We start from the raw sequence: 65,911 nt of genomic DNA, 5'->3' as shown, positions 1-65,911 counted from the left end.
TTTCTAAAGTGCATAAACTTTTAGGATTGACTGTATAGCCAATACATCCTTAATTTATGACGTGTTTCAATCTCGTTATTTAGTGATCCAATTTTTCATTCTCTACAGTAAGTAATAAATTTTTATTCAAACTCTCATGTGATAATTGACTTGAAAAAATAGTAACAGCTTCGTGCTGGATATTAAAATTAACGATTGACAATATAATTAATAATATAATAAATAATATGTAATTGATAATACAATTTGTACATTAATTGTTAAGTTCTTAAGAACATGACTATTGTTTCTCCAGATCAATAATTACAATTAACGTCAGACGACTAAAGCGTGTATCAATGTAATAACATATTTGTGCATTACATATGTACTAATAGCAAGTTAAGCGGCGATAATTGCAGCTATTCGAAACGGTTCATCGGTAATGATTATGCAGAGCCATTCGCCGCTGGTCTATCTTATTTACCGGACGATAACATAATCGTTCGCAGTTAGTAGATGTGTAATTACCTTGGTCTTGGCCCCGTCCCGGTGCAATTACCTTGCGTGATACCTGTCGGACGCGACGCGACGAGGGGAACAGGTTGCTCCGCTACGGAATTCGATGCCACGTGAACACCACGTTGTCTTCATTTTATTTTTAGTCAAATTTGCTTACAAATAGGTAGGAAGAATAATAAAAATAATAAGTTTATTTGTACTGCTGGTTGTTACAAAGAGAAAAGAAACTTACAAAGAGAATTATTTTAATAGTATGTACATTATTATCTTTTTTTATAGAATTAATTCAAATTAGTATCGGTTTAAATTAGTCTTAATCCAACTTACATATCTAATTTATAATATCTGTACATCGACCATATTATTGTGAATTAATGCGATTACACTAAAATAAACTATGGATAAGAAAGAAGGAAGTTTCTTCGCAAGCTCGTCTGTGTTCTGACTGACGTCGCTTCGGGTCAGGCTAAAAAGTTTCTGCTTTCACAGCTGCTGCGCGCGATTCGAAAGTTGTTTATACTTTCGCGCTGAGCGTGCACGCGCGTATTATCACGACGCTTTGGGCCCCGAATCTTCACGAAAAGGGAAACGACATGGGACAGAAGTTTCGGTAACAGTAGCGTCGTCGTCGTGCCGTAAACGAGTATCGGTATCCGCACAGTTTGCGCAGGTGATGCAACCGGCAGATATCGTGCAGAAAACGAACAGATTGTGCCTGGCCCTGCATACCCTTGTCTCCCTTGCGGACGATTATCGATCATGGCTCATTGTACCTTCGGATGTTTGACGGTGTACGCGATTATTTGCACAAAACGATAATCGCCGTTCTGAAACTGCATATTGTATTTTATTGCTGATATCAAGCGTCGCAATTTCTGATAAGCGATTACGTCGTAAAAAAATTAATATCGGTTGGCTGTTTATCATTGTGAACTGAAATGATGCTTTGTCTCATTAAAAAAATGTTGAGTTTACATAGATTACAAAAGTGTGATATGTAATTCTCCGCAGTAGCACATGAAAAATGAAAAAGTGTGGGAAAAGTGACATAGACGTAGAGATAGTTACTATTCAATAATTAAAATAGTTATAGAACTGACATTCTTATTTGGTTAATGTGGACTTAGGCGAGGAACGAGGAGCTGCTCAGGCGAAACTCTTCGTGGCTAATTAATCGCGAAGCGCGAACCACCTTCGTTACGAGTATCGAGAAATCGATTGCAGCTTTCTACGTAGCTGCCCGAATGTCGGCTTCGACACCGACTTCGAACTTTCATTTCTAAAATGCCAATTACAGTCAGTTCGAGCGATACGCGATATGGCAATAATCTTTTGTCTCAGCATGCGAATCGGATCCTCAAGTAAAAACTAAATGTCAAAGTTAGATTTTTATTTTCTCATTTTTTTCTGTAAAATATTCTTTGTGTCATTCACGTAATCCTTTATATAATTTACATAAGTTCTATATTTTGTTACAAAATCTTAAACTCTCTGTTAATTTTTGACAGACTACGTCGATTGCCAACAATCAAGAGTAACTTCATTCCTTTTCAGAAGAATCTTGCACTTTCTATAAATAGAAACTGTATCTAACAAACATATAATTCAGCGTGGCTAACTAATTTCACCTGAGGACGTTTCCGTTCTTCGTTTCGCGACGCAGACTTTTGCTCAGAAGAAGCTGCTGATGAAATTAATCAATTACGAAGTAAAACAACCACGCTGCATTTACGATCCGTCGCTGTGCACCGTTCGTATATGCTTCACTTCCCTCCCTTCACGCTCCAATTCGTCGTGGATAACAGAAGTTACATACTAACTTACCGGAATTTAATAGTCTGCTGATTCGAACAAACGACCATCGTTGCGGTGTTCAAATATAATTTCACAGTGAAATTTTCAGCACATGTGGCGTAACACGTGCCTGAAAAATCGACCAATCCATGAAGATGCGAACGATCCTTTGATAAAAATTCTACTTCTTATCATTACGAAAGTGACTTAACAGTACTTATAACAGAGAGCAAAATTCTCGTTTCGACGACACATCAATTTATATTTGAATGCTGAAGAAGTATTTTGTCAACGCAATTTCTCAGCCATAGATCACTTTCATAATTACTGATATAAATGTCAACTGGAGAAAGAGAGAGGAGAGATTTACGAGTGAATGACGACCAGCTGGACGATTATCGCAATATAATTGCGATAACCTAGTAGCACTGTTTTTAATTAAACCCGCTTTCGCGATAGCGATCGTTACACTTTCGCTTGGGTTTTCAAAATTTCGATCGGAACCGGCCAATTAGGAACCGCAAATCCCATCGTAAACTATTGCAAAACGAGACGAGTTGAGTAATAAGTTCGTTCCGAAACAGTATCGATTTTTATCTTTATAAAAAATCTACAGGAAGTGTACGGAACACTTTTCTTTATATCTTTCGATGCATGCGTTATTTTTTGTATAGTGGACTTTCAAATTGAAACGTGATATCAATTTAAAAAACCAAATCCAGATTGAGATTTTTTTATTGTTCGAAGATAATGACGTTTGTTACTCATTATATTAATTATGTTAATTTATTTTTCGATATAGAATATATAGATAATAGAATACAATAAAAACGTCCCGCGAAGTTTTCACTTGACGATGCGACGACGTCAGACATTCGATTCGGTGTCAGATCCGAGAGGCCAAAGCGTCAGCTGCATCGGAGTGCAAAAGTGTACTACTACTATTAGAACTAGAGGCTAAAAAGAAAGAGGAAAGTAAAGAAAAGAAAAGGGATAGAGAGAAAGGGACGGAACAGGCTGCGCGAATCGCGGGTTCAAGCTGCACCGGCACACCAAAAACGTCCCACGGTTTTCGAGGTTCAACAGGGTTAAAAGGAATTACATTATCGTGAAGCGTTTGGGCGTGGGAGAACGGAACCCAAGCTCTCTGTTGTCTCCTAGTGTCGATGCACCCGTTGTAACCACGACCTACCTTCTACTCTTCCACTATACCGTCGGTTTCTTAATGTACGCGACCCTCTTTCTTCTTATCCACCCCCGAATGGAATAACCCCTGTGTAAGAGAGCCAGTGGGGTTGAATGAAGGTTGAAAAGTATAACAGGGTTCGGAGGGATTCTTCCAATTAGAGGGTGAATTAGGCCTAACACATACAGGTTGGTTCAGTACTTCGTATTGTTTAAAATTATTTTTTGTTCATTGACCTTTTTTAGTTTGGTCAGAAAAATTACAACGATGAAATTGATGAAAACGTTTCGAAGTTCCACTCACTCTCAGGCGTCAGCTTCCAAGAGGGAGACAGATGAGCTGGTCCAGTGGCAGGTAGCCGGTGTGCGCGATGCAGCAGGTGAGCAGTAGGTCAATTCTGCTCGCATGTGCATTTATATGCGCGTCTGATGTCCGATACAAGAAAGTTCTTTGTTTCGATGCCGATGCACTCGTGTTTGATCGTACTTACTGTGAAATTGTCAATCACAGTTTTAATACAAGTATAGTACTTGTTCAAATATTTTAAACATTTCGTTTAGAAGCTTTACTTTCTTTTAACAATTATTGAAACAAACAATTCTTGTTTTATTTAAATGCAAATTCATGAAGATTCAAATTCAAGGTCTCATTTAATTATCTGTCATTTATTCAAGCGCAATCAATAAATCTTTAAAACAAATACTTTTTGTACGTGTGTATAATTAAAAATCAAAGAATCTGGTTATGTATCAACGATAGGATTTGGAAAGTATTGATGATAGAACAGATTAGAGGCTGATCAAAGGGTACTGATCAAAGTGATTCGTATTTTCGTTCGGTACAGCCGGTACAGAACGCAGACATATGTTTGGAACACTCGCACACAGAGTTATGAGTCAGGTAGTAAGGTGGGTAGGTGGTAGGTAGGTAGGTAGGTAGATAGGTAGGTGCATACGCGTAGCGTGGGAAGGTCCGGCAGCTGAGAGCAGAAACCGGGGCCCCCAAAAAGCGGCTGCAGCTTCTTCTTCTTGCCTGGGTCGCCGCCGCTGGCCCTGCTGCCTCGGCCCTTGCCTCGCCCGTGGGACCAGCCCACTTCTTCTTCGTCTTCTCTTCTAGCGCACGATATACGACCCCTCCAGCCCGACTATTCAGATGCCCGTGAACACGACTTTTCCGTTTTCCTTCTTTCTCCCGGTTCCTTAATTCTCAGCTGCGCGGGCCGTATACAAAATTGGACACTAAGCACCAGAAAACCGGCGTCTGGCGATCGATCTCCAGCTCTGCGAAGTGTACCACGATGAATGGGAGTTTTTTCCAGTGTTTGGAGAAAAAATATATTTTTTCTTATCCACTCACGATTTCTTTGGAACAAAGGACAAGGAGCGTTCAGTAAATGTGAAATAGTATAAAATATATTTGTTTCTAACTTTTAATACATAAAAGTCAGTATTTCCGTAAAGCTTTCCGAAAATTGAAACTATGGGACCAACGTTGGAAAAATTCTGAATATACTTCAATGGATTATTTGCAACCCTGCACGGATTGCTAAAAGTTTCTCGGCAGTAGTTCGCATTTTTTCTCCGCGCAGGAGCAGAGTGGAAGGATCCTGTCCGACCTTCTATCAACATGGGAAGGTAGTTTCCACGGTGATTCCCAATCGCGGATGCGAGACGTCGTGGTGACAAGGACAATGACAGCGACAGCGGAGAGAACGACATCCTGTCCCTTGAATTGAAAGGACGGGCATTTGGTGAAGGTCTCATTATTAATTGTTCGAGTTCCTGCTCAAACACTGGAGATTAAATCCGGGAGGAACTAATCCGGCACGTAGTGCCTCTTTATTCCGTCTGTCCCACGTAGCAGCGATGCTCGCACACGTCGTTCGTTCTCTATACGTACACGCGTTCCTTGGTAGATAGATTCCGAGCCTCTCTGTGAATCGTAAACACACGCGTGTCTTCGTGGGTACTTGCGCGACGGGGGCCACGTAACGCGCTTCGTGAATGAAATTTCAACCCTTGAATCACATTCTACCTGGAATTATTATTTCTTCTTTTTCTTAACGGGGTCCTCGGTTCATTGTGGAACACCGCGAGAATGTTAATCGCGGGCAATGAGGAGCGAATTCCAGCCCAGGACGAACTATGCCAAATTCTTTGACCATTCGCTTAGACGATAATTTTATATATAATATACTAATTGTAAGTCTCTGGTCATTAGAAATTCTGACAGATTTAAAACAGTTAGAATATTGCTCAATATGCGTACATCATATCGTCTGAAAAGAAGTTAGAATATTGCTCAATATGCGTACATTATATCGTCTGAAAAGATAATTGTGTGAAATGTATATATTTTATTTCAACAAAAGTGTCTCTTTAAAATTAATAAACCCAACAATTTTTGAATGGCAATGTAGTTACTATTTCTTCAGACAGTAATGTTTAACAATTCTGAATCCTTTGAAGGACATCGCGTACATACGAACAAGTGACAAACGAGAAACGAAAGAGAGATTCATTGAAAAGCCAGGAATGAATGAAACGAAGAGAAGCCGAATAAAAAGAGCACGAGCATTCATAACATCCGGTGTACACGCGTTCGAAACAGAGTCGGCCACTCTCCGTTTGTGCAAAAATGCTCCTTCTGTTCCTCATTGTTTTCCAGGCCACGAATGGGGCTAGGTACCCAGTATGAAGCCATTTAGCCACTTGTATCGTACTCTCGTAACATATCTTTGTATCATTATCAATGGGCAAACGTTGCATCGTTGTACGAAAATAAACTACGTACAATAAGTTATACAATAAATGGCACAGTAAATAAATCGTTCTTGCTCTAATGCTAAATCTGAGTTGCCAATTTTTTGATACCGCAAGAATCTGGGAAAAATATGTTATGCATGTACACATGCAACGGTGATACGATATGAGGATATGATACACGTGAATACAGGCCTTAATGCCTCGCGTCATGAGACCAGCGAGATCCAGTTTTAAAATACAGAGGTTGTTTACGTGCACCCGGGTCGCGATCACGAAGGATTATGGTTCACGGGATCTGCGCTGCGAGTCCTGAATTCGAATGCGGGACAGGAAGCGCCGTGCTGCTTCGTTCCTTCGGCTCACACGCACTCACAGAAATGATTTTCCCTTCCCTCGCGATCCACAGTTTCGGGCCTCTGAACGGGCCCCGAGAAAGCCGCGCGAGCATACAATAAAAAGTGCTTCCTTCCGTTCCGTCTGTGGACTACGGATCCCGCATCTGGCTCTCGATTCACCGGCCACTCTCGCCTTCCGATATTCACCACTTTTCTACTTTTCTTTTATTACTGCTTCGTGTCCCTTCTGTTAATTTAAATTGTTTTCTTCTTCCGTTTCTGCCATGGATTGATGACTAAAAATGTAGATTGCAGTGTTTTGGATTTTGTTAACAAATATCTATGGTGTCACATGAAGACTATTTTTTACGTTTTCGACGTTTATGAAAAGATGGCATTTTTTATTTAATAACGAATATAGAATGTACGTCATTTGATAAAAATAAATTGCACCTGTTATGTAAAGTAAAATCTAAGTAAAACAAAAGACCTATTATCCACTGGCGCACGAGAACTGACCAACTGTCGACGGTGAATTTCCATCGTGTTTCGATTGTTTCTCTTCAAGGCCTCTATCCTTATCCAAACGAACGTTTCAGCATCCAATCTGGTCCAATCTGCGGAACGGGCCGTTTTTGGTAGACAGGAACTCGCGGAGATTCATCGTCAAATGGGTGGCCAATTCCACGCCCATGAACGGCCGGCAGACGCTTTAAGGGTGGCAGATAGGAAGCTATGATAGCGAGACCTTAATTTGCTCGGGGTTCTGCTGTGAAACCAATTTCAATACCGTGCGAAAATCAAGCAAATATTTTCAATATCCACTAAGCCTCAGTGAATGATAATGATATTCGAGGATAGTGAAAATTTAGTTCAATTTAGAGTCTACGAATTTTTTTGGTTTAATTAGACGAAGACTAAATGATTAGTATCTTTTCTTTCAACTGAGGATTATATACTCTAATTTCACTCAAAATCTTTACACTTTTCTCTGTGGATGTATCATCCGGAATGCACGTCCATGGTAAAAATTAGTTCGCATATTTTTCTTAATAATTAATTTTGTAAATGATAGCATAAATCGTAGTGTTCATAATTTCTTCTCTTAAACATTATTATACGATTTAAATCGTTACTACAGTCTCAGTAAGTGACTAATGATAATTTAATCGTACGTACCTTAATTCGCATAATCAGTTGCAGCCGCTTTCTTGCCGTAAATAACACGCGGCATAAATATCGCAGGAGGCTGCGAGTGGCGTCGTGGAAAAAAGAGGCTAACCGGGGGAAGATTTCGGAGAGGCGGACGGCAGAGGGGAAAAAAAGAGAAAAGAAAAGAGAGGAACATTATGGTGGGAATGGTCGCGGAAGAAGGGAGAGGATGTAGTGGGCGGAAGTGGCCCGTACAGGGAGGCTGCAACCACCTTGGCTTCCGCTATATTGAGGGCCACCGATACAACACAACCACCTTGTGTTTTTCATCTTTCTGCTTCACACGTGTTTCCCCGTAGGATCTTTAGTGAGCATGTACGTAAGTGTATACTCCCGCTGCTCGCTTCTGCGAAACGGACGGTCTAAAATAAGTGGTCCTCGAGCTCTCGTCCATCCGTATTCTCTCTCCGTCTCCTCCCTTGATTTATTTCCAATCCAAGCTCTGGAATCTTTCCGTTCCTCTCCGTTCTCTGCTACTCACCAAATTTACTGTTTTACTTATAATTAGATTTTCATGTAAAATAAAATATGGCATCAGTTCAATAAATGTGCTTTAGATAAATGCTTCTTTTATTATTTAAATATTCATGTGCATCCGTTCCTTTCGTACGTCTGCTGTTTTCTTTCTTTCACCGACGCAAGTGGTCGAACGCTAGTTTGAAATTGTATTCAATAAACTGTATTCTTTCCTCGGCTGTAAAGGGTTGATCTCTGCTTTCAATTCGAGTTTAACAAACTGTTGGCAAGAGTCAGTTTTGCTTGAAGAGAGTGACCGCATCCTTGATTCTTTATTTGGTTCCCATTCTGCAACATCTGTTTCTTCTCCTATGAAAATTCACCGCCGGTTCTCAGCTTCTGTTTCCGCCTTTCTTCTCCAACATGTTGCGGCTATTCAAGGCGGAACCGAAAGTGGACGGTAAGAGCTACTATTGTACAACGATTTCATCTTCTTCTACTTCAGCTCTTCTACTTTAAAAGGAAGTACCAGGAAAAAAAAAATAACCATAAAGAAGATATAAAAATCTTCTACTACTATTGTTGGTTTCGTCGACGTAAATGTCGAAAGAATTGAAACCAGTCGAGAGAATAAATTGAATTGACGAAAAATCTATTATTGTTTCTGTCCTATCCGCGTCGACTGATACAAAGCAAAATTAATTAAAGGGCGTGCTGGGTTAATTAAAATTCGACTTGACGAAGGATCGGGGGTGGATAATGCGAAGGGTCAGTTCTAGTAGCAGCTGACAAGATAATCGTCGTGGACTACGTCAGTTGGTCAATTTCGCTAAATGGATGAATGCGCTCTAATGAATCGAGAAGACGGATCGCCTTCACGCCTTATTTATCTCTATTGCTTAAATATTGCTGCTCGATCCATTTCACGGTGGGCGGCTCATTTTCTATCCGGCTGTTTCATTAATAAAGATTGTAACATCTCTAATAACAATAAAACTACGAAACTTCCTTTTCCCTAAATGAAAAACTCGATGAAATATACAGATTTAAAATGAGAAATCAGGAAAATCTCAAGGCAACTGCACGAGCATAGGACGGATGCACATACTTTATTTGTGAGCACAAAGGGAGGGTCGTTTACTTAGAAATCCCAGTACTTTAGAAAAGTCGATGGTGGTCATACTTAATGACACTCGTGCGCCAGCGTCATTGGGTACAATTTCACGTATTTACACGACATGCAATGACGCGTAGCGCATCTTTACCAGTCTAGTACCTGAAGCTTCACTCGTTTGAAACGTGCATACTAACTTCGCTTCGGCAACGGTACCAAGCGGAGAACTGGGATTGGTCATTCGGTCAAGGGTCGTGAAATAAAAATACCGAGGCTCGTTTCTTAATCAGAATTCGTTTCATAATCTTAATTCGTTTATTAATCAGAATTTAGACATTTTAACAATACATTATTGCCGAGGCAAAAGCAGTTTTCGTTATAAGCAACAAACAGGAGGATTTACTGCCCGGATCGTTCTTCAGGATGTATCCGGCTTTCTCATTTTCATGTCGTTCGCCTCGCTCTTAACTCCATCGTAGTAGATAATTAGCGGCCTCATCGATAAACCTCGTGATGCGAGAGGCAAACTTCTTGCTCCCTGTTCTCCGTTCTCCGCTAACAAACACCAAGCGACAAAGGAGCTCGACACACCGCGCCGTTTTTACGATAACAATGCGACGCAGGGTTCGTCATCATTGCTTGAGCCGCGCGTATTGTTCCAACGTTTTCCCACACGCGGCACCTACGTGACGCGAATTCATCGCGCTAATGGCACCTCGTGCTGTAAGCGTATACGCCGTGCCGCGCAGCCCGAGGACGCAACCACGTCGCCCGATCGTGATTTATCGTCACCGTAAGCTCCTCCAACGAGTCACCTGGTAACCACGCTACTGGACGACGAATTCATTTCCAATTGCGAAATACATTGGTACGGTGCGTGTTACTTATTCCACAGATTTATGTACCGGCCCTCGCTGGGAACGGCTCCCTGGAATTTCGACGATTTCGGAGATTTTTCAGCACGAGATTTCGAAGCACGAGATATTTCGTCGCCGAGAAGCCGATGGTGTAATTATACAGTACATAATACATTTATTATTATTAGAATTTCATGCAAAATACTACATGGATATTGCTTTAAAAATAACCATTATTGCATTTGTTATATTTTCTGCAGGTATAATTTTTCTATAAATGAATATTACAATATAATTATTATTATTATCTTACATCATATCTTATTATCGAAATCTGAATTCAATTAAAATATACGAAGACGAATCAATACAACTTAAAATGAATGCCAATTCCAGAATTCAGAATATGAAAGGAGAGTTGAAAGATCACGGAACTTGTTTCTCGGAAAGGAACCATTGTGACAACGACAATGATCGCCCACGATCATTGTAACCGCGTCGAATAATAGTGACCGATTCTCATTTCGAAATCCACGTATTCCTCTGATTCGTGATAACTATTTTTCTCGAATCGCTGCGACTTCCTGACGTACGCGAGGATGTAGGTAAAATGGAAATCGCTATGCAGTGCGCGGCAGGTTTTGTTCACCGTGCGACCAAATTCTTTTCAGAAACGTCCAACCCGTGTTTCAAGGCACCCATGGAATGTGCCTGAATTGTCCGATGTCTCTCGGATTTGGTATTTTTGGGGGGAAAGCATTTGGAAGAGATTCGAGGAGAATTTTAAAAGATTCGTTCAAATGTTAATATCAAATCTTTATTAACGAGGTAAAGAGATAACAAGAATAGGAAGAAATTCTGTACATTCATACTGTGAACAAAGCCTTGATGGGTGATGCTAGCCAACAGTGAAACAGATGATAGAGCGAGAAGAAAGAAAGTGGAATGGCTAAAACAATTAGGCAGGGCGCGACGGTACTGGTTCCAGCTGTAACGCAAAATTCTTTGACGCGTTTTTTTGGGCATTCCCTGGAGCCGATGAAGAGAGGGTAAAACGCTGCGCCTTCGAGGCATCTTTTCAACCCGTTACACGGGATCGCCTCCCTTCTGTGCGGTCACTCTGTATAGGCCTATTAATTTCCAATGATCTTCTGGGGTAACCAGCTGCTTTTCAGGCAAACAGAAAGAAGGAGGGAAGAGAAAAAAAGGATCCACCCGAAGGTCGAGTATCGATGCTCCTCAGGGTTCCTTCTCGTCCCTTTGTCGTTCTTGGTGAAGATACGTTTCGTTTTCGGCCAGCAGCAGCAGCAGCAGCAGCAGCAGCAACAGCAAGCTCCTTTGGTTTCTTCGCTCGGTCTCTGTCTCTCCCCGATATTCCCTCGTCTCGTTTTTCTTCACGACCAAGAAGAAAAGCCGTGCAGGAGGAACAGATGCTCCTTCCTCGGCATGAACCAACCGTTTCCACTCACGCACAGGTATAACGCGCAGTCAGATGCAAATCGTCATTTTTCCCGCGCTCGTTCCTTTTCTTCATTGTCTTTTTTTCCCATCCTCCTTCAGTTTCTGAACGATTCAAAGACCACTTTCGGGGGAAGAGAAATTGTGCGCGGGGGATGACGATCTCCTCCCTTGGAAATAGGCTTTGTCAACGGGAACAGACGACGGCCACCCTTTGTTTTGGCAGACTGCGGTTACGAGCGTTTGTTATTCTGTCCATTGCAAATAGGGTTCATCTTCTTCTCCCAACGATGATTGGACACCGCATGGTGCCTGGTACGTAGTGATGATGGTGAAATTAGAGGCCCCGTCTCGGAGCTGTGATGCGGTTAAAATTAAATCTGTCTGCTGACCCCGTCTTTAAAAATAAACCTAAGCCAATCTGTTTTTCATTTCTGTAATCTAAACTATCTATAATTTTCTAAGGATGATGTGTAATATATGTAAATTTTAAAATATTTACTATACTATATATCCCGAAGAAAAAGTATGCGTGTACATTAGCTCGAATTCATCCGTGAACTTGGTGCGTCCAAAAAGTAAGGCGAGCTGTGTTTGGCGGACAAGTTATTTGTTTAGGAAGCTGGCCGGGACCCAGCGCAGAAGAAATCAGGCCGCGGTTCGTAAGCAGGAAGGACTCGCGAAAGAGCGGAAGGAAGGAAAAGGAGCGGAAGGAAGAAGAGAAGAAAGAAGGTCCGCGACGCGACGGGACGGGAGAAACAGCAGCTGCAACACCCGATACGTTTCGTGTTGGATCCGGGGCGGGCGTGGTAGGGAATATGCCCGGCAGGGTCACTCCGAGAGAGATTATTATCATTTGTATCGGTCCGTTCGTACCGGTCCGTGAACGATCGGGCAAGTTCGGGCGCGTGGCACGCGTGCCGTGTCCCCTCCACGCGGTCGGGGTTCATTCCGGTTGTTCTCCGGCCCCGGGAACCTTCATACGTGTATCCGTATACGTACGTATACGTCCTCTTTGTCAGAGTATCCTGGGCCCTGGGCATCGCGCCGTTCATAAGGCTGGTGCTCGTAAAACTGGGACATTAAGGTTGCTCAGACTATACAATCTCCGCAAAAAGTTATGCGTATCCTAATCAAAGTATATTCTTCAACTTTACTATGTACGTACAAAGGAATATTATAAGCGGAATATGCAGAAAAGTCAACCATCATATTCACATCCCACTTCTTTAGGGACTTAATTTCTGTTTATATAAAATTTAGTTAAGAATTAATCGCCAGTTGCTAATTACTGTTCAATTAAACTAAAGGTTTAATCGCAACCCTTACCATATTAAGGGAATGTAATAATTTTTCTAACATACACTAATACAAGAGAGATTATGAAGAAATTTCAAGAGGGGGAAATAGCGTTTGTTCGAGAATCGATTCATGGGCTGGCCGGTTGCTATAAAAGAGACTTTAATTCGGACATCGTGACTAAACTGGTTTGGCGGAGCTTTGAAATGTAGGGAAACGCGAGATCTCGGCGCTTGTGCCCGCGAGGGCTTCTGTAACTGGCCCCTCTTAAGGTAGCAATCGACCCTCGATAAATCTCCGCCAATCGGATGGAAACGTCACACAGGCATTATGGGGATTCTACGGTGGATTACGAGTTATTACATGAATCACCCCGTGATCCAACGGGACACCTAATAAACGAATCTCGCCTAAATACGATCGAGTATTTCACGTCACGGAACATCCCTACTTTTGTATAATTTCATGCTAATTGGTACGTGCGCGTACATACGAATGGAATGGACAGACCTTTTAGGCTGATAATATATGAATTTTAAATTTCTCCTTGTTTGAGAAAAAACAGGGGATGGCGATAAGATGATGAAACTCGAGGAATCGAGACAGGAAAGTACACTAGGGAAAGGATTAACTAAAGGAGTTGTGTGCGAAGCAAATAAACCACTTGGGAGCTACTTTCTGACTCCGTATAACTTTCAAAGGGTCCTCTGAGAAGTGGAAAAGTTCTATTCACCTGTTTTGGAAACAAAATGAACTAAAACTCTTGTCTACTTACTGTTGGGTATCAGTACGAATGAACAAGTGCCGCATCATTGTATAAAAATCATACACATACGTAATAAATCATACAAGACAACACCCGGTAGATCAGCTAAATTGAATCAATTATGGCTTATTGAATGGCTTATTTGTTGTTTAATGAAAAAAACTTTTCAATGGACAGTTGCATTGTTCCAGAAAGTAGAAGACGTAATTTCGGTTCGAGGAGTTCGATCCGACCTTTTAAATTATACAGATGCGAATGTAAATTAGCCTCGGTGATAACCGTGCGGCAGATAAGAATATATTTAGGATGTAACACGGCCCGCATTTCCGTGGCCTGGACAGATAAGTCGGACTGAAATTGAGCGGTTCTGTTTTTCCCGAGTGTGTTGACCGCGCGCGCACGTATTCAAAGAGCGAGGCCAACGATCGACCAAAGAGACGAATCGTCAATTAACATAATTGATGTTAGCGAGTACTACGACCGCTGGTGTGCGTCGATGATCGACCAATTTGTGCTTCACCTGCACGGGCCACATGGAGACGATTGTCGCCACACCGACGCCCGGTGAACCTCCTGATGAAATTTAAACCTGGGCATACCGAGCGCGCGTGCACACAACTCGCAATTAATCGAGCGGACATCGTCCGTCGACCGTATTGCGCGCTTTCGTCGTTATTCATCTTGAAAATCAAAAACGATGAAAAAGCGGAATACCAGAAAACGTTGGAATGTACAATTTTAACGTGAGTAATGAATTTTTATATAATGGTAGATAATCTAGATATTAGTTGTAATGGATGGTTACATAAAGTGAAAGAAAATTGCAGAAACAGAGATTGAAATAATAAAGATAACGAGAATTGTTCATCATTTAGATTAACTCCATCGTCCCGAATTCACCGGTTCCGTTTCACCGTCATTTTCACGCGGCAGATGCTGCAATCAAATAGAAATTAAGCTCTCAAAGGGATCTGGAATAAACAAGCAGATGGACGACACTGAAACAAAGAAGTGTAAAAGAAGGGGATGATCGCAACGAAACGAGATTTGAGGGAAAATCACCGGTTACTCGCAGCCGTGGATCGTCGATCGATCGATCGGGGATTAACGGACCGATAAAGTGCTAGGAGTGCGCAAATCACCGGTTCTCCAACGGAGAACCGTAGAGAATGACCGCAAACTACCAATCATAGCGTGCAAGAACGCGTACGAGCCGCCTTGGTGCACACATGTTCCCATTAATAGAACATCGTCTCCGTGTAGTACGTATTTTAAGGTGCGTTTAAACCAAGTGAGGTCAGAGACAGAAATTATATTGAAAGGGTCGAGCCTATATGTTAGCGAAATGAGACGTAGACTTGCTTGGTCTAAAGACACCTTTAAGCGTCAGCAGTTCATTGAGTCAGGCCTAAGTACAGCGCATACCAGTGCATCGAGCGCATGTGCCTGATGCGTCATGGGCACGGGTCTCGCTCTCTCCTTTTTCCTCCTTTGCCCTCCGTTCGCGTAACATCCGTATGTACATACTTCCGTACGCGTGAAACATGGACTCCCTCCTATATGGCAGCACGTATGAATGAAAGAGCGGCGAACGAAGAGAGGAGCGAAAAGAGTCGCGTGACGGATTCACGTGTTCCGCGTCTATCGACCGAACCTGTCGCCTTCGTGTCCATTTTGCAGGTGACAAACGACTGGAAACTTACGCCGAAATTAATACCGGATGGGACAAGCAATTTCAAACCGAGGAAATTCTATTTCACTGTACTTGAAGAATTTTTTATTAATATTCTATAAGGAAAGTGTAGACGTTCGTTTCGTTTGGTTTGAAACGTTTAAAGTTTCATAAGTCAGAGAATTGTTATAGACTACAATGAAAAGGAGATCGAGAGATTCAGATAACCAAGGATCTCGAGGTCTGCAAATAGATAACACGGATAGCAGAGGGATCGTAGGGGACGATCAAGATCTATCTGTCAGATACAATTTCCATTGGGGGGTTCGTATCGACGATCTCTTCTATAATTTCTGTACCCATCACCGTATCTTGATCTGTTTGTACACAAACGGTGGAAAAAACGTAATCACCATTCATACAAGTGTCGCCAGGAACCGAACGTGGAGAAGTGCGTACGCCGTACACGCCAAGTGCTCGCGGTAAAGGATGGAAAGGAGGGACTTACTCACTGTACAGCGGCGTGTAGTGGTAGAGAAGCGAGGCCGGAAGTGGTTCCATCTGGCTCCCCCGTTGGTCTGACCTGTTGAACCACCTCGTGACCGGAAGTATACCATACACCTACCTACGGGCACCATGGTCGTCTCTCGTACCCGTGGTACACGCCACGGAAACAACAAAGGCTTCTTTCTACTCCGTGACACCTTATCACTACCTATAGCCCTGTTTACTCCGGTCACACCGACATGATTTCGTCCTTCTGTCAGTACACATCCTCGTTTCCTCCCTTATAAACGGCTCTTTCAACGAAACAGATTTCGTTTGAACCAAGAAAAATTGTAACCATTACTTCGAAAGTAATTTCAGAACTGTGAATGTGTACAAGGTTCGCGTAGCAATAATATGTCTCTTGGTATTCCTAAGGATCAACTCAAGTTAATATCGTAATGATATCAAGAAAATAAATGCCAAGCGAGACGATAAGGCAATGGACCGAGGGAATTTTACGAGCGAAACAGTTAGTTCGCGGGCCATAATGTTGAATTTACGATTGCACCCAGGGCACTTTGCTGGGACAGGCTGCGAAAACTAAATAAAGAGTCTGTGGAGGGGAACGGAAAGTGCGACTCGCGTCGGGGTATAATCGGGGGGAGACTTCGATTCGTGCCTGAGACAGGTCCAGGGCATTATGTTCCGTGCACAAAGGCTCGCGACGTGCAGTATGTGCACCGTAATAATCTGTCACCCTGTACACTGTGCCACGTATACGTATACATATACTCAGACACTTTTCGAGGGGTCGAACAAGGGGTGTGGCGTTCAACGCACCCCATCAAGTCTCGCAATGGAGTGACGTCAAACCGGTCTAGGAGAGATTTTCGCGTATCACGGCGAAGAAATGTTCGCCAAAAGTTTTCGGGTGAAGAGTAATTTTTTAAGACCTTGATAAGCCAAATTTTTAATTTTTATTAGAAATGAACGAAATTGATCGATACATGCTTAAGTAGTCATTTCAGTGTGGAAGGATCACTGAATCATGTCCTACAGCATAATTTCCTCTAAGGCAGAACGAGGACCAACCCCTCGGTATAATCAAATTAACGGGTGCAGCGGCCGGTGTACAGCCGAGGCGTGTATCGCGACTTAAGCGATTCGGGCCGGCAACTCGCTCGCTCTCTTATTCTCGTGCAGCGCGTTTCGCGCCGCGTAAGAAGCGTAATACGCTTAAAAAGAAAGGTATGACGTCACTTTGGAGATGGCACGCGGCGCGTGCCGTAGGATGGGGTACGAGAGTTATCGTGGCTCGTGGAACAGAGACGAGAGACAGGAGCAGGGGAGTGTAACCGGTGCAACGTCGGGAGGTCGAGGGGAGGCATAAGGGCAGAAAATGGAAAGAGGAGGACGAAGAGTACGCGGCTAAGCAGCCAAAAGGGGGTGAGGCGGAGGACGACAGGAGAGAAAGAGGGAAGACAGGCGCCTCGAGGAGTCTACAACAGACAAACAGGCAGGCAGGCGAGCAGGCAAAGCGAGCGGGCAAGAAGTCCGCACGAGTGCGGCTGGGATGTCGTACAGGGGCCATGGTACAGTGGCGTGGTGGGGGTGGGCGCGTGCAGCCGGCCTGCGCCTGCAGCTGCCTCTTTTACCATCCCCTTCCTCCTGGTGACCCCTTGCCCAAGTTTCCCGTACCCCTCTAGAGCTCCACACGACGTGCCACCGGCGCAGCCGCTACCCACCACCCCTCAACGTTGGCCAACCCCTCCCTACGGGGGCCCGGCGGGACCACAATTATAAGTAGGGGTGCTCCCGGCTTACTACCTCCAGTCGAGGGTTGCACGCCGTGGTGTAGACGCGCGGACACGTAACGCGTCGTTCCATAGTTGGAAGCGCACGCGTGTAGCGTTCAAACGTTCAAACGGCAACAACGGAGTCTGTAGTTTGTCACGCTTCGCTATCCAAGGATAATTCTCGTTCGCTCTTTCTATCCGTCTTGTCGCAGAGTCGGAGAAACGGAGATAGATAATTGAGAGCATTATAGAGGTAGCTTAGAGCACTCAGTTCGAGGCATAGCTCTTCCACGCGATTATCACGCGAAACCAACCGAAGATCGGACTCGCCATCTGCCGATCGCGCGCTACCAGTGTCTCGTGAACAGTTAACAGTGGTTCCCGGAGAGTGGCGCTAGTGTTGCCTGTTAGTGGCGCGGAACTGTACGATATATACAACATATACACACGTTCGAGGGAACGAAGGATAGGTGTACGAGTTTAACGAAGAACACGCATCGAAGCGGGATCTCTCTGTGTACGAACGTATACGCACACGAATTGGGACGAGTACTTTCACAAAGGAAAATACGGACGCATCTCTGAATCCAGTAATATTTCAGCTACGGAGTACTAGTGCTTCTCGTACCGGTTCTCTCTACAGTGTCTGTCCTTCTTCTACGTCCATTCCCGAAAACGGTTTTCCCTCTGTCGGGTTACGAACCCGCAAGCACATTGACTTTCCCGTTCGACTTTGACTCGTCGCACACGCCTAAGGTATCTCCACCTTCGCTTCTTCACTACCACCATCGCCCATTCGACCACCACCCTTCTCTTCTTCCTCCTACTCTTCTTCGTCCGCCACCACCACTGTGACCACCACCACCGTCACTTCTCTCGTGGTACTCTTACCGGCGATCGCCGAGGGAATATTCCTCACGGTTCGTCGACGGCCAGTCAGTGCGCGGCGACTCGTCGTTGTTACGACGGTTGGCGAGGAGGAGAGTGTTGTATACGTGCCTTTTTCGTGGAAAATTATGCTCGTGGCGGATCGTCGTGCTCCTCGTCGACGTAGTGGCTCGTGTACCGCGAACGAACGCTCAACACGAGCGTAGTTTATCGGATCTTTTTTTTTTAATACATCGATCGAGCTTCGAAGAGCTGACGGATAATAACCGAAGTTAAGATAATTTAAAGAAGTCACCGAGATTCCCACGGTTGGAGGCTGAGGGATAAGAAAACCCCAGAGACGCAGATACACTTTGAAGTATCGTCTAAGGAATAGACACAGTAAAAAGAGAGAGGCGTCGCTTGGAGGATCAGCGAAACCAGTGTGTCTTTCATAGATCCTACGCGCAACAGTATTTCCATCCCGCGAAACCCTGTTGGACGAAGCTGTTTTACGACCACGTTCGGTGTCCCACGGATAATGGAATAAAGTGTGTCACACAGTGTTCAGTGATCGCGCGTGATTTTCTGATAATCATTTCTCACGGCAACCGGTGATAACATCCTTCCCATCGGATATATGGAAATAAATGTATAAATATACGGCAGCATCATTTCTTCATTCTTAGTGTTCTTGAATACAGTGTGCTACGGACCAGCGGAGAGAAGTGACCGCGTCAAGTCATCCCGCGAGTTAGCTTACGTTCGATCAATCGATTTCGATTTTCCCAATCGTTCACGTTTTATCCGTACCGGTTTCCCGCGCGAGAGAAATACGGAACGCATTCGTCCGGGCAAAGGTTCCGTTTTGTACGATTAGACGAGGATTAATAACGTGTGTCGGTGGTCTCCGATACGGTAGCCGGTAGGTACCACTCAGAGGTACGGTGGCTATGCAGTCTCGCGAAACTACGGCGAGGAGGTAACGCCGACCAGCACGCCAGAGCACCACGGTCCACACACTTCCGCCGACAAAAGCACCCGGCGGCGTGTAAACATCGAACGAAACAACGACCAAACATGTGGACCACGATGCTCGTGTGGACGGCCGCCGTCGTGCTTCTTCCAGCACCCCGAGCGGTAAGTCTTTTATTATTTTGTCGGTTATTTTCCTTCATCATCTCCACAGTATAATGCGAATACATGCGAGACTAAATAGCCCTAAATAACTCTTTCTGCGAACTTAAACCAAGAATATTCGCCACGTGCTTACGTGTATTTTGAATTCAGACAAGCTTTAAACCCTGCAAATTCATGTTTACCTTTACCTACTCGAATACACGATTGATAGTAATTTTATTGACAGTATACAACATTGAAGGATTGTATAAATTCGAATTCTAAGAAGTACGTATTACAAAGTAGGTTTCCTTGTCCAGCGGCATTGTTTTTCCGAATTTTGAAGACGGAATGAGATTTCGTGGAAATTCTTTGAACCAGTTGAAGTTTGTTTAGGCGCGGACGTGTGAAATCGGTCGAAAAATTAAATGCCTTTTCATCTTCTTTTTCTTTTTGTTTCGCGGCCTTCCGAAAAAGATGGTCCGCCGCTCGTGTTCTTAGAAATATTTCTTCTGTTTATTTTCGGAGACGTTGGTAAGTCGCCGGTATACAGCCGGTTGCAAAACCATTTTTCTTTTTTTAAACTTTCGAATCTTTGCGCACCATCTAAATATCTCTCGCATGTATTCACTATCAATTTACTTTATGCAAGCCTCAATCCTGTCGCCTGCACGAAAACTGTAAAATATTGTTTTGTCTCGCTACCTATAAATCACCATTTCGATTCGTGTAAAATATAGAATTTCTGAAAAGTATCGGAATCGTGATAGATCGGCCGACAGTAACTTTCGAGCGTTGTAATTACATGCAGGATTCTGAAATCGTACAAAGTCATGAGAACAGATTTCGGCGTTAGAATCAGGACTCGGTTTCAGACATTGTCCAACAATTTTTATGGATCGTCAACATTGTACCTATGAGACATCGGTATCGGCTGTTTTCATAGGCTACGTATGAGTGAACGAAGAATTTTGTCAACGGCTCGTAATTCACGATCGCGTGTGTCGTCGCACGAGGAACAGGAAGAGAGAGAAATACGTTTGTCAACCGTGTGCGATAATCGTAGCCGACCTTCGCCGCTGTCGATGAATGGCGCGATGTTTTGGTTCGGGGATACCGGGAGATGTATCTGGTTTGTCAAACCGGTCGTAAGCTTTGTTGGTATTTATGGTAAAAACGATGACATGCCATCGATGGCCGCGTTCGTGATAGAAGCTCATTCTCTTTTTCTCTTTGTACTCTATATATTTACCCCGTCCACCCGTTCGGCGCGCACGAGCGCGGACGCCACCGATATACATTCTACCGCGTCTAATTAAGTACTTGCGTAAGTGCGATCAGGGCTTATATTTATCCAGTCGAACGCTATATCAGTGAATGCTTGTGCTCGGTACGCGATCGACCCATAAGAATGCTTTCCAATTTTAACTCGCTCGTTAGATCCGCTCTTTTTATGTCCTTCAAAAGCATTCCACGTTATCTCGCAACAGTGTTCCATAGAATTCGCTTGGTTATCATATTTCGATTCGCGATCGATTTCTTTTAGCAAATAAAGCTCCTTAGACATTGTATAATCGAACAGCGTTGTATGTATCTCGGTTGCGTGTGAGATTGCTTTACGTTTCTTTTTCACGTGCTAGTCACCGCGAGCTCGAGTGTATTCTTCCTGGGAGAGCTGTTTTTTTCATTCTCCCTTTTCGTTTCTTTCTTTCGGGATCCCTGTCTCTTCGTGTTCTTCTCACATCGCCTCGCGGTCTTCTTCCCTCTTCGTCCAACATGCCTCGAAAGGCACCCGTTGAAAGAAGAGAAAACCAGCGGCAACAGTACTCGACGGGCGTACAACAAACTCTAAATCTAGATCCACTCTTTTAGAAGTGTCTAGCTTCTTCGTCTGCGTTTCAGCATCGCCGTTTGTACGAACGGGACCACAACACGTATTTCTTCCCGATTGTGCATAACTCACTGTCCGACCTTCGTCCATTTGAAAATTCATAGTTCTCTCAGGTTTTAAACCCGATGTCCACTTGTATCATATCGCCGTTCCATATCAAAATTTACTTTTATTATTACTGCACGGTATCATTAGATGATACGCTGATACGATACAACTGAATACCGTGCTGATACGACGCGCGTATTGGGACGCGTTGAAATTATGCAGCATAACGGGTTAGCACGGTGCCCGAAGGGTTGTCCGTGGAAAATTGTTTTGTGACGAAATAACGCCGGTTGTATCCGTAAATAGTCGGCGGCGGCCATTCCCGTTCCGAGAATAGCGCTCCAGCGCGCCAAAAATGAGAATTCCTCATCGAGGTCCGTACACCGAACGCGTGTTACCTCTAACCTGCTCGGTTTTACGATGTGTAATGAGAGAGACACTCCCGTAGGTAAACGTTCTTCGATCGCGAAACACTGCATTTCTGTTTTACGTTTTTTCGGAAAAAAAACAGCTAGGACTATACATTAGTATGTCGAATAGATGGTATCAAGTGGTTGAAACGTTTTTGTACTTTCTCACCGGTTGCAAAAATGGAACTTTTTCCACCGTGAGTAAAGACAACGAAATTCGAAGATCGGGATGGACGGTAGTAGTATAATGGACGCACGGAAGAAGGCCGAGATCGTAAAACGATCCGCAGTCTCGATAGTGATGTTGGGGCGCTCCTCTCGTTCACGTGAGACGCGATCCTATATGTATAAGTTTTGCCCGGCTATACAATGTCTCGTGGGAAGGCTCTTCTCGCTCGTTCGCCGGCCGCCACTGTGTACGTGTTTACGCGCACCTGCAAGCATGTGCGCGGGCACACAGCTGCGGGCCATTGTCCATCGGTGGTCAAGAACTCCTCGTCGTCGAAGAATGGGACGACGAAGGAGAGTTAGGATGAAATGTTGACGCATCGTTATTCTGTTTACACTGGATACCGTCACTGGCGAAGAAAAATCACCCCCTCGAGGTTGCTACTTGAAGCGCGAATCACTACCCTTTACACACCCTCTTACGTAAAGGTCTTCGCGGAATAGTAACGTAAAGTGAAGACCTGTGTTGCGACAAAGTAACGTTTCATTCCTTCTGAATATCACAAAATTTCAATTTGTTTCACTGAAATCACTGGGGTTCTTAAAAGGTTTATTTGTACTATCGACGAGCTGGTCAAAATGAAGGTACATCGTATTGTACATAATATATTAATAAGTATTGTACATCTCTTTAAAAATTCGCTTCCAACTAATCCAACACGAGCACAGATATAAATTAATTAGGGACAACGACGAAACGTGTTTAAACGGTTCGTCAATAACGTAAATGGACCTTACTTCGAGCATAAGATTTTTACAGCACGATGAACGAATAGACGGAGAGCGTCGAGTCGCATAGCGTCCTATAGAAAGGGTTAATACGTTTACGACTGGTTTCAAGAGCACTTTCTTTTTTACTTTGGGCGAAAACGCCCCTCGTGTTTCGCAGCACGCGTGGCGAAATGTCCATCTGCGCCTCTAACCCCTCTCTCTCTCTCTCTCTCTCTGCGCCCCTTTTTTTTTCTCTCGCCGCGAGCTTCTCTGCTCGCGCCAGGAAAAAAGACCACGCTTTTTGTTAGGTCACTCGCTCGCGCGCGGATATCTGTGCTCCTCCTGGGAGACGTGCAGTGCACACGCTTGCGCAAAAACCCGTTCACACACGTGCTAGTCTGACGCGGCATGGCGTGTCCTCTTCGTCGTCAGGGCACGAGACGACCCCCGACATCGAGGGAGTGTTCGCCAAGTTTGTTTGTCGCCAAGGAGATTCGTCGTTTCTCTTATCGTTTCTCGACGGTTCGTGGAAACAAGTAAACACAGGGTGTAGAAAGTCACACTGGCGGTAGCAGATTTCCGACGAAACGATCCTCATTCCTTACTTTTCCTATTCCCTGTAATAATCTTACGCGATGCACTATAATCAATCTGAAATTCATTGCGTACTAATAAAGAATTTATAAAATTGTAATAGAATTTTAATGGAATTCGTTTGTTTCAGGTAAACGCCTCTGGGGTGTTCGAGTTGAAGCTGAAATCATTCGTGAACGAGTACGGAAAGGACAGCCTGGGCAAGTGCTGTTCAGGCAGCACTTCGAAGACCGGCGAATGCTCAGGCGTTTGTAAGACCAGGTTCAGGGTCTGCTTGAAACAATATCAAGTGAAGATCGACACGACGACACCGTGCACGTATGGCGACGTCGTCACACCCGTTCTCGGCGAGAACATTGTTAACCTAGGCCCGCACGTAACCATACCGAGTTTCACCAATCCCATCAGATTTCCGTTCGACTTCACGTGGCCGGTGAGTGTCTTACATGTAAAACCCTTCTACTTTAATCGTTTAGAATTATGGAGCAGAATAGTATTTGCTCAAATATTTAGTGCGTTTTGATATGATTAAGGATGTATAGATTGCGGGCTTTTATGCGAAGTAAAATTTAATTCGTGATGACAATTTGAAAAACGTAGCATAGATTGAGAATTCTTTTATTTTTCAATGAGAACGATGGTGTGTATTACACTTTTCATATTTTGTACTTTGCATATAAATGCAATCTAAGAGTATATTTGAATATTTGACATTACTGCGTCTATCGAGTTTTGTTGTTATTCTCGATTCTAGAAGCGCATTTAAAACGACTGCATGCATTTTAAATGACTTACGATCAATCGGGGGACAAGAAAACGGAAAAAACCCATCGACGCGAAACGGAGCTCCCAACGCGATCGGATAGATACGTGAAAAATCGTATGTGCGCAGCTCTCCGCTTCTGTTTCTTCGCATTTTTCCAACCGGTCGCATTTACATATCGCGTGCATGTGTCGCGCGAAAAAATGATCGTTAACGTAAGCGGAATTAAAAAATCAGCTACGTAACGAGTCACAGAAAAAATTAATTCTATGAGCCTAGCCTATTGGGCGCGATCATGTTTTTCACACGCGTTTCGTGCCTTGAACGTCGATTAGATAAAACGTTTCCCGTTCGTTATAAAGACTTCATTTCCACCAAGTAATCTTCCACGGAGATCATAATTTTTTTTTTCCTTCGCGTCACGCTACGTAAAAGTCGTTGCATTAAATGTGAATTTGCCTGGTTCGAGTGAACAATACGTTTGATGCAATAAAATTGAGAGCGAGATTAACTTACGATTGAATGGTAATTCGAGCTTCGTTATTTATGATTGTTTTTAATAGTTCGGGTTGCGTACAGACAGCTTTTAAGTTAAAGTAAATATACATATACTGCTGCATCTCTCCGGTTTGTGTACAGTTACTCGATTCTTTGCCTCGTGTTTCGTTCGCTTCCTCGATCTTCGTCGAAGAGATACGAGCGGTCGGCGAACGCGGCTCGCAGCTTTGATCCTTGTCTTGAATAATGAACGTACGCGGAAAATGAAGACTTCTTCGTTGACTTAGCCGACACGACAGGGAGGCATGCGCGAGCTCACGCAACAGTAAAAATCATCCGTTGTCTCAGCTCCTATCTTTTCACGCTCCTGGCAAATTAACCAGAGGCACGAGTTAAGTGTTTGCATTTCGTCCAATTTTACGTGTCAACTATTCTTGATGCACGGAGACACAGATATCAATTTAGAAAATGAAACCCAGATAATGATTCGTTTGCTCCTTTAACAATAACGATATGCATTTTACTTTTGATCTTAGATAATGCTACATGTTTTTATATTATCTATTGATGCAGTTCTTTTTTTTGCATAACACCCGCAGTCTGTCGATGCGTATCAAAGGTATTTAGAATAATTAACGCAGCCGTTAGTTTTATCTAAAGTGTTATGGCAAGGTCGTAAAGTTTCCGTTAGCTGCACAAGAAGATCCCACGCGCTTCCGTTTGGAATTGATAAGGGAAAATTGAAAAGTAAATTGGCTGATTAGTCGTCGCTTCAATTTCCTTGTTTCCAAAGCAGCTGCCACTCTTCCCAGGCAGTATTGCTTAAAAATCTTGCGAACACATTGCACCTGTCCGCGGCGCGCGCGTAACCGGTCGCTCGTGTCCACCAATTAACCACGCCATGTGGATTAAAAGGAAAAAGAAGAAATCGCGAACAAGTTTAAAAATTCAGATCCTTCCTGCTTCTTCCTCTCTTCTCGCGTCCTCCGAGGAATGGCAACCCGATCACATTAAAAACAAGCGTTTTCGGTGCGTGCGCCATGGCACGGGATCACCGAACGAGCGGCAGATGGTAGCAAGAACTGGCACGAGCAAATGGGACAGACGATGGCACTTGTCTCTCCCTCCTACTGTCCTTGCTACTGCTTGCTTGTTGTTGCTTCTGTAAGTTTTGATAAACGCAGAAACCGCAAAGTTTTCAAGTCCAATGATGCACGTAAATCGACGTGAGTCAATAAGAATAATTATGTGCAATGATTAATTATTGCTTGACCTCATCAATCAATAAATTTTATATTTAAAAAATTATTTATTAAATGAATGAATTTTTGTACTTTGATAAATTAATACTTCCAAGACTGTTTAGTAAATATTGGTTTATTTCATATTATTTTATGACAGCGTTAGATTTTGTATTGCTTTATAAAATACAGAACGCGTGGTAGCATATATTAATTAAGTTTCTACGCCAATGTTTGGCCACCGTCCCTGGTGTACGTCAGTCCTCCCGTCGCTTTTCGCGTACTTGTGCCTATGAGACGCACTGCAGGGCCACTGGCAGATGGCTAGGCCTTTTGTGCTTCTACACTTCCCTCGTAATCTCTCTCCAGGTCTCTCTCTCTCTCTCCCTCTTGGGACCAGTCTGTTCACCGTCCTCGTCTTCGAGGCTCTCTCGCGGTCCGAGTTAAATTTACTAACCCATATGGCGTTCCTCGCGCCACCTCAGCACCAGTACCCTCCGCCTGGCTTCAAAAATCCCCGACGGCTACCGTTTCTTCGTTTCCCATCGCTTTACGAAAATCCGCGTCGATCTTACTCATTCTGTTCATCAAATCCCGGGTCAGTTTATTTTCTCATCCAGTAGATCTTTTCCTCGACCGATCCGGTTGTTGATCTGTTCTCTGTCCACTGGTACTTTCGACGCCGGTATCGAGGGCCGATATTACAAGCTATATCGAGCCGGCGAAAGGCTGCGCCAAGACAGGAACTCTTCTCTGGGAAGAAAAAAAAAAAGCGGTAGACGTTCTCGGAAGAGAAACTGGCAGGAATCCTGCATGTGGCAGAAGCGAACCTTTGAATCGGCGCGAGGTAGCCGTGCTCTCTCGTGCGTTGCTGCGACGCCGAGGAAAAGGAATACACATAGGCGGCGTCGTGACGTGTAATCGCTGTTCAGAGTGCCAGATTTATTTTCGTTGAAGTCGGTGCGCGAGAATGAGCTCCCACGTCTGGTAAAAATTGAGGACCCTTGCTTACGTGCATCATCTCCACAGACGTCGAATCTGTACTAAACCGCCGCCTACTGCGAATAGACTAGTTTGTTAATCACTGTCAGCAGTCTGCGGAATTTGATGCAGAGTTAAGATTTCTCGATACCAGTATTTTAAAATGCCCGATCTGTTTAATATTTTATAGTAGGACAGTGATAACGTGGAGTTAAAGTTTTGCTTGATGATCTTCAGATATCTTTAATCTCCCACGAGACATGCGAAATCTTTCATTAGCCTGAACGAGTCCGGCACCGGAAACAAGTTAATTACAGGTGTTAGTGAGAACCTCGGTGCACAGGAGAAAACGCAACAATGTACTATTTATAACAGTTTGTCGGAGCTGCGTGGCATTTTTCGTTCGACATGAATCCTCGCGAGTTTCCACGGCACGACGCGATCGGCACGGCGGCGTGCTGGATTCCTTTTCTTGATTACGTTGCGTGTCGGCCGATGAACGGGAGATAAAGGAGGCAAGGATTACCGAAAGTTAGTCGGGGAACGTCGAGGTAGAACATTGCCCGGTTGCGCAAACGTTGTTTGTCTGGGGTACGCGTGTCTGCCGTTAATTAAGAGACTGGAAAAGACAGAAGAGGCACCGTGCCTGATACACGTAAACGTAACCTTCGCCTGGTCGCATCAAGATCGAGAGTCAAGCTCTTTTCCCGTCCTTCTCCTCGGGTTAATTGCTCCACGTTGCGCGCACCGCGCGCTGTTAGTTGCGAGACTTATTAAAACAGCACGATCTACTCGCGACAGTGCGGCTACTGTGCGAGAACTCGCTCGTTTTTCTCGGAATTTCACTAACCGTTTCGATTCCTAATTACAATACTCGAATTTTTGAAAAATCAATCACACCGTCCGATATTCGTGGATGAGATAATAAATAATTCGAAACGCCGAATTCTGTGCACGTTCTTCACGTGTCAACTAACAATTAGAAAGTCGCACGGGTTTTGTATGAACGGTTTCGAAAAATTTTATTTATTACTTCTTATCCTGTAATTTCTTACCGGCGGTTTTTTACGGTAACGCGAAGCTCATTGTCGCGCTCACAAAGATGATCGGGCTTTTCGGGGAACGATTAAAAAATTCCTTTCTCTCCCTTACATCCTTCCTGTGTCCGCGGTCCACAAAGCGAACAGGGCATCGTACATACTCGAGGATCGTGGGTACCGAACAGGTAGGGGGGGACAGAAGGAGAGAGAAAAACGTGGAGCGAGGAAAAGGTAGAAAGGAAACGAATGAAAGGCTCGCGACGGAAAGAGACGACCGAAGATAGAGACGGAGAGGAAGCATGTAGGTGACACACACATATACGTTCGCACGTGAGGTCCAGTCGAAGGTAGGGAAACCGACGAGCAGGAGAGAAAGGTGGGACCGAAAGAGACGGAGGATCGTGGTCCCACGGCCGAAAAGGCTGCGTGATTCGCGTCCCAGACGAAGGAACACGCGGAGAAGGGCGTCGGATGAATGGCTGACTCGGGTGTATATACGCCGATGCGCGGCTTCCACGACGTGAAACGTTTAGCATAAATTACGACTTAGACAGAGGGAGTGAGGCAGTGGACTATGTGCCGGCTGACCGATACTCCGTATATGTATACCAGAGTCAACGCCGCGCGGTTTTTGTCGCTTGCCGGAGACACTCCAGGGATTCGGTGAAAGTTTCGCAAGTTCTTCAGCGAGAAAACGTTGACAATTTCGTTAGAAAAAGGTCGATGCTTCCTCTTCTGAGAAAACTGTGTACTCTCACTGGATACGCTCGAGTTGATCATTTGGTGAACCGATTCTTCAAGTAATAAGGGATAACTATTAATTCTGCATCGCTCGCGGCACGATTTGAATAACCGTATCGTCGCATGTTATTAGCAGATGAGTTTGAGCACGTTTGTAATCATTAGCCGGTGCGAAACGCTCTAATTAGTTATTCTGCTAATTAAATTTTGATGGTTAATTAGCGGTCGTGTTTCCCACGATCGGGACAATGCTCGCCCCGAGGCGCCACCCGCGGGACAGGTTTTCCCTTCATTCAGTTGATTCAACTCTCTCGACGCGCAGGTATCGATTCGAAACTATGCATACCACTCGGCAGATACGGTGCGTGTGCATCGCGTAGAAAGGAAGACGCAACGGGACGGAAAAGAGGTCAATCGCGGGCGGGTTCTAAAGATACTGCAGTCTGAAATTATGCACCGGGTCTAGCAATAAGCTACAGAGTAACACTCAGAATGGTTCGCTTCGTCTGCCTCGCGTTTCACTTCATCATACTATCATCGCGCTATAAAGAAAACAGAAATTTGACACGGAACATGTACCACTCGGTCTCTAAAGTAGCGGATCTGTCAGAATAAGTTCGTGGACCAAAATATTAAATTTGTAGAACCGAGAAATACGTATAATATTCCACTGGGAGATTGCTGAAAAAGAAGCAGGAAAGAAAACGCCGGTAGAAATAGTAAAACGACTTTCTGTCCCGAGGCCATCTTTTTTGCGAATGCAGCTAATGTCTAACTTCGCTTCTGGTTCTGACACAGATACGTAAACGTATATCTGCCCCACCGTGTGGCCACGACACGTGGTCAGGTACACCATCAGCTGATAGACCGGCTGTCAAAGCTTATTAATATGTTCGGTGGAACGCTGCGACCCGTTCACGTGTTCATCATTCCGCTCTTTTGTCTGGCCCGCTTCAATTTTAGTCAAGCTTTTTGCCCTCTTTTTTGTAACACTTCTTTTCCTCCTTTCTGTTGGTTTTTATAATTGCGGTCTATGAGCATAATCCTTTAAGAAGTAATTGAGTAAACATGGCTTTGTAATTTTACTAGAGTGGATATTCCATTTTGCTTAAGGTGATCCCGATTTGTAAAGTTTGTTTAAATAATGAGTTACATAGAGCAAACATTCAATCTTATATATTTACTCGCAATTTTCTTCTGTTACCCGATCGCTGCTTTTTATTTATCCGGTTTTTCGCGTCCGACCATTTGTTGGCGATCGCGGATAGATTGTACGTCGGTTCTCTCTGTCCTAGCACGTTTCACTTTTTGCAGGTCCGCGCGTTTTTCCCCCCTTCTTCTCTCTGCCGTACGGAACCGCGGATAGAGCGAATGCAACACAATGCGTAGAGCAATTCCACGACGGCGACATCGGGTTTATGTTTGTGTTCCGGTGCAATAAATCGGCGACGCGCGATTCCATTCGCCGGTCGCGTCCGTTCGATCGTATCCCGTTGAATAATTGAATAGATTGGCGCGGGAAATAGAAACTCGACAGTAATATCGCGATCCAACGGACCCGCTGAAATGTATCCATCGATCAACCCTGTTCTTTCTCATCCCGAATCGAAAAATAATTTAAATTACCAAATAAAACTGCGAACATTTTTATTTAATATATCGAGACTCGAGATGTAGCAGGTGGAACAGCGTGCTAATTTTTTTTTTATTGTTTTATGGCAGTCAGTGTAAAATAATTTGGGAGAGAAAGGGTTAATGGAGGAACGGTTGCTCGCGCTCGAGTTAAAGAGGGACTGTGAAAGCGTGACTTTTGTTCGCATTACTCGAAACGAGGAAAGGAACGAATAAAATTATTCGGTTCGTGTAATAATCCAGCGCAACGAGTCGCAAATTAAAACGCACGCTCGCTCCCGCGTTCGCTTGCCTGCATTGCGAGTCGGCGAGCAAAATTGCTACAACTTTGCGGTAATGATCGGTTCGAAATTAACTTAACATTTTATTATTGGTTTTAAAGAAAATTGCTTCTTCTTGAAGCGTAATTACACGTTTCGTTGCTCGCTAATTTTCACCTGCAATATTGTTCAACTTGATCAAGAAAAAACTACGTACTATGTTCTTCGTAAAAGGAAACTCGAATAATTCATTGATTACACGTATTAATTATTTCTCTCATTACACAATTATTAACAGACACATGCAAATATGTTTTCTTTGTGAAATCAGTAAGTCCAAGAATCACTTGACGTTCTCGTCGATCAGAATTTTATAGCCTTATCATTTAAGACGTGTAGGATGTTACTTTCCATTGGTAATGCGCGTAGCCCAAAGTCTAGGGAGTCGGACACGGTGTTCTCGCTCGTTATCCTCGGTTTCCTCTTCCTCTTTTCGACGAAGAATGGAGGCCACGAAAATTTCTCCATGCGGAAATGCCACGCTTCTCGAGCGCGAGACCGCGCAAACTTCCTCATCTACAAGCTCGAGACGTTAAAGCGTGAATGGTTAAAAATAGAACCGCTAGCTAGGACGACTGGCTTTCCGCCTCCACCGATGCCAGTTTTTTCTTCCTCATCCGACCCTTTTTATAGCCCCTCTTACCTAATCGATGACGCTTCGTCAATTAACCTATCAACCAGGAAATTCGAGTAAACGTAAACTTGGTCCTTATGGTGATCGTTTCAAGATTTGAATGAATACTCGTAGAAAGATTAGTGGACGATTAATGGTTCGAATTAAAAAATTCATATCCAGCATAATTACACATTAACGCGAAGATATTTACTAATGACTTAATTAAAAAAATGTATATAATATAAAGTGTATGCAACCGGTTGGAGGGATATCGCGTTTTCCCAGGGCGATTCGAAAAGTTCCGGCTCCTCTTTCCACAGTGAATCATGCAGCAGCTCGAGCCTCGATAACCGAATCGCGTCTATAATCTTGGACGTAGCACGCAGCATAATCGCATCAACTACTACCTGTTCTTTGCCGATGATTAATGCCTGTAGGAGATCGTGATCAAACGAAATTTTCAACAGCCGTTTGATAAAAGTTCACCGCAAGAATTTGCTCGAAAAATCAGTTTCTTTAGATATGGCTGTCTATCAGGATTAGATAAGAAAGAGGAAGCGTTCTTGTATCATGCGAGAAAAAGGGATATAGAGGAGTTGCAGAGAGGAACGGAAAGAAGGGAAAGGAGTTGAGGCGACGCGACGAATAAAGTCGGACTGAAAGAGAGAAGAACGAGACGAAAGAGGAGCACGAGGCCGAGAAAGAGCGATGAGCGAGCGCGGGAGAGCGGAGAGAGAGGAGAGAGAGAAGGTGGAGGTATGCTGCGCAGCCGTGGGAACCGACTGTCGCGAGTGAGCGAGCCCTCTCTTTCGTTCTCTCTTTTCTGTGAGCCGGTTTCCCGGTCCTCTCGCTCCCGCACCATCGAGCTTCGTTCATTCTATCCTCGTTTCTCTGTCCGTCGAACGCGGAACGGGCTCGGACTGTTTCTCTTCCTTTTCATCATTCAGGTTTCTCCTCCTGTGCGCACATACGCACGTAAGTCGACGCGTGTCTCTCTTTCCCTCCCGTTTCCTTTTCTCACTCTCGACATTACTTTACAGCACATTTTTTCCACGCATCTTCCTTTCCTTCGCATTTCTTCCCGCATAGAAATCCGATGAAGATAGCTTCGAATCCGAGATAAAAATAGCCCAGATTAGATTCGAATTATTATATGGATATCGTGAAAGCATAGGAAAACGTTTTGCCCAGAGACAACTTTATAGATATTTATTATGCTTATAAGCGGAGAGTGTATATGCGTGTTTTCTGTGCAGAGCCGTTGTTCTCTCTTTCTCCCGATCTTTGTTCCCTTTCTCTCGTCATTCAGGTACTCGGATAGGTCGGTTCTCGTCCCGTTTCGTCGCGGCCACCGAACACACCCAACACATTGTTCTTAGGATGCCTATGCCGGAGCTTTTTCAGCTTTTTGTCGGCTTAATTCCGATCCCCCTAATAAATTAGCGGCCGATCACGGTGGCATTTGTCTCGTGGACAATTTATTTCCTTCCACTGACTCGCTTCCTCCAGGGTCCCTTTCCCCACCCGTCCCGTCCTTCCCGCACCTTCTTCATCGGCCTCTGCTTCGCCTCGCTTTCGTCCTTGCCGCGAGAGAAAAGGGCGGTCTGCTCTCTGCCTTCCTTCAACTCTCTCTCTCTCCCCTTCGATCGGCCTTACACCTTCCGCTACTATTTCCCTCCCGTTTTATCCTCGTCTTTCCATCTCCATTTCACGGTGAACGGATGGGACTCCTCTCGAGGGCCAAGGTATACCGCGGAATTCACGCTGGAACTTTCTAACGTGTACTCGCATGTGATATACCTGACGGTCCCTTGGCCCTCTTTCTTACCTTTTCGTTCTTTTCCCGGTGACAAATTGTCCTGTGAATCCACAGGGATATATCGAGTAGAGAAATCGCCGCGGCTCGCCGTTTTTTGTCCGCTCGCCTCGCATACTTTGAGAAACTTTGCCTAAGATTCTTTTGTCCCTCACGAAATTAACCGACTAATAAATCTCGATGCTGAAAAACTAGTCGAAGTTTCGAGTACACGTTCCCAAATGGTTCATTTTGTTAACACATTTGAAGACCGAGTAATTTTAGAGAAACTGTCTTTAGTAGATGCAGATGATACGTTTTTTTATTTACTAAAATGATACAGCGTTTGCGTCTACGTGCGTGCTTGATACGGAAACTAATTGTAAATAACACAATTGCTGCGTTAACGGTTTGGAATACGTGCCGATATAACGATTGTGTATCGACGAATTCGCAATTAATTATGCTAATTTTGACTCATCAATTTTCGTCTGATCTCGCTCGGCAAATAGAGATCAAAATCTGCCTCTGATATTTGATTATCCACTTTGCGCAGCACGATGCATCGGCATTTGCGTATTCCCCCCAAGGAACACGAGCGGGAGTTTTCGATTACGATCATAACAGGACGGGATGTTCACCTGATGCCCGCGGATGTGTAAACATATCGTGTCCTATTCGTCACGTGCCATCCGCAAATCGTGGGTAAATCGTTGGGTGTTAAAGAAAAAAGGGAATGGTCACACGCGAAACGGGATTTCTCACGTGACTTGGTGCCAGGTCATCTCTGAATAATGAAATTGTTCCCAGTGCTGCGTCGAGCACGTTGCCGGCTCGTTTACGCGAATAGGAACGGCGAACGATGATGACAGAGAGGCCGGATATAAACATTTATTATTCACGGTGCGGCAACGACTAACGAGGTCGTGTGTAATACCAGCCGCTCCTGTCTGTCTCTTTTTCTTTCTCCTAACACCAGCAATGGGATTAAATACCTCCCAAGCACTTAGCTTCAAATTCCGCAAGTCTACAGTAGAATCTAACCAGTGCTTTATGAATCAAATCATTCTAAATCGAGAGTCCTGCTTCCTGGAGAGTTCATCCTGAAATTAATTATGTTTATCTCTTGTCGTGCACTAGAATTCCAAAAAGTAAAAGTAATACGCGCTGTTAAATCAATTAAGACATTCTTTCAGAAAACAAATTAATTTGCACAGCATTCTTGCATCGGGTTGAAAATTCATTTCAATCGATTCGTAATTATATTATTGAACTCGATCCCGTTGCTACCTAGTTTATCATGTCTCTCTGTGCATCGGCTAATATATTTCGCGTGTGTACGTGTGACGTTAATAATTAAACGTTGCATTATCGCTGCATGCACACGTACGAGGTACGGCGTGTACGGCACGTACTTATTACACAATATGCAATGTGTCAGCGCGCACGATGCGTGCGAGTGGTGCGTGTGTCGCGGCGTGGCGTGTGGGCCGCGCACGCTTTGTCCATAGGGAGGTATCGTTGCTGGATTTATGGTCGGGCGACCGATATTCACGCCCACACCCCCCTCGGTCACTTTCGCGCCTCGATTTTCTAAATAACCGAAGGAAACTGCCTTCGATTTTCCTTTCGACTTTACGTCTGTCAGTATTTCTCATCAAATCTAATTTTTAATCGCGTTCTGCTTTAAAAATTAATCGAATCAATTACAGCTTCGTTCCTACATAGTCGGTCTCATATTTTTAAAACAATTTAGAACTGTGTTAGAAAAAGAGAACGTGGAAGGGAATGGTTCGTAAATGATTTGGAATATCAATTACGAAAAGCAGGGTTAATTCGAATGAACGTAACAATGATCGCAGCGTGCGCTGGAATTAATAGATCACCGGTTGCGTGTCGGCAGAGACAAGCGTAATTTCTGTTACACAATAAGCGATCGTGTGTTGCGGTTGCAGTCCGTAGTCCGTCCCGCGTACACATGTACACAGATTCCTACTCGCGCATATATCTATATTTATACGTTCCGTATCCATATTGGATAACGCAAACAGAGACGATAACAGGTTTCCCGAGGAATGACGACAGGATTCGATTAAAACGGTATCTCTCTCGCGGCGATGTCGATCGATTATTTATTTTCGCGTCCAATTAACCCATCCGGGCTGCTGTTGACGAAGCGTAAGCAGCACGTGGCCCTCGGCACGATTTATATCCGGTCGATCGTTAGAAAGTTGAACCCTTCATACCGCGGTTGAACGAGGGGGGTTAAACTCGAGCAGAAGAGAGGGTTGACGCGTGGTCGTGCCGTTAACACGCTCCGTCGCGTCCTGGCTTTATCTGTCGTACCGCGGAACACGTGACCTCTAGTTGATTTTACCGGCCTGCCGTGGCTTTTTAAGCACGGGACACGAAGCGCACACGCGCACCCTTCTAATGCGCGGCAGGTGTGCACGTGACGCAGCCCGCCTCGCTGGAACGTTTAATTTATTGTTAATTATACGATACGCGATGGCACGCGCAGCTGCCGCGCTTTTTCGCGCTGAAACCGGGACACTTGCTCTTCGCGCTCGCCGATTCCGTAATGGATTAGGTTACTTTTAGTCTAAGAGAATTTCCAAATTCAGATTCAGTATTTAATGGTAATTAATAAGTATATATATATGTTAATTTGTATTACTCAGATTTTATCAAAGCACGTGGGAATATATAAAATATAAAAGATATTCCGAGGAGAGAAAAATTTAGCCAAATTAAAACGCGGTTGTTTCAAAGATACTTTATTAAATATAAACCAATCGAGATAGGATACCGACACGACGGGTCTCAGAGAGTAAAGCCTGTAGGCCTCCGAAACGATAGGGGTAGCGATTAAGATTAGTAACGTAGGATTAAGCCGGAATCCCGATCGAAGTTCACCAACCTCTTCTCTTTTCCCAGGGCACATTCTCGCTGATAGTGGAGGCTTATCACGACGCAGACAACACGACACACCACTCAGCCGGTAAGTAACCTTCTCCCCTGCTCGCTCGCTCTCTCGTAACTCTGTTCTTTCTCTACAATCTCCTCCTATTAAGCCTTTCCCAAAGATACTGGCTACGCGCGTGTATCTGGTCTCTGCAGCGTACGACGTGCACGCGTGTGCGTCCGTGTGTATCGGTGGCACGAGTGCTCTCTCGCACGCGTTCGCCATAAAAAAAAGAAGAGAAAAGGATGGCGCGGGAGAAAAAAGACGAACGAAGGATGAAAAGAGAGAGGGGAGGAAGGATGATATTTTAAAATTAGTCCTCTCTATGTATGGCTCTAAATGCGGGAAGGTTTCGGAAGGTTTCCGAGGCATGTGCAATCCAGCTGGGTCGTGGCCCCATGCGCATTGGGTCCGAAAACCAGTCGAGAACCCACTTCCGGTCTCGCGCACTCTGTGCACCAGCACTCCGCCAGAGACACACGTAACCTCCTCCTCCTGCTCTTCTTCTTTCACACGGCCACCGCAGCTACTTCTTTTCCTCCGAAGAGTACGGTTTCGATAGACTAAACCTCCGGCAGAGGACAGGTCGCTTCCGGTGCGGCTGCTCGTCTCCGCGGACAAATATTGCCCCCTTTTTTTCTGCTGATGCTGCGGTCCCAAGTTATCTGGTTCCCTCTTTTTGCCGTCGATGCCCTTGCCGCTTTTGACAGATCGGAAACAACGCTTCCTCCTAAGAAGTTGTTTCTCAGTGTTTACGTTGATTGACGTAAATCGATTTCTATACGATAACTTCCTTTTGATATTGTCAAGAATCGAGGAAATTGGCTCATGTCTTGCTATTGAGAAATACTCTCTAACGAAATGAGGATGAAAGGTCTTTCTCTCGTAGTCCAAACCTCTTTTTTTTTTTCCATACTCACGGCAAATTAGGATGTAGACAACATTGAATCAATAGTCGCAGCTGCTGTCTCTCCGGGTTTTCCTCTTCATATGGGTGGTTTGTTCTCTCGACCCGTTTTCTTTCAGTCGCGTTTCGTTGCTCATTACCGCGACGCGACGCGTCCACGTGCACAAAGTGGTCGGTGCCGTTGTGTCATAAGCATATAGGCGTACAGTATATAGAGTACGTACAATAACGCCAGAATGAGGGAAAGAGAAGCGGCCGGAGGCGCTAGTGTTTCCTTCCTGTGTAACCGTAGCACCTAGCTTCCAGCAACACGTCACGGTAACACGAAACCCTCTGTGGACGAGGATATGGACGTATCCTATGCTAACCCGGGCCCTCTTCTCTCGCCTATTGAACCTCTTCTACGCTAGCCGATACCTATACGTACGTACGTCGACGAGGAACGCCGGAAATCCTTGATATCTCTTCAGATCTTTCTCGTGTCATCAATCGCATTTTTCCTCTCCGCACGTCCGAATTTTACAATTGTGTACGTTGTAATTTGCGCAATCTGTGATACTATGATTTTCGTCAATTTCCGTCGCGGTTGGTATAACCACGGTACTTGCGAACGCGATAATCGTCGCATAATTTCGAGACACGGCATTCCCTCGTTAAGCCATACGCCTCTCCGGGAAAACGGGCAAGCAAATAACTCCAGGGCGGGAATATTTATTGCTTCCGTATCCGGGGAAAGCTCGGCGATCGGTTGGATAAAGAATTAAATGCTCGATTCCCCCAAATTTAATTACACGACGTGGAATCGAGAACGTTCGACTCCATTTCGCATGCACATAGGAGCAGGATCGACGATCAAGTGGGATCCCAGCTTAAGTATAAAATGAAGTGGGTGCGCGCACGAGCGACATGCATGAGAGCGCTACGTATAGCTTCCGGTTCATTCTAATTACTAGCCAGACGCGCACAGGACCCCGGGAGGGAAATTAAAGCGGTCTCGCTCTTCTTGCGACGGCGACGCCTCGCCTCGATCTTGAAACCGAAGGGACCCACAGTTATTACAATGAGTCGTAGACTTTCATACAATGTCGATTAAAACTCTCGTGTTATAACACGTTTCACTTGTGTCACCTTACGGTAAATTTATGGTTAAAAAAAGGGCAAATTATGGGTGCTACTTAAGGATGTATTGGCTATACAGACAATCTCAAAAGTTTATGTATTTTAGAAAACCCCTTGAAAAATCTCGAAAAATGCTTAAAATAAAAGTTGTTTTTCTTCTAACTTCGATATTTAACGAGTTACGTATGATTATTTGGCATTTTGTTGATGTTGACAAAATCCGACCATTCCACCGTCGAAACGGCGAACTTTTGGAAAAAATTTCATTTTTCCTTAATTACTCCTAAACCGTTGAATCTACGGGAAAATTGGATAGGACCTTTCTTGTAGAGGACGACGAGATCTACACTTTCCATGTAAATATTTTTCGCTAGCATTAATATTTAACGAGTTATGAGCGAAAAACGAAAAAACAGTTTTTTGCAAATTACTCGTTAACTACTGGTGTTAGCGAAAAATTTTTACATGGAAATTGTAGATCTCGTCGTCCTCTACAAGAAAGGTCCTATACAGTTTTTCCGTATGTCCAACGGTTTGGGAATTATTGGCCAAAAACGAAAATTTGGAAGAAATTGAAGGGGGTACCCCTTGGAAAAATCGAAAATTTTTTGTTGTTGTTTATTATTAGCAATGTTCTTCCGACGTCTGATTTCTTTTAAAAAAATGCGTTTCTAAAGTGCATAAACTTTAGGGATTGACTGTATAGCCAATATATCCTTAAATTTTATTCGAGTCCTTACGCGCGAAGTCCACTTACACGAAATAACCTTCGAAACTTTTTAATTAAACATCTTCCGGTGTTCCGCGAACGAACTTCCTAGTCCCACAGGGGACGTCTTTAGCTCGGGCTTCAAAAAAACTTCCGATCCCAGCAGTCGAAGCGGCTAATTGCGAAGGAAATCGAGCTTGGCTTCCTTTGTTTCAAGCGTGGTCGTGAACGGAATTCTTACCGTTATTCCACAGATGTACCTGTCCAGTGCGGTGTGGCGCATCCGCGGCTAAAAAACGCATCTCTCTCCACGCATTTTAATATACGGCGTACGCGCGCACCTTTTTTTGTCTGTTTGAACACACCGTTGGGACCCTTTTATTGCCGAAAACACACCGCTCACATTGTGTATCGCCGCGCGTACAATATAATGCCCCCAACGCGCTGAAACGAGCCCTTTATTGCCGTTCGGATGCTGCTTCCTTTCTCAGGCCTACACCCTCCATCCTTCTCTCTTTCGCTCCCAGCCTGCTCTCTTTTTCCTCTCGCACCGCGATGTTTGCCGGGGTAAAGTTGAAGATACGAATGTCGGGAACTGCACCTGCACCGCGAATGATCGCCGGAATTGTTCCTGGTTCCGTTCCGCTGAGACAAATTGAGTATGCGTTAACAACCAGGGAAAGAATAATTAAGGACCTGTCATATTATTTTATATTTTTATTCTCCTAATTATTATCGTTGGTATTATGCTACTGAAATATGAAACGAAATGAAATTAATGATGTTTCATGTTATATATATGGATGGTGTTAGATCTTTAGATTCTATCAATTTTTATTTTAAAAATCTGCAGTCCAGCAAGATTACGTTTAAAACCGAGACGTTTGTGTGACACGAATCTCCGGTTTTCCTTTCATTCATTGAACGTAGGCGTCAGGATGAGCCAGGGTCCGTTTGTGGTAACGCGGTTCGTTAAACGAAACAAGACGCGGCTAGATTTACGAGGGAGCGAGAACTTGGTGAGCTTGCGGTGTATAGAGAGCATCGTGAACGGGACCCGGGTGTAGCGAAGAGAGGATAGGGCTTACGTCATCGTCGATTGTCAACCGCTCTCGGTCGCTTTTCCCTTTTGCTCTGACCGCGACACGGGGGACGCACCGCGTGTGTGTGTGTGCACGTGTGTTGAAACGCGGCGCACCTGCCCTCGAAATGCTCACGATAATGAGCCAGCGGAGTGAATAATTAGTCCGCGTGTTTCGAGCCGTGATAACGTCGAACGAGCTGCGACGTCTTTCCTAGAACAACAGTTCGTCGAATCGACGATTAAGTTGAAAATTAGCATACGTTGCATCGGTTACTCGTGGGAATCTGTAGAGTTAGAATTTTTATCTTCAATTCGGAGCAATTCGTGTAATGAATAATACTTTTTTAAGTATCAGTCAAATTTAATATGAAATCGATGCTAGATTCTTAAAATTGGAAAACAGATTGGTATTTCATTCATGATATTTATTAGAGATAAGCTGCTCTACTAGCTTAGATAAATAGACCACAATATAAAATACTGTAATACGCGATACCGCGAAGCTAATTCAATACTAAATGTCAATCGGTTGAGCCAAAGCTTCTCGGCTTACAGTAATGCCACAACTCAATACGATCGTAATCGGAAGTAAGCCTCCGAGCAAATCGTATTAGTAACGTGCTCCATCGATTCCTCTCGTTGCGACTACAGCAACTTGTTTCTACTGGCATGATAATGTTGACCCAAAGTAGCCGAAGGGGTTGATAGGCGCGATTCCCGTTTGATAGAGTTTTTTCCACGATAGACGCGAACGGAGGGCTTGCGAGTAATGCATCTGGCTACCTGCCAGCTCGGGGCTATTCTTCGACGGCCGCTCGTTTCTGAATGAACAATAGAAAATGTCTGACTACTCCGCGGCGCTCCGCGTTGCCGAGCCGCGTCGTTAATGAATACCTTGAATCGGTCTGGCCTCGAGTTCGTCGGGCGTTTTACAGGTGCACACGCAGCTAGCGTACACGCACTCGTTCCTTTCTTCGACACTGGAGAAACATCCATTTCGTTTGTTGCTTAACTTATTGTTAACGCTTCGATCTCGAGGAAGTCGATCATCAGATTCTCCTCAGATACGTAGCCACTTATGTCATATTCTCGTGTCGTGTCACCGTCACGTATCAGTGCTGCTTGCGTGCCATTTATAATACCGTTCATAAGTATTGTGGTTATTGTAAAACGAACACAATTATCATTTCAAGTAAAATTGACTGGCTCTATTAAGGAGTCTTCTCAGATTTATGAACACGAGTATACGTACAATAATATATCGCTTGTTTCTTCTACGTCTTTCATTTTACAGTTTGCTATTCTGATTCTAGTATAATATGAGCATTTTTGAATGAAAGATCATGTCTGCGCATTTGATAATGCTCGAAATATTTGGCTATTAAATCCTGATCCCGGTGCGTTTCGTTGATACGCAGGCATTAGAGACGGAGGCTCGCGCGACTACGATCCAATCCGCGCATATACGCGAGCATGAATAATTCCGTTTTAATGAAACGATGTTTAATGCATGAGCAAAATCCGCAACACGTACACAGGAAACAATAGGGTGTTTCTCGTTAACGAAGCCCAGGAAATCAGTTCCTCGATACGTAACATTTTCAACGTAAACAGACCGCTTAAGAACCGTTTTTTCTTTCTCCTTCCTTTTCTGCGTGCTTAAAAAGAATCTTAACCCCACAGCTAGGCCTTGATGGACTGCAGATTAAATAAAATATAAATGGTATCAGTTTAAAAATGTCCTTTAAATGGAAATTTCTTTGGTCATTATTTTGTTTTTTATGTTTTGTATATTTTTATATACATTACATTTAATTATTTTATATACGAATAACATTTGCAGTCTAGTCCTTGAATCTGCCCCGTCATCTAATCTAAATCATGGCGATAGTGAAGGTCAATGAAAAATTCTCGAGCCGTGCGAATTGATACCGAAAAACGGGCAAGAACCGAGAGCAAAAGCGAAGAAGCATAGCGGAGTCGATCGATTTTACACACGCGTCCATCTGGTTTGCTTTGATCGTGGCGTGCGAACATCGGCGTTTTCAGAACTCGTAACAGCATCACCTGGGAAGATAGGCCTGGCGAAACTGCCTCTCCCTCAACTCCCGTTTCGCCGACAGCAAAACGTTACTTCCCTTCTGGGAAGAGAGACCCCTGGGTGGGTATCCACTGCTTAAGTATCGCCGGACACGCCATCGGCGAATCCTACGTCTCGCCCTTTTGTTTTTACGTCTTCCTTTTTCTCTTCGATCCTCTGCCGTTCTCTTTTTTCTTTTTTTTTTAATCCACCTCTATAGGTGATCCTGTGTTTTATCGGTCGTCAATTATTTCTATTTTCCCGCCGGTCGACGCGGTGTTAATACAATTATTAAATCGGAAAGAGGACTTCTTTTGTGCATTCGCACTTGCGTACCATCGTGATCATGATTCAGAGGTATTTTAAGACCGAGTCACTCTTCGATGAGAAAAGACGTTGTTCTTTTCTACAGCATCGATCTGTAGTTTCCGCTTCAGCAGTCAGTGCCTGGTGTTCCACGGTGCAAAAAGTAAAGAAAGATCGGTGCTCTCGAAATTCAGCCGAGTTTCAAAAATAGACCCCCATCGATTGTCGGGGCCGGTCGCTGGGCGAACCGTTCATTAGGGGAGGCTCTCGGGAACCGAAACGGGGCGAAAGGGAAAAAAATGAAGGAGAGGATGAGCAGAAACACGGAGGCTGACCACTTAACTCTTCCTTACGCTACCGAGCAGAACGTAACCATACAGCACGGCCGATACTACTCGACCCATTTGCCCGGTGCCAGAGGCTCTCACACGCACGAAAATGGTAAACTGGTCCGACAGGCTGCTGGTGCCTGGACCTTGTGCATCGTGAGACGGGGCTTTTACGACGGGGCACCTGACCGGTAGGCAGGACCATACGAGATAAACAAGGACCAACGTATCTCTAATCTGTCCGGGCCCATTACGATAATACGTTTAGCGGGAAGTCTTAGCCTTACGCCATCACAAATAACGCTGAAAACGAGATCTGAAATCGTTTAACTAGTCCCGAGGGAAGGATTAACTTCTGTTTCATCTAAATGTAGTCACAGTCTTTAAGTTCTTGATCTAGTTAATTGTCGATGCTTATCCAACATTCATCCACTTGTCGCGTATTCCTGCTAGCGTGTTTATGTTGATCTATATCAGATCCGAAACCTGTTGTTGATCTACGTGCGAACTGTACACACCAGCTTACTAGTCGTCAAAATTGCCGCTTATTTCATTCATGGTTGACAGCAATTATCACACGTCAATGAAGGCTTGATCGTTTCTTACTCTCACTACGTTCTCTCTCTTCACATTTGAAATCTTCACTGGGACACGAGTTCGAATCTTGGCTACGAGATTCGAGCGTTTGGTCTGTATTCTTCTTCCTCCGGTCGTGAAAACAGGTAGAGGAAGGAGAGAAAACGTGGAAGAGAAGGAGTTAGCCATGTCGGCGGTGGAGAAGGAAGAAGAGAAGAAAAGAAGAACGCCTCTTTCCCAGAGAGCCACAACGTGGTATACGCTTACTCTCTTTGTGCCGGATGCGTGCCGCCGGCGGAGTAGCAATAGCGGACGAACGTCCGGTCTGCCTTCTCTCTCCTTTAACCTCCGTCGCGGTCCCACTCGCTCGGAGGCCGATGCACTTCGATCGCATCATTGGGCGCAGCACCTAACGCCCCGCATTACTATGTACGCGTGTACATATGTAGATACGTGGATTAGTACATGCCCTACTGATGGACATGCTTAATTACTTCTACGTGCTGACGTGACCTTTCTTCTATTCGATATTCAGTTCGTTAGCAGACTGGATTTTATGAATTTATGGAAAAATTGTATCTGCAGAAGATTCGAATGCATGTGATTCATGAATTGAATGTTCGCTTAAATACTGAAAGGAAATATAAAATCGATTATCCTAATTCCTTTCTTCTTTCTATCATCTGTCTGGATTGATTTAGTTTGTACAATTGTTGTGTGAATGATGTTCGAGCATGTGCGACAATTGAGAATACTCTTAGGGGAAACAATGGCACCCTGGAACGTGTCGGAGTCAATGGGTGGTAAATTGAAATTGATTTCTACCGGGGAAACGGTGGAGTTAATTGTACCGTATCGGTATGGGTGAATCTGATGCTGACTGTGACTAATTCAATTTTCATCTGTATTTCCCAACGAAAAGTTCAATAAGGAGTAGACAATTTAACGATACAGTAATTATTTATTGTCCTACTTATAAATAGACTGCGGATTTTTATTTAAAGAATAACAATTAAAAAATGCGTCTCAAGTAATTTTTTATCATTTAAACATTGCAATACGTATTCACTTTTGATATCGTATAGTTAGTATAATTTTGTTACAATTGCATAAAATCCACAGTCTATTTATGAGATTTATGCTTACTTTCCTGGCCTACAAACAATTTAATTGACCTAATGAAGATTCATACCTCTAGAAAAAAAACTATAGCGAGAATAAATTTGTATTTCCAGAGAAAGTACTGATACTGAGGCTGACCACACAAAAGTGGCTGGATGTGGGGACGGATTGGACTGTGGATGAGTACAGCAGTGCGCACGCGAAGATGGTTTACGAGTACAGGGTGACATGCGTCGCGCACTATTACGGAAAGGGTTGCGAGAACCTGTGCAGGCCAAGAGATGACAACTTCGGTCATTACAGTTGCAGCCCGACCGGGGAGCGTGTCTGCCTCTCTGGATGGAAGGGCGACTACTGCAACACTGGTGAGTCTCTCTTCCATGTGTTTCCGTATACGAAGCAAATTTTTATCAACATCAGACTGCGGGCTCTGTGCATTTATAGAAAAATCGATGCACAAAGTGGAATTCATGAAAATATAAAAAATATCGAAAGTTGATAAAAGAAATTTATGTATAAAATGGATTTTTTTTTAACGTGCATCATAAATGTTCTATTTTGCATAAAAGTTCGCAGTCTAATTATCATATACACGCGGTAACGTGCGTGCGTGCACTCCCACGTTTGCCATCGCGACTGCACCGCGCGTGACATCCCTCCTTTTGTAGGAATTCCGATAAAATCGATTATCCTAATTCCTTTCTTCTTTCTATCATCTGTCTGGATTGATTTAGTTTGTACAATTGTTGTGTGAATGATGTTCGAGCATGTGCGACAATTGAGAATACTCTTAGGGGAAACAATGGCACCCTGGAACGTGTCGGAGTCAATGGGTGGTAAATTGAAATTGATTTCTACCGGGGAAACGGTGGAGTTAATTGTACCGTATCGGTATGGGTGAATCTGATGCTGACTGTGACTAATTCAATTTTCATCTGTATTTCCCAACGAAAAGTTCAATAAGGAGTAGACAATTTAACGATACAGTAATTATTTATTGTCCTACTTATAAATAGACTGCGGATTTTTATTTAAAGAATAACAATTAAAAAATGCGTCTCAAGTAATTTTTTATCATTTAAACATTGCAATACGTATTCACTTTTGATATCGTATAGTTAGTATAATTTTGTTACAATTGCATAAAATTCACAGTCTATTTATGAGATTTATGCTTACTTTCCTGGCCTACAAACAATTTAATTGACCTAATGAAGATTCATACCTCTAGAAAAAAAACTATAGCGAGAATAAATTTGTATTTCCAGAGAAAGTACTGATACTGAGGCTGACCACACAAAAGTGGCTGGATGTGGGGACGGATTGGACTGTGGATGAGTACAGCAGTGCGCACGCGAAGATGGTTTACGAGTACAGGGTGACATGCGTCGCGCACTATTACGGAAAGGGTTGCGAGAACCTGTGCAGGCCAAGAGATGACAACTTCGGTCATTACAGTTGCAGCCCGACCGGGGAGCGTGTCTGCCTCTCTGGATGGAAGGGCGACTACTGCAACACTGGTGAGTCTCTCTTCCATGTGTTTCCGTATACGAAGCAAATTTTTATCAACATCAGACTGCGGGCTCTGTGCATTTATAGAAAAATCGATGCACAAAGTGGAATTCATGAAAATATAAAAAATATCGAAAGTTGATAAAAGAAATTTATGTATAAAATGGATTTTTTTTTAACGTGCATCATAAATGTTCTATTTTGCATAAAAGTTCGCAGTCTAATTATCATATACACGCGGTAACGTGCGTGCGTGCACTCCCACGTTTGCCATCGCGACTGCACCGCGCGTGACATCCCTCCTTTTGTAGGAATTCCGTGTATGAAATTACAGAGACGACGATCTCTCTGACGATGCACAAGTGTTCTCTCTCTCTCTCTTTCTCTTTCTCTCTCCGTTCATCCCTTGCCCCGTGCGGCAATGTGTCTCGCGTTCTGACCATCAAGTAATTTATACTGTTCGCCGGTAACCCGAGTGGTCCTCAAATTTAGGAGATTTTTTCTTAGAGGTCGATGACGATGACACTTGTAACGCGATGGAAATTGTTCAAAAATTCATAACCTTTTTTTTATTAGAGAATTCCATATAGAAGTGTCCAAGTTTATGCGGTTACGTAGCGATTTGTTAAAGAGGGATCGAGAAATAAGACTATAATTCGTTTGAAAATAGTCGCGTTGATTCCGAGCAGAACCCAGTTCTCTCGACGCTTATATAACATTCACTCCAGGACGTTAGTCCATCGCGACGGTAACACAACAGACCGTGTATATACATAGTATATAGAGAGCGTTCCACTCTATTCTCGTTCGTAGCACGAAACTCGACAAACTCGACGAGTCCACGAAGGAGAGGCCCGGTGCAGTGTCGGGTCCGAGCGTGCAGCAGCTTCCCACGCTTTGCTCGCTCGCGCGTGTGTCAGAGAGAGAGTAGTCTCCCTTTCTGCTCCGTTCTGGTCCCGTCTGCTGCACCTCTTTCCACTTCTCTCTCAGCTGTACATATAACCGTGTCCGTCTACCCTTCTCTGTACGTGTACGCTCCCCCCCCCCTGGCCGTTCGTCTCCTGCATCCACGGCATCCTCTTTGTCGCTCGTTCCTCGCGTACCTGAACGTCTCAGGATTAATCTATACGTACGTGTACGTGTGCGTACACACGCACACACGCACACCGATCAAATCGTCTGTGCCTACGTTCCTCGTGCACGTTAACGCTTGTGCGCGCATCAAACCTCGTGTGTGGCTCCTTCAGTCCTCGCTAGGCTCGTCTCCTTTCGTGCATCTGTGTAGGTGTACGTTCGTACATACAGAGAGATCAGCCTCAAACGGGACGTATTCCGTACGTTCTTGATGCCTCTAGTTTACGACGAGCAGGTTACGCGATGCAGCTGGTGCAAGGACCCTCTCTCTGATCTTTGTGTCGGGCTTCGCTCCGTTGTTGAAAGTTCATCGCGTTTTTAACAGGTGCTCTCAGGTTCTATTGTGTGTTTCGTACGATTTTCATAAGCCACTGAACTTTCAAATCCTGAGAGATTTCAAAAAATTTATGAACGATTTAATTATTTATATTTGTCTCGTATGAGAAATCGGCTTTTAACGCAGAAACCGCGAGTCTTAATTCTCTTTTGTTCGCGGAGATTATTTTCTTTTTTGACTAGACGCGAACAAGCGTTGGAAGGATGGATTTGAATGGAGTCCCGGGATTTCGCAAGGGTTCGCGCGCGGGAGGCAAACGCGCCTTTTCTCTCCCCCGACGATGGCATCCAAGATCGAGATCTCGTTTTACTTCCTTTGCCAGCGTGCCAAGTTATCGCATTCCCCGTCCGTGGCCAACATTCGAGGGAACTTGTCGCCACGGGAATGGCATTCGCCAATTTCGCCACTATTAGGTCCACTTAAATATTTTTATAGTCGGATAATCTAGTATTTTTCATTGCAACCGTCTGAATTCCATTGACAATACTTTAGGAGCAATCATGTTCTGTTAAGGGTTAACGAATTTTGCGAAGATAAATTGTGTACTGCTTAGGGTTTATTTTCGTATCACGTCGATGCTCCAAGCATATAATCGGACTCGATGCGGTTTAGATCGGAGCTAACAAACTCTTGTAACCCTTTAAGCTTAAAGAATGTCTGGAGAGGGAAACAAAGCATTTGAAAGTCGACCTTCTCCTAATTTACCGCGGCTCGTGACGATCCGCGATAAAGAGTATCAAAGTCTTTCGTGTTCCCGTGGTCTCTCATCGTCGATCGGTCGTTGCACTCCGGTGTGCTCGAGCACAGTACAGCACAATATACGGAGCCGCTCGACAAAGTTCCTCCGCGCATTGATTACTAATAGACTACTTACTCTTCATTTCGTGACATTCCCGAGCATTCGCGGAATCGCCAGTTCGTGCGTTGGATTTCACGACGGACCCGCGTGTTCGTCCTCCGTCTGTCCGTTCCTTGATTACGTTCTAAAATGTACATCCACTTGTACCGTGTCCTCGTGTCATACCGTTGTGTGCGTACCATGTGCACCTTCGATTAGAAGTTTCAAAAAGGATGCGTGATAAGTCAATAAGGATTGTCATTTTAAATAACATCTTCTAATGAAAAACAAATTAATTTATTATATTTCATTATACTATTTATTTGTTCTTTATTTTATTTGGTTTATCGCTTATCCGTTCATAATGACACGCAACGGTGATACGATACAAGTGGATACGCGTGTTTAGGTCGTTGACGACACGTTGCAGGAGTTTTTGCAGAAGCAACGAACGATCGCAGGCCGATCTGTTCTCACGTGCGCACGACTAAGCGCACACCCACGCCACCGTTTCCAGGATTTTCGCCGCCTTCCTGTTCGTCGCACGCCTCCCGCGCCATTCCCGCCGCGATGAGAATGGGCCATTGTTGCGATTCGCTGCAAAACTTATCTCGCGTACCGTCTCGGACGCGTGCGAGGTCTATAGATTGAACGATTAAGTCAGTCGTAGGGACGATAGGCGTTGCCACTCGTGGATATCTCCGATTGTTTCGCGCGATTCTCTTGCATCCGAGTACGTGTACAGTAGCTCTTCTATCAAAGGAAATCTGTTTCCGTTCTATTTAACTTACGTTCTCTCAAGTTGACGAGATGACATTTTCAAGAATAATTTAGTTTGCACGTTGAGAGAATTTCGTGACGATGATGCGTCGACTAAAGGGAAAAAATAGATGCCATTTGTCGTGAAGAGGTTTCTGGAATGGTCGTCCCAGTAAACGCGTGTACCGTGTACTTGCGGCTGTGTACTTAGAACGTTTACTCAGCTGATCCGGTGTGTCGGTTCCATAAAAAAGTTGTCCACTTCTCAACGAGGGAAGTAGAAAAATGTGTCGCCCCCCAAGCCACGTACAGTCGACTTTTGCATGCAACCGTTCCCGTTACTTCGATAAACTTAAGGGTACAGAATCGTCACCTCAGTTATTACCTCAAATTACAAAAAGATTTTCAAATGCGCGGACGTAATTTCCAAGCGAAGGGGTTGAACGCAACGGGGCACAGATAGAAAGCGGTTAATCGTTGAATGGAGACACGCGATGAAAGAAAGGAGGTCCCGGCACAAAAACCGTACCCGGAGAGAGCGAGCTATAACATTTAGTACCTGATGATCCTGCAGAGGGGTTAACGAGGCCGGGGGTAGTTACCTAAGGGTAGTTGGGGTGACTGGCAGTCAGGCAGACAGACGCGTTTTCGGGGGTGCCAGGGTGCGCGTTATACACAGGGGTTGTTGCAGTGGCAGCTGCAACGCGAGCAGGCCGAATCGAGCCGAAAGCGACCGAGTGGGCCCTGACAGCTGCACGGAGAGGCCTCGGTGCTTTAACCAACAGCTGCATCGGCCTGACGTTCACAGTCCACTTCCATTTCGATCCCTCCGCCCGCCCCTCCTGCCCCTCGTGGTCCCCGACACTTGCAGTTTTCCACCTTCTTCACCGTTGCCGACCTCTTGTTCGTTTTTTCTTTTCTTTTACCAGCTGAGCTACCTGTGTCCCCGAGTATTCACAGATTTTTCGGAACATCGCGATTGTTTGGTAGGTAACGCGTCAGGTAGAAATAGCGAGGGTAGACCAGGGGAACTCATCGGGACTTATTGTCGGCGTTCTACGAAAGGTCAGGCACGAAACGACGCTGCTTAACAGTCGACTCGTAGAAAAATCGATACGTACGTTGGCCATGGGCTATGAAATTCATTGGAACAGCGAACAGTACACGGGTTCTGTGGACATTTAAACGGAACAAGGGAGACCGGCTTCGTTTGTTTGTACATTTCTTTCCAGGATCGTGAAAAGTCGTAAAAGTTTCCGAGAGAGAATAGTTCGTTGCGTGACGCAGGTTGCGGATTCTTCGATCCCTACAGCTGTTCGATCACCTGACCAATTTCAGTCTATTGTCAACGGAATAACCCGTAGATACGGGACGTTTAAACAGTTTATGGTGCTTTCTTCCATTCCCTCGAATAGATCTGCGATCGACCGTTCAGAGACGTAAAATTGAAGCGGATTTTGCAATATCTTTGAACGGATCAGTTTTGCAATAATCTGGAACGATCTTCGAATACTGTCATCATTCTGTTTGCGATTAACTGACGACGTTCATTCTCCAAGGATTACCACACAGCAACGGAGTAACGTGCTCGATCCAAGTTTAAACTCTTCGTCAGACGTTGCCGTAATCTCGACGTTTAATTCAGGAACATCGGTTTCTATCGAGGCTCGTCTCTTTCTCCCTCTCTCCGTTTCGATTCTTCTTTTTTCGAGGGCCTCGGTGGAATCCGCGCGATTCGAGTATCCCGCGGGATCGGCCAGTCGAAGTCGAAACCCGTCCCTCGTGGTTCTCCACTCTATAAATACCATGCGCTCCTTAGCGCTTCGAGACTGGCGAGAAGCACCGTCAAAAGAGGAGCCGGCTTCGTGGGCCGTTGCGCTCGGTGCCAAGGTCACCAAGGCCCATGTCTACCCTTTCCACTCCTCCCTCCTCTGCTGTCCTCCGCGAGCTTACGGCGAAGGGTTCACCTTCTATCCGGATCCGAGAGTCACCTTCAATCCCTTCATTCAAGAAGACATCGAGCCTCTTTCACTATCGCCTTCTTTTGTCAAATTTCTGACCTGTTTTCCAATTCCCATTATGCGTTCTGATTTCGTGAAATAATAATGCGAATAAGAGGACCTACGGTTTTTATTTCGCTCAGATAGACTTGCGTATTTGTATCTATCAACTGATTTGATTTTGAAGAGGCCACACGAGGAATTTTAGTACCGATTCGAAAATACGTCGACCTCGAATGTTTCCGTTAACGAGATGCAGAAAGGGGCCCCGTCCTGATTTCAAGAGAACGTGCACACGTTTCTGAAAAGCCTCGTTACGAAATCGAATGATCCAAGAACTTCGAGTACACAGAAATGTATTGTCTGGTTTTCATTAGATAGCGCCGTGATGTTAAGTGATTAGAAGAAGATACCATAGTAATAATTCTTAGTGAACAGCGCATAGTAACGTAAGAGAGAATCGGTGGCTAGCAGCCAATACGAGAGACTTTAGATATATTTGCGGACTGGACAAGCTGCCTCGACGCACGTGACACAATTTCATTACCCTTGTCGCGTCATGTGCCGTTATACCGACGATAATTTCCCCTCGTTCAAAGCCTTTTCTTATTCTAATTCACTACAATCGAAACCAACGTTCAACTCGTTTCAATTTGCCATCGATTGTCTCTTGAATTGATTTCGTTAGAACAAACGTTGAAACGAGTTTAGAAAATACATTCAATTCTTTTTTCACCCTCGAAGCGCGCAGTCGGAAAATGTTTTTCGTAACGAGATCAGAATTGACTAATTAGGAAGAGGTCGGTAGCGCATCTAATGTGATAAGATAATCTTCATACGTGACACAATTTTATCATCCTTGTGGAACGCGCTCGCGACCCACCGAGCACCTGGCAACGTATTGTTCGCCGCTGTGTACTTGTATGTAACGTACTACGTGCAGCTATGCAAGGAATCGTGCGGTCAGACTCCTTTCCCATCCAGGATTCCCGGAAAACGGGAGCGATTCGTGGTACATATGACATAAATTTTAATTAGACGATTCCCGGCCATCGGGTATTCGAGGTGTGAACGATCCTCGTTTTCGTGTCCATAAATCCCATGCTGGGGGACGATTACAAAATACTACAATTGTTACATCAAACACCGGTCTACTTATAATACTATTACATTCGTTCTTTTTTTAACAAAACTTTTTTACACGTCATATGTGATTCATTAAAATAATGATTAATGAAGCATGCTGAAAAATTAAAAATAATTGTCGCACAAAATGAGACGATTAATCTCGGGCACATGACAAAAGATGCTCAATATGAATTATGTTTTGAGTGAAATATTTCGAAGAAAGACCATTGTTCGTAATCAGATTGTGCTACAGTAATTTGCCACTACTAAGGTTATTGTAGCCCATCGAAAGCCGATCGATTTTCCGATCGAGTTCGGGGGCAATTTAATGATTCGATTAATGATGATACCGTGGATCCCCGTCGTACACGGATAGAGAAAGAGAGAGAGAGAGAGAGAGGAAAGTGAATTATCGAGTTCGTCCCGAGGTACCCGACTACCTATAGCACCGGAATGCACCGGGATGCATCGGGATGCATCGTATGGTTCGCTCGTGCAGTCGTGAGGGACGCGATCGACCTCTTGCGGAGAGTTGCCTTAACCTTTTCGATTTTTTCTTACTCGTTTCAGCCCGCTGCCTGCCCGGATGCGACGAACTGCACGGACACTGCAATCGACCCGACGAATGCTTGTGAGTATACGCACACTATCATCGAAACGTTTTCTTTCCTCGTCTTTTTCCTCTCCACGTTTCAGAAAGAGCTTCCTCTTCCTCCTCCTCCTCCTCCTCCTCCTCGACCTTCTCTTCTTCTTTACTGATATTACATTCCTGACTCGATACCTGTACGCGGTGTATCATACTCGTACCGCATTAATAACGACGCCTCGATAAACGAGCTTCCCGCGAAAGTTGATCGTTAATGAGTCTAACGCGATCGATGATCAACGCGTGTATTATTAATCGATTCACCGTGAGAAACTCTCGTTTGTCTTGCTCGTTTCAATTTCTTAATACGTAACCGTGCAGATCTATTTGTAAGAAGCTTAGAATTGAATATCGCATTCGCGTATGCAACGCTCAGTATAGATAAGCACAGCTAACTCGTTGGTTGCAAAATTATATTTCATGCATACATTGTATCTTCTCTTCGTAAAAACGCATATCTTGAATTTGCCGTGAAGCACGGAGAAAAAGGCATGCCTTGGAGTTACGCAACCGCTTTGGTTATTAGCATAGCTACCAGTTTTCCACGACCGGGTCGAGGCATTCGATTTTCTTTCACGATGATCGCGCACTGATCATATAGAATATCATCGCCGGTTCACGTTTCCGGGTGTGCGATTCCCTCGTTCCCCTGGAACCGTCGATGATTTCATAGCCGGAGTTCTGTATCCGCGGTCGTCGAGGGGTCGAAATGTACGAAGAGGAATTCGAAGCAGTTGCCGACTCGTTTCCGTAACTGGTACCGAGCATCGATTCTCACTATCAACGGAAGAGTTTCCCTCCTACCACCTATCCTCTTTGTTCAACCCCGAAAAGTCGCGCCTAGTGTCGTTGAACCTTTCTAATTCCACTCGAAACTAGTCAAAGAAGTCCACGGCTGCGGGGTCAGAGATCAAACAAGGAATTTCTGTATTTGTCGGGAATCCTGATCTATAAATACGTTCTCGGAATCCTTTTATCCTACGTCTTTGATTTTCTTTGCACCACGGAAACAAGAGTTCCAATTGAGTCGTTCCAATGGCAAATAATTACTTCATTCGTGAAATAAAAATGTTATTCCATGAATTACAACGTTCGTTCGTAATGGAATTTATTAGAAAGCAACGCTACGGATAAAACAGAGAAATTCCGCGATAATTCCAATCCGTCTTCGCATGGGACTCGAATCTCGGTCCGCGGTTAACCCGAGGTTTAGAGTTAACTCGATCATCTAATTACTGCACGAGACCGGGGTTAATTGTCCCGTTAGCCGCAGCCATCAGTCTCCGGCAACGTTCCCTCGAGGTTCCTCCTCCGTTCGCGTTCCTCCGTTCCCTTCCTCCGTTCCTCCTGTCTTTTGTTTTCGCGATGGCATCATTTCTATCGCGAATCACGGAAAAAGAGCGATATCCTCAAAAATAGCTCGAGGCACCGATCCAGACTTTCGAGGCGCGATGCGCCGGTGCCTCGCGGCTCTTTTAAACGTCCCAGACGACCCGGAATTTATGGGCATGCCATAGACCTCGTAAATAAACAACACCGGAGTCTCTTAAAAGAAACAGTTACAGCTAATAAATTATATGAATATCCTCCAAAATTCATACCGAGGGCTCATCGGATTGATGGAACCTGTTGCAAATCTTATCTTCTCAAACCTTTTGATAAATCCGTAACAGGCTTACTTTAATTCGATTTCTTAAAAGAATTCAATCACTTGTGCTTAATCTTATCAAAATATTTATTATACAATGAATTGAATGAATATATTTTTACATTTTGACAAATTAAAATGTATTGCTATTGGATTTTATAACGAAATTAATCAGTGCATAATATTAAACGATAGTTCTTACTGATTCATTCTATATGACTCGATTTCATTCAAATAGTATATCGAATTTCGTTTGCAAATCACGAGGTTCGATAGAGTCTCGAGTACAGAAATCAGAATCATGCGGTCAGAAATCGCGCGAAGGAAAGGCTAATCCGTTTTCTGGTTGCGTACGAAATAGTCGATATGATCGCTAAAAGCAATTGGCTTAGCGTACAGAGAGCCTCGTGGGATGTTGTTGGCCCCGTTCGTGATACATACGTGAGAGAATCGCGACTACATGGTGTCCCATTGAAATTTCGGAGTTCATCATGCGCGTTTATGGTATCTGAATACCAATGTAGATGCACGACGCACGTCCGCATCATTTTGCCTTCCTTGCTGACATACATGACACATTGACGATCGGTTGTAACATAAGAGATATAAGAACTGTATTTATTATTTTGACGATCCAGCAATTACTTTAATTCATTTTGTTCTATAGAATTTCTAGTATATCTCCCTACTTGTATTTCGAATTCCTCTACCGTCTCTTGGGTCGTCAAAATTTTTTTATCTTTTATTAATGAAGTCGTTAATGCGACAGTGTAATGTTCGTAATAGGAATTTCCAAATTTTTTAATTTCCAAATGTGCACGTCTACCCGGTAGAGTTCGGCTCCGTTTCATTCCGTCTTCCCCGTCTCGGTTCTCGGTTCTCCTCGGGTTCTCTGCTCGTCTTTCTCCAGCGTGCCGCGGCTCTTTCGATTACGCTTCTCTCGTGTGTACACGAGTTTTAATGGTATAGTCATGCGACGTCTCTGCCTCTCTTTCCCTTTACGTGGCCGATGTATAGCGAGCCGTGTATACGTGCATGCAGAGAAAGAGAGAGGCGGATGAGTATTAGTGGGCAGAGCAAGGCGCGCGCACACACAGAGGATGGTAACCTTTCCTTGACCCGCATACTGAACGGCTGTGCCGAGGCTCGAACCGTGGGAACACAACTCGACGACTCGTCTCCCCACTCTCCTTCGAATTCTCTCTTTCTCTCTCTCCCCTCCCTCACTCCTCTCCGCCGTGGCTCTTCCTTCTCTACCCTTCGGTTTCCTCTCTCCCTTTCAACTGGTCTCTCCTGCCTCCTGCTCATTCTATTTGTTTCCTTCCCCCTCGTACCCCCCGTCTTTCTCCGTCTCTTTTTGCTCTGTCTATACGTGTGCGTATCATATCGACACACATACGGGAATATATACGAGCATACAGACACACGTATTTTTCTTGGGCCCCTTTCGTCCCTCAGCGGTGCTCGTTCTCGTTCTATCCTCGGCGAGGACGTCTTTGTCCTTCTTACCTGCGAAACCCCCTTGGACGTAATGGCCGACCACCATATCCTCCCGTGTCGCGGATCCAGCTCCTTTCTATACCTTCTTCTTCATCTCGTATCCTCCTCTTGAGCTCCGCGGCTTTTAGCCACCTTCGCGGATCCCTTCTGTCGCGACGAGTTACTTTGCTCTCTACCGTTTTTTCCTTCCGTTCGTTTTTCATCCCCCCCCCCCTCCCCTTCCTTTCCTCTTTCTCGCGTTTTTGTAGTCCGTCGAAACGATCGGAGTAAAGTTCGCGATCGTGAAACTTGGCGTAGAGACGGGGTTCAACAAGAATGCAGACAATATGGAAAGTCTCGTTTGAAAAATCTTAAAGTGAAACGAGTAAAAACTTGTGAATTGCATTGAACTTTTTTTATACAGGATTCTAAGAACTTCTTATAATTAGGTAGTAAAATAGATCTAGGATCAGTTTGATCAACGGGACAGATGATGAACCCACGCTCTGTCCTTCCTTGAAATTACTTCTCAGGAAGGATCGATTAGTATTTAACGATCGAAGTAATTAGAGTCCACTGCTCGTTACACCTCCGCCGCCTGTGTATGCGTACGACGTATCAGTATGCTCGTAGAGAGTCATCCGGTATATGAAGCTCTGTTACTTGAAAACGGTGATTCCTCCTCTATTTTGTTGCGGGTCTTCTATCCCGTTCCGTCATTTTTCATACGCATTTAACGAGGTCTTTGACATTCGACTTCGACTAATCTTCCACACCGCCAGGTTATCCTATAATTTCAAACGGAAGAATAAATTAAAGTGGTAGATCGATTTAAAAGTTTATTAACTATTCGCTCGAAACGTCGTTCTTTTCATATTTCCTGTCATCTATTCCCTATTATTATCGGCTTTAGGTACCATGTATTTTCGAATTGAAGAGTTTCTCCTCCGAGTAGCGCAGCAACGCGAAAGGAAAGCCTTCCGTGTTGCCGAGTACCACTTTCTCCTGACAGTCTTCCTCGTGCCAAACCGCGAAGAAAAGATCGAGGTGGTCGCTAACAAGAAACATCTTTCCTCGGTTTCAGATGCCACAATGGGTGGAAGGGAGCGTTCTGTGACCAGTGCCTGCGATACCCTGGCTGTCTTCACGGTAGCTGCCAGAAACCCTGGGAGTGTCTGTGCGACGAGGGCTGGGGCGGCCTCTTCTGTAACCAGGATCTGAACTACTGCACGAATCACAAACCCTGTCTGAACGGTGGCACCTGCTTCAACACCTTTAACGGGCAGGGCTTGTACACCTGCTCGTGCGCGCCCGGCTTCAACGGCACCAACTGCGAGAAGCCTCTCCTCGACTGCGACTCGAATCCCTGCCTGAACGGCGGATCCTGCTCGATGGAACCATCCTACGGGAACTCGAGCCAATCTACCGCAGTCGCGTCGAAGGACTCTTCCGCAAGGCAATCGCATTACCGTTGCACCTGTCCACCAGGTTGGCGGGGCAGGCATTGCGAGATCACCTCGAGATCCTGTCGAGATTCACCCTGCCATCACGGAGCCATCTGCGAGGACGATTCCCTCCACGGTTACGTGTGCCGCTGCCAGCCCGGGTTCACCGGGAACGACTGCGAGTCTCAGTTGGACCAATGCTCGCCGAATCCTTGCTCGAACGGCGGCACCTGCAAAGACCTCGGGAACAGCTTCCAGTGCACGTGCCCGGCTGGTTTCAGCGGCGAACGCTGCGAGACGAACATCGACGACTGTCAGGGCGATCCCTGTCTGAACGGCGGTACGTGCGTGGATCTAGTCAATCAGTTCCGTTGCCAGTGCGTGCCCGGGTACGTCGGCAGACTGTGCCAGGACAAGGTCGACTACTGTTTGACGAAACCGTGCGCGAACGGCGGCCGATGCATATCCTGGACGAACGACTACCGTTGCGCGTGCAAGCCCGGGTTCACCGGGAAGGATTGCAGCGTGGACGTGGACGAATGCGTGAGCGCGCCGTGCAGAAACGGCGGCACGTGTCTGAATCGGGTGAACGGGTTTCAGTGTCAATGTTCGGAGGGTTGGCACGGTGATACCTGTTCGGAGAAAGTCGGTACCATTATCTTACCGACTGCGATAGCCGCCACGAATTCGCCGACGAACGCGGTCGCTGTTCCCGCCGTGCCACCCTCGGGAGCAAGTTATTGGTCGGGCAATCTGTCCAGGCATGTAGCTTCCGCGTCTGCGGAACCTAGAAACGCGGGACTGACCACCGAACACGTGGTGGTAATAGCCACCCTGTCGACGGCCGTACCAGCGTTCGTTTTGGTCGCCGCTGTCGCCGTGATGTGCATGAAGAGGCGACAGAAGCGGGAACAAGCTAAGGCCGACGAAGAGGCCAGATTGCAGAACGAGAGGAACGCTGTTCACAGTAGTATGAGTAAACGCAGCGGTGGATTGATGAGCGGCGTCGGTGGCGGCGCAGGCTCGACCGGGAGCACCGGCGTCGGTATCGGAAACGTGGGCTTGTTAGGTGGAGGTGGCAGCGGAATGATAAGCGGCAACGGCGGCAGCGTGTGCACCCTAGGCGCTGGAGACGCGCACATGATCAAGAATACATGGACGGCGAACAAGAGCGTGAACAACGCGGCGTCGGCAAGACAGGACGACCTCGACTCGTCGTTTCAAACGGACGTCACGCTGGACAGCTCCTGCTCGGGTTACAAGCCGGAACCGGTGCTGCAGGACGGTCGAACGCGGACTACGAAACAACTGAACACGGAGGCGGCAGCGCACAGGGCGTCGCACTTGTTCCAAAAGGAGAAGGACTGTTTGTCGGGCCTCGGGCTGGGCATCGGGGTGATCGAGACCTCGAAGAGGTCGTCTGTGTTCGCGGGCAACGCCGCGACGGACAGCTGTTGCGCAGAGGCGGCGTTGCTCAAGAGGCCGACCACCATCGCGGAAGGTGGAAGCGGTCCACCGGGAAGTGGAGGTGGTACCGAGTCTTCCGGCTGCGGAGTGTACGTTATAGACGATCACTACAGGCACGACGCGTCGCTCGCGGCGACGCTCGCGACGGAAGTGTAGTTCCACTCGCCACACCCGCCGAATGTTTGTTAATTATAAAATATAGTGTAGAAGAGAGCCGGCAGCCAGACTTCGCGCGACGGACTCTGTGTAACTAACGAAAACGAGCGGACATTCTTTTTTCCTGTGTGACCGAAGTACATGCTGTGCGCGTCTCCCCTCGTGTGCGACTCGCGCGTCTAAAGGTGGATTCCCATTTGTCGGGTGTTTATTTTCAATCGCGTACCGCGTGCGATTTGTTCGTCGACTGAGACCCCACCTTCGGAAGAACTCTTGTTTCCCTCTGGATAATATTCGTCGCGTACCATATTCCGCGTGCAACCACCGAGCTATGTCCACCCACCATGAGAGGAACAACACGCGTGCGTCTGTTCGCGCGCACGCACAGTCATCAGGAGCGTGTGGCTGCTCTTCTCCGTTATGGGCCAGCGCAGCGGTGAACGGGCGTGCGTTTTCTTCGCGATTCCTTTGTTTCTCTCCCTACTCGGGACGATGCACGTCGCTCGTGAGAACCGGACTCTACCACAACGATGACGATTGTCGTTGTCATTGCCGCTAGCGAGAGGAGTTGATCCTCCGTTCCTTCAGACGTCGGTGACGTGGATCAGAGGAACGCGCGAGACAGAGAGATACAGCTCGCTCCTGCGTATGGTATTGTACAGAAGAAAACAATTTTTACCGAGGAACGACGACGAAGAAGAAGATTAGAGGACGAAGAGGAAGAGAGAGACTCTGTCGGGAGTGTGGAGTCGTGCAGCAGGGGAGCGAAAACCGGGAATATTATTATAAATATTACACGAAAATGCTGTGGAGGCGGACGACGACGACGGATTGATCGAATCGTCGTTCGACCTGTTCTTAGGTATGAATATTATTATGTATTATCAATACCCGATGCGGAAACTTTGTACAGAACTAATTTATTATTATTGTTATTTACTATTATCACTATTCGCTATTATTATTATTATTAATATTATTATTCTAATTATTATTATTATTATTAATATTATTCTCTATCGTATCGCATTATCATTGTTCCGATGATTTCTCGATCATCTTCGGATTCTTTTTTTTTTCTATTCTTTTTTCATTTGAAGAAATTTCTACGTTTTCCATTCGAATCGTGTGACTAAAAAGAAACTCATTCGTTTTGTCTCCCTCTTTTTTCTCCGTGACATAATCAGAGATACTTACTTTCGCGTATCGCCACCACGCTTGTACATCGCGTAAACGTGTAAATGTAAATGTATTTTCGCGTGCGGTCGCAGCTTGCATGCATCTCCCGGAATACATGTGCGTGTATAATTGTGTCGCGTGTGTCTTCGATAATAATATGTAACGTGTATATATAATATATATGTAAATGTACATGTCGTATGTGTGTGTACCGTTTGCCCGCGCGAGCAGCAGTCCTGTGAGGTGGAAGAGAGAGAGACAGATAGTTATGGCGAGAGCGAGAGAGCGCGGAATAAAAACTGAGCAGAGAGAAAAGAGCGTTTGTATGTACCGTGCGTATATATATACATACAATTACAAACGAGACAGTCTAACGACGAATTAGGATTCAAACGATGTGTAGCTCCTTCCTCAGATTTTTTCATGTTTCTCTCTCGTTTGCTTCTTTTCGTTCGGATTTCTGCGTTTGACCCGATATCGGTTCCTTTTTCCTTCATCCTTCCATTTCTTTTCCTTCCTTGTTTGGGGCGATGTCACTCGGACCACCGAACGAGGCTTCCGAGGGGACAGCTTCCGGGTCGTTGCGAAGTAACTCTACGTAACAGAAATGAGCTGACCATCCTGCAATCCGGGGCTTTCCTTCCCAATGGCAAACCCGGTTTGCCGGCTGGTCGAGTGCTGACACGTAAATGTCGACTCTCTTGACTCGCTAACCATCTCTGTCATCGTATTAAGCATCATCGAAGGAACGAAAATCGAAAGGTGCATTTTCGAATTTCGTTCTTCTATCGAAGAGTTACCCGACCCGGAAGCCGTGATGATTCCACGAACGGAAACCCGACGGTTGCTTTGGCCGCGCCGCGGATATCGTCCCCAATCATGGGAATGTGACTGAAGTCGAAATTCTTGCACGACAACCAGGCGTAAAGAAAGAACAAACGAATCTTCGAGCATTGATTTTGGTAAGAGCGAAAGGGAAATCTCGTTTATCAAAATTTTCATTGGAACGTAATTCTTTTTATTCTTCAAATTGTATTCTTGAGTGAAATTAGTAGTTTGTAACAATTAAATAGAACTTTTTGATGTTTTATGGAATATTTTCTAATGATTTTTCTATTAAGATCTCCTCTGTTCCAATTTATTTAAAATTATCCCTTATGTAATTCGTATGTTCTCCGACGGTGTGGCACATCACAACTTGCAACAGTGAGACACTACTTGCGATATGTATAAATAGAGATAAATAAAGTGGATAAATAAATGAATATATAAATATATAGATAGAAGAGGAAATATATATAAAGTATATATATAAAAGTATATATATATATGTAAATGAGAAAAACCGGCGTCGTCGTTAGCGGCGTTCAGACGACGGAACGGGGTATTCCATGTTTTCGTGATCGAAGTCCGCGAGAAATCAATACGCGGTCATTAAATCATAGTTTCCTCGAATCATTTTTTCAAAATTAATAATACGCTCGTAATTAAGCTTGTCGATTGAACTTAAAATTTTCGATTTCGAACGCCTCGTTCTATCTTGGAAAAAATTTTTGGGAAGGATTTCTCGCTTGCTTCGGCCGCGAACACGCGAACAAATGACGATTATGTGTTGTTATCGCACGGTTGATGAATAATTATTTATTTATATGGATGATGATGATAATGCTGAAACAAAAGCGATAAATAATGATGAGCGATACTGCTGAATCTAATGATAACAGATGGAATGATTGACGCATGCTACTTTTCTGTCCGAACTACGATCAATTAAAACGCCGGTGGTGATAAAAAGGTAAATACCGATAGAGAGTGGTGATCACGATTTAATAATTGTAGAAACGTACGTACGATGACGATGTAACGAACAAAGATTCGATGATGTTCCTGTTAATAAATAATAATGATAATTAAATAAACGAGGCGACTCTACCACAGAAGGCACGCTAAGTCAGAGGTCGCATTTATTTTTATTTTTTTCTTTTTTTCGCCAAATCTTGGGTCCTGCGTGGGCGAGGAATGGATTGGAAAAAAAAAATATATAGTATATATATATACAATTTGTAAATCGGCGGGCGGAGCGGTCAATTCGAAAATTGCGTGAGAAGGAAGAAAAAAAGGAAGGAAATGCGGTGTGTGCGCCGGCGCACAGCGTCGACTATGACGACAACGACGTGGATCCGTGGATTGATTGAGCGGCGATTAATCGATCGTTCGTTCACCGTCTCTAAGCGGCGCCAGCACTCGTCGACCCGTAATTAAACGAGAAGCACGTACGTATAAAACGATTATATTATATGGAATACAATGTGTAATAAAGCTGTTGTCATTTTTTGTACTTACACTTATTTCAAATTATTTTTCAACATTCTCGACGAGTTTTCTCACTGATACGAAAACTGTGTTCTCCCGTTTCCTCGTTCCCTTGCCTGTTCGCACAAAGTGGCCGACAAAGTTTTAAACACTGATATATTAAAATGAAATCGATTAAAAGTTTTCGTTGTTCCATTACTTTGTGTTTTATGAAGTAGTACAATTTCTTTTCGTTTGTCACTCGCCTGTTCCCTCGTTTGGTAGCGTACAAATCCTGAATCATATTCGTTCGTTCGTGTAAACGACTATCTGTTTTTTTATTCACCAGAATAAGACAAGTGTAAAGATCCTAACATGTAATTACGGAATCAGTGTATATTTGTAGCATTTAGAAGAATTGTACAACCGGTCACGCGTTCTTGCGATTATTATTATTATTTTATCATAATCACTGTCATGTACAGATAGTGATCTAAGCTGTCAATGTGATAATATTGTCACGCGAGATTAATAATGATCCATTAAAACGTACTTATGTCTTGCATTTCACCTTCTCATTTTACATAAACATCGAATAAAATATAATTAGAAACGAAATAAGTTACAAGTTGAAGAAGTAGGAATTAAAACAATTACGAGATGATTAAGAATAAAAATATCTGATTCATATCAACGTAAGAAGTGAAAGAAAGTCGGACTATTTAGTTCGAATGAATGAATTTCAACATAAGAATAGAATGCAATGCGAAGAGGAAGCGCAGTACTGAGAAAAAGCGATGCAAGCCAAACCGAACCGTTCCAAGAGTTACGCAATGCACGATGAATCCTTAAAGGACGAGAGGCTCGCCGTTTCCGCGGAGGGACTTCGCTTAAGAACACAGGACACGGATGCATCGCGGCAAAGTAGCCGCGAACGTGGCCCCGCTTGTGGGAAGATCGCGTCGCATCGCGAGGAAACGAGAAACAGAGAAAGAAAGAAAGAAAGAAAGAAAAAAAAGGGTCCTCATGAGGAGGAAGTCGCATCTTCTCGGAATTACATCAGATTGCTCTGATAAGGGGACAACGATTTTATGTAACCCCGATCGGGGACGGTACGTGCGTATGCGCGCATTATACATATGGGCATCGTCATACGGTACGGTTTTGCTTGCATTAGAATTCAGGGAATCGTCGCGCCGCGCGCCGCCGACCGCCGCCGGTTGGAATAAAATTGATTCGGCCGGCGTAAGAATCTCTATGGGAAAATGATAAGTGCTCGAACGCATGATCGGAATTTTACGATCGCTACATGTGTCAACGCGTTATCTCCACGCGTTGGAATTAGATAATCTCCTCGATGTTTTCTCAGAATTTAGTTTCTCGTGGGTAAGTCAGGTCGTTTAACTCTTAAATGCTACGTGGGGTGAAGTTTCACGGTTTCGTTTCAAGGTAGTTCTTTCATGAAATTAAAAACAAGTGATTGATTTAGGAATTAAATTTATATTTGTTAACATAATCATTGTACTTCCGAAATTCGAATTCACATCCGTTTAAAAGTAAAACAGAGCAGCCTCTTACAACTCCTAATGGAACATCCTGTAGATGTGTGCATGCACGTGTTTCATCGTTAAACTTCTGTGATTTTATTATACGTTTCTTCTTCTATATGTACAGAGCCGAGTTTGTCTATCAATGATCTTGTGTTCCAAATCGTGAATCGAAGTCGATCGGGAACTTTCCAACGATACTGTCACTGAGTAACGTTCGCTTCAATCGAATCCGATTTATGCACCTCGTGCACTCTCTTCAGATCTTAATCAAGATAATATATGATCTTCTTGCAATTCTTATAAATGGTCATGTACTTTTCATTATGCAAGTCAAGTATAAATGGAATCGTAAGTGGAATCCAGAAAAAACCTTTCCATTTAAAGTTTACAGTTAAGTGCATATTTGTGCGAGATGTTAATTTAAAAATCCAGACTGACACTTCTTCTAAACTACAAAAATAATGTTTATTTTGCACATTTTTGCTCATTATATGCACTCTTTATATTTTCTGCACATCAGATTTTTCTATAAGCACATAAAATCTGCAATCTAGTTATGTCCCTTCTACGGAAGACGATTCTCGTTTTAAAAAGTCGAATTACAGTCGTCAATTTGTTACTAATATCGGAAAATGCGTGGGTAAGAAGGTAGGTAGGTGGGTATTAGTCCGCGAGGGGCAGGAGAAAAAATTGCCAGGCAAAAATGTTAATTAACTAGAGGGGAAAGGTGGAAAAGAATAAGATGGGCTGTCGGTGCGGAGGGGGAGAAGAGGCTACGAAGAATGCCACGGTGGAGTCGTAATGGGTTTGCTGCAGCAGCAGTCGGCGGAGCTGAAGCTGAAGGTAATAACCAGCGCGTATATAACGACACGACGCGATGAGTCGTAGGTAGCTTAGCCACGATGTTACTTCGACGACTTTCACGAGGTTCACCGGCTTCTGCTTATATTGTATACATATATGCACGTATACGTGCAACGTGTATAATATCCTCTCCGAGGCTTCGTGATCGTCGACACATCTCCTGCATGAGTCAAATCAAATTCGTTGCATTCGATAGAACTTTGCATAAACAAGGAAATTATCAAAATTATTATTACACTAGACTGCGGATTTTTGTGCAAAATAGAATTCTTTAAAAAATGTAATTATGATGCATGTATCTGCATAATAATTTATATTCTTGGGGATCCAACTTTTTTTATCAAGACACCAAATCTTCAGTTCACTATTTAATTATTTTATTTCCATAAGGAGAATCATCTTTCTTTTCTTCGGCTTGATCTTCCAACCGAATCACTATACTTTAATTATTGACAGCATATTTGTTCTCATCCTGCCGCTTATGCGAAATCGATACATAATGAGAGATAATAATAGCCGTTAGGTAAAATCTAATAACCCGATCATAAATATTAATCAATGGTTTTTCATGAATATATATTCATATAACACGTCGAAGTAAATCAATAACGTAACGCCGTTGAGTATAATTAATGCACGTGACAAGGGTACATACCATTTATCTATCAGTTCTATTACATTGATAATTATAATTTATTTGGTCGGTGGAACGACCGGATTTTATCAGTACCCACAAAATCCTGATTGATCATAATTAAATCATTAAATATAGGAGTTAGAAGAATAAGTCATAGAATTTTCTTATTTATTTATTCTTCTTATTTTTACTTGTTCATTTCTTTATGTACTTATTTATTCTTTATTCGCTTATTAGCTTAATTAATAATAACATACAAAGTCAGAGCTGGTCAGAAATCATTGTCCCAACCTATACATGCATGTCTCTGTGGTTGGCTGTAGAAAAGAGGCAACCAGACGAAAGCTGCGTTGAATCGAATCGGAAGAGATTCGGCGGTGCCCCCGGTGAAATCTGCCGCAATCGATCAGACAGATTCGATTGAACGCTCCGACGGTTTCGAAGCTAC

General features: G+C 44.4%; 1 protein-coding gene and 1 long non-coding RNA gene across 3 annotated transcripts in view; one reads left to right on the top strand and one right to left on the bottom strand.

The window, feature by feature from the left end:
• The first annotated feature begins 17,732 nt into the window (after positions 1-17,732).
• Delta (neurogenic locus protein delta) lies at positions 17,733-62,462 on the top strand. Of its 2 annotated transcripts, XM_018023143.2 has the most exons (6): positions 17,733-19,707; positions 23,699-24,001; positions 36,133-36,196; positions 44,506-44,757; positions 52,671-52,731; positions 56,958-62,462. In XM_018023143.2, the coding sequence occupies exons 1-6, from the start codon at positions 19,648-19,650 to the stop codon at positions 58,939-58,941; spliced, it is 2,724 nt and encodes a 907-aa protein (XP_017878632.1). In that variant the 5' UTR covers positions 17,733-19,647; the 3' UTR covers positions 58,942-62,462. The 2 variants fall into 2 exon arrangements, with proteins under 2 accessions (XP_017878632.1, XP_017878633.1); XM_018023144.2 differs by lacking the exons at positions 17,733-19,707; positions 23,699-24,001; positions 36,133-36,196; positions 44,506-44,757 and adding an exon at positions 45,642-45,912.
• A 3,204-nt stretch (positions 62,463-65,666) lies between these two features.
• Positions 65,667-65,911, bottom strand: part of LOC113464203 (uncharacterized) — a 5,404-nt gene continuing 5,159 nt past the window's right edge. Inside the window, exon 3 of the long non-coding RNA XR_003389050.1 lies at positions 65,667-65,911. This exon is cut by the window's right edge and continues 175 nt beyond it. This is a non-coding gene — a long non-coding RNA (uncharacterized LOC113464203).

This window comes from Ceratina calcarata, unplaced genomic scaffold (genome assembly GCF_001652005.2).
Source record: "Ceratina calcarata isolate Rehan_Ccalc_2016 unplaced genomic scaffold, ASM165200v1 scaffold297.2, whole genome shotgun sequence".
Classification (NCBI taxonomy): Eukaryota; Metazoa; Arthropoda; class Insecta; order Hymenoptera; family Apidae; genus Ceratina; species Ceratina calcarata.
This window is presented reverse-complemented; position numbering and strand designations above follow the sequence as displayed.

Coding starts and splice junctions, on each gene's coding strand:
- Delta (XM_018023143.2), top strand. CDS start 19,648: ATGTGGACCACGATGCTCGTGTGGACGGCCGCCGTCGTGCTTCTTCCA. Junction 24,002..36,132: donor CGTTCGACTTCACGTGGCCG/GTGAGTGTCTTA, acceptor CTCTTTTCCCAG/GGCACATTCTCGCTGATAGT. Junction 44,758..52,670: donor GGGCGACTACTGCAACACTG/GTGAGTCTCTCT, acceptor TACTCGTTTCAG/CCCGCTGCCTGCCCGGATGC.